Here is a 71,755-nt window from a genome sequence, read left to right as displayed (position 1 = left end):
AATACTGCCAAAACTTAGGGACTTTGGACACGCAGCCAACGCCAGCTGCACATAAACTTTCTAGACTTGTTAGTGTTTTTTCAAGCCATGAAGGCCTTCCTGCCTATGCTATGAGGCCGAGTAGTTCAGTTGCAATTGGACAACACCACTGCTATCGCTTACCTGAACACACAGGGAGGCACTGTCTCCAGGTCGCTCTGTGCACTGAGTGTTCAGATCTGGCATTGGTGCATCAAGCACAGTATAACACCAGTAGCAATGCACATCAAGGGGTCAATGTCCTAGCGGACGGTCTCAGCCACTTGTTCTCAATGGACCGACATGAGTGGGAACTAAACGATCGTTACCTCCAGAGAATCTTCAACCTCTGGGGACATACTCAGATAGAATTGTTCGCTACAGCACAGAATGCGAAGTGCAGACTGTTCTGCTCCAAGTGGGGCATGATCCACGTTAGCTGAGGGATGCGTTCCAACTGGACTGGTCACTCCTTCACACATACATGTTCCTCCCCATGCCACTTGTGAGCAGAGTAATAGCTTGTCTCTTTAATGCTCCCGCAAACTGCATCTTGATCACGCCATGGTGGCCGCGCCAAGCATGGTTTCCGTATTTACTTAAACTGACTTCCCACACTTACCAGAGACTTCTGAACTGCCCAGACTTGCTAATTCAAAAAGGTGGGAGAGTGTTACATCCCAAAGTTCTCACACTGCAAGTGACAGCGTAGCAGATTGCCTGCTAAAAAAGATCCTTCTGAACTAACGTAAACTATCTATGAGGCGAAACTATGCCAACAAGTGGAAGAGGTTTGCAGTTTATGCAAAGACTCATGGCTTCTGTCTCAAACATGCCACTGTTCAAGAGGTCTTGCTTTACATGACAAGCCTGAAGACATCACATTTGTTTAATGTATCCATACAGGTGCACCTAGTGGACCTCTCTTCTCAACATCCTGGCTGGGATAGTAAGACGCTATTCTCCCATCCCCCCTGTAAAAGTTTCTTGAAAGGACTTACGAATCTCTACCCTCCTGTACGCAAACCTGTGGAACCTTGGAGCATCTCTCTGGTACTCTCAGCTCTAACAGAGCCACCGTTCGAACCAATGAGTTCGGCTTCAATTAGACATGTCTCCTTGAAAGCTGCCTTCTTAGTGGCTACCACCACTGCTCGCAGGGTGAGTGAACTGACGGCCCTCCGTATGGACGTGCCATATGCTCGGTTCTACCCGGACAAAGTTCTTCTGCGTCCGGATATCACCTTTGTACCTAAGGTAGTTTCAGATTTCCATGTCAACCAGGATATAGTTCTACCTACCTTCTTCAAAGCTCCCTCCACGCCTTTGGAGAAGGCTCTCCATTCGCTGGATGTCCGCAGAGCGCTACTGTATTATCTCTCCAGGACCAAAGCATTCTGAAAGACGAAAAAGCTCCTGGTGTCGTATAAGGGCTCTGCTTTGGGACAGGTACTATCCAGACAATGTCTGTTTCATTGGCTGGTAGAAACCATTCACCTGGCCTACTCAGTCAGTCAGTCAGTCATGTTTATTTACGGTCATAGACCAAAATTTACATACATAATAATACACGTAATAAAGTAATAATATATACATAATATAATCAGGAACATCACCTGGCCTACTCAATACAGAAAGTACCAGCCCCGAAATCTATCAAGGCTCACTCCACAAGGGCGTTTGGTGCTTCCGCAGCTTTCCTATTGGGGGTTTCCTTCTCTGATATTTGTAAGGCTGCTACCTGGTCCTCGGAAGAACCGTTTGTGAAGCACTACGCTATTGACCTGTGCTCTGCAGCGGAGGCGAGCTTTGGGAGAGGAGTCCTCAAAAGGGTATTACAATGATCCACTGCTCCCTCCTGTCAGTATCTGGCCACCTGGCAGGGAAGTTCATGGTCTCCAATGGAGTTGCAGAAACAAGATACAGCTCGGACACAGTTCTTCCCTATCGGGCTTGGCTGCAAGCTGTCGACACAGAAGTTGACAAACGTTGCTTTCCAGCAGTGAATAGAAAGCTGGTGACGCAGTTTATAGCACAAGCTGAGAGCTCCCAGCTGGCAGGAATTCAAGGCTTATCAGCCCTCTGCAAGAGGTGTTTACTCCTCCTAATAGTCTCTAGCTGTGTTCTTCATCTTGTAATTCTCTTCTGTTGTGGAGTCAGTGGAGGTTGCTTGCATAGCTCCTCTTCTGATTGGTCCATCATGGTTTCTGCTGTCTCAGGTTGTTGTGCCTGCTCTAAATCATCTGCCTCAGCCGTTTCTTGGAAACTGACAGCTGGGCTCTGCCCCTCAGACACCCCGGCATCGGCTGGAATGTTGACAGCTTCCCCTTCCTCCTCGCTGTCTGAGATCGAGGGCGTGACACCTCCTCCTTTTGGAGCTAACTAAACACCCATTCTAATGGATTCAATGGATCCCGTACCAGATAAACAGGTTGTTCACCTGTAACTGATGATCTGGTAGAGATCCATTGATATCCATTAGACCCTCCCTAACCTCCCCTCTGCAGTGGACCGTGGGTCTCTCCAGTAGAACTTACTATTTATTCAACTGCTTTGGCGGTCTCCAAGGAACTGAGCTGCCTGCACTTCTTCTCGCCTTAAATAGCCACGTGGTCACGTAGGGTGGGGCGCAGGCACCGAAAAGGAGCTAAGAAACTCGATGTGGAGAGACTTCTGCGCAGGCGCAGAACATATTCTAATGGATATCAACGGATCTCTACCAGATCATCAGTTACAGGTGAGGACCTGTTTTTCTTTAATAAATGCCATATATATTGATTTGAAACTAAGAACTGGCTCCAAGTTACTTTACTCTCAGCATACACGCATGCCTAACTAAATCTGCTGTGTTGTGCCTCTGTGCACTCTGCTATAATGAAAAAGGGTTTCTCTACCAGAGAGAATTCCCAAAAACAGGTCCAATAAACTTTCTATGGCTGCTATATTCAGGGCCAATTACAGGTTTTGGAGCATCCTTGGCAATCCCTCCCCCCATGGGCATCCTCCTACCTGGGACTTTTACACACAGCAGACTTTACAGCAAGTTTACTGGGAGGCTTTACTGTGAACTCAAAGTTGTCCTAAAAAACTGATACTAATAGTGGATTTCTTTTACCCTGGATTTTGTTTACCCCATTCCGGAGGAGATGAGAGTTAAATGGCTTTAAAAGCCCCATGTGAAAATCCTCCCTGATGGACTCCAAGAAAGTTGCCCTGTCGTCATTACATAAAGGCTATAGGCACAGGAGTCATCTTAGGGACCTCCTGCAGCTTCATTTTGAACTTTCTTCAATGTTACTGGGGCTGGGGAAGAGAAGGAGTGCATTCACTAGAGGGATGCCATTTTTGGTGGCATCTTTGTGGCAGGTATAACATCTGTTCCCTGCCTTTTACTAGATTAGGGATGTGCAAAATGTTTCAACCTTGAAATATTTCTATTCGAAATGGGCCGTTTGAAGTGTTTAAAGATCAAAACAAATCACCCTTTAAATAAAGGGCCTGTTTAAAACTAGGAACAAAACAACCGCATTTCGATCAAAAGGTTTCAACCTTTTGAGCGCCATTTTGGAGACCTCTTCCCCCTTTGCTGATTGGTTTTTTCGCACTGGCTTCCAATTGGTTTGTAATCTCTTTGCTTTTTGGTTGGCTTGTTATACAAATCAAATGTTTTATCATATAAATCAAGTGTTGTTATTATACAAATCAAGACTAACTTGTGCTTGACTCATTGCTCTGGTTTGTTCTGCAATCTACATTGCAAGGTTTACTCAGTCAAACTGTGGCTGAAGTTGCTCTAGTTGAGCTGATGGCTATGCTTCCTGCTGAGTAAGGGTGCTGCTGTGGCTGCTGTTTCAATGCTAGGAAGTAAGGAGTCATAACTGTGTGAAAGAGAGCAACTTGTGCCAATGATGCTACGGCAGCGCAGACACTGTGGCTGGCAGTGGATTCTGGGTCACTGATCCTTTTTTTGGACATTTTTGGACTGTGTTTCAAATGTGTGTTGTGTGTTGGGAGGGACAGATTACCTTATACTTGTGCTTATGCAGTGTTTTTCAAGGCAGGGCTGCAAAATGCATTGTAAATTGCAATGCAAAACCTGTGTTTGTGCACTCTGTAAGATCAGCTTGATAAGCAATCATAATTTGTTTCAGGAATGCTCAACTAGGGGTGTGCACAAAACCAGTTTGCCCATTTTGGTTTGAGTCCAAACCAGATTCGAACCAGACTGGGCATGTTCAGTTTTGTGCGCGCACATACACACACACACAGAGCAAAAAAAACAACAACCTGATTCAGCTCAAGTTTGAGCTGGCTTGGGGGTTATGTGTTAATTATTTTTTTAATGAGCCCACTGCCTCCGGGGGCACTGCTGCAGCTGTGGAGAGATCTCAGGAGGACCCCGCTGGATGGCCTCCCCTGGTCATGTAAAGGCCCGATTTGGGCAGTTTTCGGCCTATTTCGGGCCTCTGTGTAGTTGCAGTGGCTATTTTGGAGGCGCCGCGCATGCCGCAGGTGTCCATTGTGCATGCATGGCATGGAACCTCCAGAGAGCCCCTTCACAGCCACGGCAACGCCCCTGGAGGTGGTGAGTTTATTTTACAAGATTTTTAACAGGCAGAACCCCCGAACTGGCCAGGGCTGGCTCAGTTCGAGTCTGGCTTGATGATGAGCCCTCAAACCAGGCCTGCTTGATGTTGAGCCAGTTCAAATTTGAACTGGTTCACACATCCCTATGCAGTACTTACTGGATTCTCAACAACTATCAAGCTGAGTGAAAATTCCTGTGGTCACAGGACCTGCATAGAAATAATATTCCAATTGGCAGCATTTTCAATAGTAATTACTCCAGATATATATTTGAAATCATTTCCCAGTTTGTATTTCCTGTATACTGACTGAATTACTTATCAAAACCACTCAAAATGCATTACACTGACGTGTGCTTTACATATTTTTCATCCAGCAGACTGTCTGCTTCTTTCTGAATAACAATATCAAAGAACTTATGTATCTGTTGGGTCAGATCACTTGTCAATCTACATCATGATTGTCAGTTCAGTTCAGTTTTATTACAGTCATTGACCAGAAAACAGAACATAAAGAATACAAATAGCAATAGCAATATAACAAATATAAATAAAATAAAGGAATAAGCTTATAATTAACAATGGTAAAATATCCAGCTAAGGAGTATTCATAACCTCCAAACGTATCCTACCCACAATGTAACAAAATTTGGCAACCTTCCACAATCTGGCTTTGTTCTGTTCAGCTAAAAGATGAGATAAACCTAAATTATCATCCAAATCTGGGTATAAGGCAAGTTCAGGGCAAATAAGCTCAAATCTAGCATCATTATAAAACTGGCAGAGTAAAATAACATGGGCCATACTTTCCACCTCTCCCGAACCACATGGGCACACCCGGTCTTCCTGGGGGATACCATGAAACCTCCCTTCTAGCACTGCTGTGTGCAAAGTGTTACAGCGGGCTAAAGTCAGGGCCCGACGAAATTTAGAGATAGATAAGTGAAAAAGGTATGCTGCGGGTGAATAATTCAAAATCTGGCTACCCAGAAATACATTTGCCGGAATGGATCCTTGATCAATCTGGCGTTCCATGTGAAAAATTCTCTTTTGCAGCCTGGTCCTTGCAGTATCATACTTTAGGGATAGTATAGCAGCCAGAAAGAAACCATGCTAATCTATCCTCCACATTCTTAATCCAACCAGAATGGTATGTGTCTTTAAGTACTAAAGATACTAGACCCTAGGAGCAAAATATACGTTTTAACCAGTAGTCAAAGATAGCATCCCAAGCCCGGGCCTCCAATTTCACTAGCCCAGCTTCAAGTCACAAAATCGCTCTAGGCACACAGCCAGGAACTTGGAATATATATTTCAAAAAATTTGATTGTACAGCTTCCAATTTATTAAAGCAAGGATAAATGCCCAGTTGTATACCGTATAGAAGCTGTGGACGTACTTTAGCTTCAAACAGTTTGATTGCTGCCGGGATGAATTGGGCACCTCTTGATCGATAATAAGATTGAATAAAAAAAGTGGTCTTTTTGGCAGTCTGTATAGTATAGTCTCTATGGGCTGTAAGGGTGCCTGAAGCCTGGAAGACAAATCCAAGATCCTTAAAGTGCTTAACCTGCTCTAGCCTGCAACCGTTTAATGACCACAAACAAATTTTGGGGCACTTTGCAAATACCATGATTTTGGTCTTGTCACAATTGATTTCAAGAGAGTTTGATTTACAGAAATCATCTAACGAGCATAGCGCTCGTCTTAGGCCAACCTGAGTTTATGAGATAATCACTACATCGTCTGCGTGCATAAGAGCTGTAAGGTGTTTATCTGGTAGATGATGTTCCATTTAGATAAATGAGGAACAAGGGGATTGATAAATATGTTAAATAACGATTGTCTATGCTGCTTGACAGAAGTTCTCTAGGGTTTCAGAGAGCGGATTTTCGGAGATGCTAGGCTGAACTTAGGACTTTCTGAATATCAAGCATGTGCTCTACCACTGAGCTATGGACCTTTCCCTATCCGATCATGAAGCCAATTTTGTACAGTTGTTAGGTGTTCCCTCTTGATACACAATAAGGTCATTCAGACTACCAGCTGGGAAGGCAGGATCGTCCCTACCTTCCTCCACACAACCGCCAGTTTCTCTGAAGATGCATGACTCTGAAGATGTGGCCATAAGATCCATGCTGCAGCGAGGCCAACTGGAGGCTGGAGGGATGAAGCCTGGCCTCCAGATATCCCACAATGCACTACATGAACAGTGCGGTACATTATGGAACATCCCTGAGGTCAAGATGCTCCTTCCCCAAGTCTCTATGGTGTTAATGACTGCTAGCAGCCCCAAAGGAGCTGCTGATAGTCAGTGCACTCACACGACCAGGCAGTGAGGTTGGAGAGCGCCTTCCTACTTTCACTTTTAGCCTGGTTAAAAAACCTGGGCTATGTGCTAGAGGAGTGCTAGAATTGGTCCCGATCCCAGCGGTTCTCACTACCAGGTCTACCCGGGTAGGGCTGTATAGCCTGAGTAAGCCTGGTCATGAGAACTACCTTAATGTTTCAAATATACTGTACATTTGCTTTGAGCTAGGAGTGAATGACTGATTTCCTTGAGATAATTTATCATTAATGGGTGAAATGCATTTCCTCTCTGCTGTCAATTCACATAGTTTCACTCTTACTTGCAAAACCTGGAGTTACTCTCTTGGTTTATTAATGTCTCACAAAGTAATTAATTAAGTGTGCAGGTTTTATTTATTCAGGAACAGTCCTGTTGTGTATACATATAATGAAAATTCACTGTCAGGATGCTTAGATGAAGTTTTGAAACACTATGGTGAGAGGAAGCTCCTTCTTGAACTTGTCTGCCCTCTTTCCCATTGTTGTGCAGTTGCACAATGACAAGCCCACAGAGTTGGAGTCAATCTTGGTCACTTTAGCCTAGTTCTCACTGAAGCAATAAACCCGAGATCAAGCTGTACCATTTCAGACTGTAAATAGGGCTGAGGTTGACACATGATTGAATAATCTTCAATACAAAAAATTGCGTCCATATAGAAAACTATTTGTTTGGGACAAGGTTTATAGTTGTTAAGGTCCTAGCCCAGCTTCTCCCTGACATGCAAAGTTTTCTGAGTAGAAACCTTTTTGATGGTGGAGCTTTCCATCACGTGAACCCATCTCACCTGCAGTCAGAAGTGGTACAGTCCATCACAGTAAGGATTTGGACTTTCAGAAAGGGCTATGAGATGTTGAGCCATCCACCCTCAAAGTCATCTGCTCACAAATCTGATTATAGCTGCTGCTCTCCTGATGCCCCTTTTGAAATGGGAGGCCAGACAGCTAGCCCTTTCTCATGATCATGGGAAAGGGCTTGAAGGGGGGGGGGGAAGAAGCCTTTAAAAGCTTACCTCTGACACAGATGATCCGTTCCTCTTTTTTAAAAAATAACTTTTTATTCAATTTTTCACAACATAAGATACACACACACGAACACACAAAAAGGAAAAAGGGGGGAAAGAAAGAAAAAAAAAACCACAAAAAAGACAAGAGGACTTCCATCTCATCATTAGAACAAGTATCAGTTACAATACTCAAGTCTTGCCTGTAATTTAATCGCCCCCCCCCCCCGATAAATCGTACGAAAGTCAGCTCTAGGGCATTTTAAAAACATTTTTGTTACCATTCAAAAGCCTGATAGAAATCCATTTTATAATCTGTTTTTAGGTAAATAAGAAGAGGGTTCCACTCCATTTTAAATGCTTCAAATTTATTTCTTAATAATGCTGTTAGCTTTGCCATTTCTGCCAACTCTAACACTTTAAGTATCCAATCCTCTTTACTTGGGCAATGGATGTCTTTCCATTTGTATGCAAATGTCAATCTTGCTGCTGCTGTCAGATACATAAAGAGAATCCAGTATTTCCTAGGCAATGAGCTATTATCAATGCCTAATAGTATTGTTTCTGGGCTCTTAGGGAAAGTCATTTTAAACACTTTCTTAAGCTCATTGTATATTAAATCCCAATAGCCTTTAGACTTATTACAAGTCCACCATAAATGTATATAGGAACTCTCCTCTTTTTTACACTTCCAACATTTGTTTGACATGTTCTTGTACATTGCAGCCAACTTCTTAGGAGTTAGATGCCATCTGTACATCATCTTAAGATTATTTTCCTTTAAATAAGAACAGGCAGTGTATTTCATATCTACTATACATAGTTTTCCCCATTTCTCCAAGTCTATATTGTAACCAAAATCCTGAGCCCATTTAATCATTGAAGTTTTCACTACTTCCGTTCTTGTATCTTCCAATAATAACAGATCATACATCCTAGAAACTAGTTTGTCTTCCTTATCACACAACTGTTGTTCAAATTCTGACTTTGATTGATTAAGACTCTTTTTACAATCTTGCTTGAATAAGGCGCTAATCTGGTGATACCAAGAAATAGTCCAATCCTGCATAAGATCTAGTTTTTTAAGTTTCTATTTTGCACCTTGGGGAATAAGCAGTTGTTAATACGTAGGCCATGTCTGTTGCATATTTTTCTGTTTTCTAGATATAATTTCCAGTGGAGATACCCAAAGTGGAATTTTTGGTTCTAACACAAGTTTGTTTTTCATCCCTATCATATATAAGCTTTTTCTAACATAGTGATTTAAGAAGTCTTTATTTACTTTTACCTTATCATAAAATAGATATGCATGCCAACCATATCTTATATCAAATCCTTCCAAATCTAACAGTCTTGGATTTGTTAATGTAATCCATTCTTTCATCCAGTTTAGGCATATTGCTTCAAAATATAACTTAAAATTTGGTAACACAAACCCTCCTCTCTTCAGGCGCGTAACAATGATCGGGCAAGGGGAGACAGTTGTCTGGGGGCCCCACAGCTTAGGGGGCACCCGAGAGACATGTCACGTGCCTCCCCCACCCAGCGCTGGCCCCAGCTTCCTTGATTAAGTGTATTTTTTAAAAAAAATGTAAAAAAAAATAAAATTCCGCCTTTGTTCCAGCTCCGGAGAGCGCCGTATTTCCTGCCTGCTGCTGTCTCCGCCCATCCTCCACCCTTTTGCCTAGTTGTGTGGCCGATGGGGCTCCTCCTCCTCCTTCCCCACCCATTGGCTGCTGGTGGTGCAGAAACGCGCATGATCAGCTCAGCTGCTGCTGCTGCCTAGCGCGTGCTGCCGAGCAAGGAGGAAGAGGTTGCTGCCGCCGCCATTATTCCTAGTGCCCGCCAATCAATCTAGCAGTAGCAAGCAAGCAAGCTAGCAGACTCACTCACCCGTACCATTACTTAAAACAAAATGGAGCGGCAAGAGGCTCAGGAACCCTCAGGTAAGGTTAGTTAGCTGACGTGACGCCCCCCCCCCCCATTTCTCCCCCCACCCCCCCAAAAAACTCCTCCGTTTGCACACAAAAACCTCCTCCGTTTGCACAAAAAACCTTCTCTGTTGCAGAAAAAGGCATGTTCCCCGATGTTGGTGGCGGTGGCAGCGGTTGCTCCCCTGCACGCACCTTCCAAGGCAGAAAGGGAGCACCGCTTATTCTCTCTGCTTCCTGAACCAGCAGTTTTCCCCAAAAACCCTCCTCCGTTTGCACAAAAAACCTTCTCCGTTGCAGAAAAAGGCATGTTCCCCGATGTTCCTTTCCCTTCCCTTTTGAAACCTGGGAATGAGACCATGTGGTTTTTCCGCACACTGAAATGTTTGAATGACCAGTCTGAGCATATTCTCCAGAGAAGTGGGGTGGGGGATTTGACTTCTATATTGTGCTACTAATTCACATATTTAATACTGTAAGATATTTAATACTACCCTTTAGCAACATTTCTATAGGATATGGCTTGCTTTCCCTTTCTTTACCAGAGATACTCTCCCATTCTTTCCCCTCAGAGAGAATAACTAATTGGAATGTGGTTTATTTTCTTTATATTAACTATACAGAACAGGATCTAATAATTAAAGTCAATAACTATACAAGTAAAGTGAGTTTAAAGAGATACTTAACAGCTTTCTTTGGATGTTTAAAATAGAGCCTGCTACTATGGTATCACTCCACCACACACATGTTCACTGAACATGCAAACAAGGTCTCAGACATGTGAGGACGATTATCTTCTCCCAAACTAGTTTTTCCAGCAGATTGCAAACCCTCAATGCATGAACAAACACAAAAGGATTCTTTTATCTCAGGATTAAATATTAGTATATTCACTTAGGATTCTTTTGTGTTTGCTCATATTACCAATGAATCCTACATTTTGATGATGTTCAATGCATGTACAGTAGTACAACTCCTGTACCCTACATTTGAGGGACCTCTACCCAGATTCACATTTAAAGTCAATACTTGTACAGCCATTCAGAAAAATACATATAGCATAATGTCTGAATAGAGATCATGTATGATTGCATGTATAACTCCCAGCACAGTACCTCCAGTGACTGTTGTTGGTGTTTATCTTATGTTTCCCTCCCCGCCCCTCCCTTATGTTTCCCTACCCGCCCCTCCAAAAGTCAGTAAAAATAGAAATAATAAAGCTTTATATTAAGCTGGGAGAGAATAACTGGCCCTATCCATTCCCAGTACAGCATTGTGGCTGTTTCTGGTGTTTATCTTATGTGTGGGCTCATTTATTTCTGTATTACATTGATCTCTACACTATCATGCTGTATATTTGTTTCATTGACATCATTTCCAATTGGTCTTGTCTTAGATTGTATATATTTTCAATTATATAACTACTTGATTAAGTTGTCGATTACTTCTTATCATGTGGTTGTGCATTGCTTGATTCTTGTTTGAACCAACAAGAAAGTATTATTTCTTGTTGGTTTGATCTCTCAGATCCCAGTATGCTTTACTTTGCTATGCAAAGTTTAGGACATCAGTTGAATCTATATTCATCAGATACATGCTGGAATTTAATCCAAGGGCACATGACTAATGTAACCTCCAGGCTTGACTACTGTAATGCGCTCTACGTTGGACTGCCTTTGTACATAGTTTGGAAACTTCAGTTAGTTCAAAATGAGGCAGCAAGGCTGGTCTCCGGGGCAACCTGGAGAGACCATATCATGCCTGTTTTGAAACAGCTGCACTGGCCGCCGATATGTTTCTGAGCAAAATACAAAGTGCTGGTTATTACCTTTAAAGCCCTGAACGGCTTAGGTCCAGGTTACCTTAGAGAGCACCTTCTTTGATCCCCACTGCACACTAAGATCATCTGAGGAGGTCCGGCTCCAGTTGCCACCAGCTCGTCTGGTGGCGATCCAGAGGCGGGCTTTCTCTGTAGCCGCTCCTGGACTGTGGAATGTGCTCCCTGCAGACATCCGTATTTTGAATTCTTTATTGGAATTTAGGAGAGCCCTAAAGACCTACCTGTTCGGCCTGGCATTCCAGTACTCTTAAATTGTTTTAAAGGGTCTTTGATGTTTGTGAACCGCCCTGAGCTATTTTGTAAGGGTGGTCTATAAATCAAACAAGCAAACAAGCAAACAAGCAAATAAGCAAGCAAGCAAACAAACAAGCAAACAAACAAACAAGCAAACAAATATATAATTGATCCATCCATTCCAATTTCTTGTTTGTATGACAGATGGTACACTTCTTTGGGATAAACCATCTATTACCAGAACTTTTGATTCTTCCTATAACTGCTACATAGGCCCAAATTGGGATTGGAATTACATCATACCAAAGAGTGGATTGCTTTGGAGGAGTTTCATTAAAAATGACAATATGATCATCTTTACAAATTTTGAAGGTAGAAAATATGGTGCCAAGAATGTCTAGGAAGACTTCAGGGCATCCAAATTGGTTTGAAAATTCAGTAGAGCAGGATCAGCATTACCACTGATTCTTTCCCCTGTGTTTTAAACAAACTTGTGTTGAGGCATGTTAAGAAATGATGGGCATCTTTTCTCAGAAAATCAGATTCCATTAAAGTGTCTTAAGACTAGTGCTCAGAAACCAAAATATCCCAAAACAACGGATTCACTTTGAAAATCTTGGTCCAGTTATGAAAGATGGCTCAGGCAATAATAAATACCAAGTGATGTGTAGTTTTGTGTGTGGTTTTGTTTTATTGTATTGAGAAGCTGTTGGCTGTAATAAAGTACTACTACTAATAATAATAAATACCAAATATGTAAGGTAATTATGTAATGTGTGTGTTGATGAGAATAGATAGGCTTTTAAATTCAGAGGGCTGCTCTTCAGACAGAAGGGGAAGGGCTGGAACATATCTACACAAAAGCTATGTTAATCACCAGCCTGGCTACTAGAGGCTAAATAATGTGGAATTTGCAGCCTTCTTGCCATCCTTGGAATGTTCAGTATTTTCTATCCTTCACTCCTCTGGACAGTTTTAAAAATGTTCTGGCTTCAATCCTAAACATTTTCCTTAAGAGTGCCAGGAGTAGCTCTTTCCAGGATATTGTATGGAAATGTTCAACTCTTCCACTCATTTTAGTAGAAGAGTTCTTTCACCCATCTTCTGATGCTGAAGAAGAGAACACACAGTCCGTTTCAGAGCTGCTAATTGTGGCACCCAAGTAAGAGCGAGACTGCAGCCAACACACCATAGTTTTCTTGAGAATTGTTACCAAATCATTTCCCAGCTTTCCTCCAGGATGTAACAGAGCACCTGTGTCAAAATCCCCAAAGGTGATCTTAACTTACTGTTTCCCAATTTTCCACAGAGCTGTGCTGCATTTTTCAATGTTTCACTTCTAAACTTTTTAGATTTTGTTCATTCTCCAGTGCCACTCCCAATGGTTTGTTTCTAAAAAGTGAGGTATTTGGCCCCAAATGTCCTTAAACTTTACTTCATTTTGCTGTGATATTCTGCTTACTAATCTCATGTGGGTAAATCAGTGGGTAAATTAATAATGGCTAACTTGTGAAATAAATAAAGTCCATCAAAACAACTCTTATATGCATCACCCACGGTTTAGTTTAATTTTGTTATTGTGCTGCATATCAACCAAATTCTTGTTTTAAATCTTTGGTGGCTCCTTCATGCTTACTGTAGTGAACAGGTATATGGGAACCAGTGTTTAGAATTAACTTTTGGGATTTGGGCACACATGTTTTATCAAATACAATGAAGAAGAAGACACATTGTCCAAGAGAAAATCTGGGAAATATTTTGGCATAATCAGTTCCAGACAAAAGTATGGTGTGTCGATGGTGACCACAATCCCGCTCTACCTGGGTACAACAGCTAATGGCTTTAGAAAGGAATGTGCATTCCCTTGTGCACGAAAAGATACATTTTGCCAGTTCAGTGTAGCCTGGATGAAGCTGATGATGCAATTGTGAATGCACATCCATATGCACATCCGCAGCACACATGGAAGTCTGCTTCCACCTGTGAGCCCCTTCTCCTGGACTGGGGTGAAGATCTCCCAATGAGTCACAAAGCTGATTCTAAGTTTTAGTTCTCCAAGCATGATGATGAATGTATCATGTTCATGTGACGTGTGAAGACAAGTATGGTGACTTATTACTTTTCCTTTCCTTTTTCTTGTATCTGCAGTCATTGGAGAACCAGATAGTGTGTTGTGAGCTATCCAATGTACATGAATGCATCCGTGGAATTCTTTACAAGCAAGTTTGCATCTCTGTGGCTCTTTCCAGTGTTAAGAACAATTTTCTGACTAATTCTTTTGTGGATTCAAGTTTTACTGGCCATCTACATGGAATCGTTTCCTTATGAGATGAAAAAGAAATCAGTATACTAGAGCCAGGTCTCACATTTCTGAGTTTTGAGGATGCATTTCAACCCACGCACAGCCACACCTTGAAGCTCGGACTGTTGGTAGCCAGCACCACAAAATTCAAACTTTGTTAACAAGATAACACATTGCACCCAGTGCGATGAAGACATGAGGCATATTTGGAAGTAAAGGACCACAATTTCATGAATTCAACAAGACAGTGAACAGCAACAAGCAATTGGCGCCATACCCACTACCATGTGGGAACTAGAGACTCACAACTCATGTTGCAGCTTACCTAAAATGCATTGAGTGATGCACCTTGACTCTGATCAGCACTGTTGCCCTAAAGCAGGGCTCTTCAACTTTGGCCTCCAGCCCTCCAGCTGTTTTTGGACTATAGCTCCCATAATCTCCAGCCACAGTGGCCAGTAGTGAGGGATGATGGCTATAAGCCCTGCAGCATTGGGAGAGACCACCTGCTTCCCTGAAAACCTCTCCAGGGTGAGAGACTGGTGTGGGCTGTCTGTTGCTGCTGCACTGAACATCTGCCTGCAGGAGAGGGAGAGGGAGAGGGAGAAGGCGAAGGCAAGTCCTCTTGCTGGTCCCTTGCCTGACCTGTAGAACTGTGGCCTTTGGCAGTGGCTGCTTCTCAGGATCGGGGCCAGGAGTGAGTCAGCAGTTCCTGCATGTCAGCTGACCAGAGGGGCTATCTCTGGCCCTATATAGGAGCCCCTCTTGGCCCAGGTATCTGTAAGTGGGGGCATTTAATAATGGGGCTACTGTTTTAATTAGTCCTGGGTGAGGATCATTTAGAATGTGTCTGGGCTTACCTGGAGATGGGGAGACAGAAAGCGTGTCCACTGACAGTAGGGAGGCAATTCCGGTGGTGGTGGGATTATATATGTATCTAATTGGCTAGTTTGGAAATCCCTTCCTTAAACGATTGCTTTTTGGAAATGTAGGATTATGCTTCAATGTTGAAAGTCTCAGCTTATGTACATGGTATGTCTACTGAATCATTCATGTCCGTTTGGGAACCCTTTATAAATTATAATATCCGTTATGGTCAAACTTTGTTCCTATTTTATGGATTTGACTTATAGTGTTTTTGATATGTAACTTACAAGAAGCTGATCAGATCAGATTTTACAATTTTAAGAGTATGAATTTCATTTGCTTTATCTTGTTCTAGATATTTTTTCTTTACTGATGTAATTAATTAGAAAAATGAGGTTTTTCACTATGAAAATTGATTTGCTTTATATTGTTTTTATGATGATTTGTCTTTGTCTTCTTTGGTCTATTTCTTAATCAAAATTCTTATTAAAAATGCTCTTTGACCTTGGAGAGCAGTTCCGGCCACCCTTGGAACCTCACCTTGCTCCTCTGTAATGCCAGGTCAGTCCAGAACAAATCAGAAACCATCCATGATTTGATTCAGGATGAAGGTGCCGACCTGGTATGTATTACAAAGACCTGGTTGGGGGAGGCTGGGGGCCCAGTGTGGTTCCAGATTCTCCCTCCAGGGTACTCTGTTGAGGAGTAGGTGAAGGACTGGGGGTGGGGAGGTGGAGTGGCTGTGGTCTATAAGAATATCTCCCTTACCAGGATCTCCCTTACCAGGTTAGACTGTCAGACCATATCGAATGTGTGTACTTAAGTTTGGATAAGATAAGCCCCAGGGATAGACTTAAGTTTGGATAAGATAAGCCTCAGGGATAGACTGGGGCTTCTGTTGGTGTACTGATCACCCTGCTGCTCAACAGAGTCCCTAACTGAGCTGGCGGGTTTGGTCTCGGGTTTGGTGTTGGGGTCCCCCAGGCTTGTGGTGCTGGGGGACTTCAGTGTTCATTTCGGGACCAATTTGTCTGGGGCAGCTCAGGCGTTCATAACGGCCATGACAACTATGGGCCTATCTCGGGACCGACGCACATTGCAGGTCACACGCTTGATTTGGTCTTTCACTGATCAGGGTGGTGTTCTGTGGGTGGGGACTCCTGTGATTTCCCCATTGTCATGGATGGACCACCATCTGGTTAAGGTTGGACTCACAGTCACACCCCACCTTCTCAGGGGCAAGGGATCTATTAGGTCCACCTGAGAAGGTTATTGGATCCCATAAGATTTCAAGAAGCCTTGGAGGGATTTAGTGTTGGCTCTGCCAGTGATCCTGTTGATGCCCTGGTGGAGAACTGGAACAGCAAACTCACCGGGGCAGTAAACATGATAACTCTTATGGATCCTCTCCGACCCGCTTCAAAACTGGCCCCTTGGTATACAGAAGAACTACGGGGACTGAAGCGGCGAGGTAGATGACTAGAACGCAGGTGGAGAAAGACTCAGCTTGAATCCGACAAATTGCAACATAGAGTTCATTTGAAGAAATATGCACACCCCTAAGTCTGGCTTTCTCTTCATCCACTTCCTTAAGCACTGAGAAATCAAGGAGCAGCATTACAGGGGTTTGTTTCCTTTGGATGAGAGAGCACAGGTGACTTATGCTGTCTTTGTGGTATTTGTTTTGTTTGCAAATAAACAAGTGGAGCATAGGCAAATGAGCACTCCTGCGGAAGGCTGCAAATCCAGTAATCCTGCAACAGATTCCAAGAGAGACACTCTGTATTCCAAGGCAGTTCATGTTCAGCTACCTCACAGCTCTTCTCTCTCTCCCTGTCTCTTTTACCCCACTTCAAAACTGCCCAACAGGCTCCAGATGGTTTCAATGTCCCTCCCACTAGTTGAAGCGTATCAGCTTCCAAACTCTCATGGGTTTGGGGTGGCTGGAAAGAGATTCCTAACTATCAAAGAGCAATAACAATCCATCATTAACACTGGCCATTTGTTCACAATTATCAAGAGATCTGGAGGATGAGAATGATCTGCCACAGAGCAAAAATATAAAATGTTCCTTGGTGGACTAAAAATCAAATGGTGCCCTTCATAGTTGTAGTTAAACATCCAGAAGACTAGGAATTTCAGGCAATGGAAAAATGTGTCCACCTCATTAAACATTTTGTCACTTTGAAATACATCATACTTGTGTAAATAACTTAACATTGCAGCTCTAGCGTATCTGCTGATGTCTTTGCTATACCCAGATCTTTCATAGCTTTATACATTAAAAGACTAGTACAAAATCATATAGCTCTTCAAACTGCTGTACCATGTCTAAATCAGTGCTCCAAACACAGTTCTTGCTCATAAGCTAAGCAAAGCATACAGAATTAGTGCATCGCTTGGTTCATTCCTCAAGGTTACAATGGCATATCTTCACAGCTTTCAGTGGAGCTACTCTAAATTTATCCTAGTGAAAGAAGACAGAGCTTGCATCTGAACAAAGCTTCCAGTGGATTTCAGTGTATAGCATTTATGGCAATCCTTTAACAATATCGCCCCTTGCACTTAGCAAAATACAAAAGCTTGTGCAACTCATTTTTTAATTTTGTGTTGCCCCAAACTGATATGAAAGAATCCACCGAAGGACACCAGTGTGTAAAAGAGACAGCAACAAAGGTAGCAAAGCTATTTCTATCAAAATTGCTTGAAAATATCATCAGCATAGCTAGGAAGGCAGCAACATGGTTGATGAGGAGGAATAGTATAATTTTCACTGCCTGGACGTGGGCAGCAGCGCTAGGGCTCCTGGAGCTGATTGATGCAGTTCGCATTTTCTGACTGTGCCTCCAGAGAGAAAAGATTAACAGAAAGGCAGAAGTAATGCATAAACTGAAAGCTGCAGAAGATCCAAGGCCCACCAAAATAAGCACGTGTAATTGAATCTTTGACTGATAAATAGAATTCTCGGTTTTATTTTTGAAGAAATTGGAGATCTCCCCGTTATCCACCGTTTCCATGTTTACACATATATAAGGCAGGGTATTTGCCAAAGACAAAATCACAGAACCTAGGAGCCACGTAGGTACCAGTCCTGAAATCCTTAGTTTGAAATAGATGAAGAAGGGGTTACTGAAGTCTGTGATCTTCAAACAATAGTAGCTGCACAAGCAAGCTGTGAGCCAGAGGTTCCAAAACAGAAAGAACCAAAAGACAGACATAGATGCTTTGAAGATATGCAGGTTTTGAGAAATCTGAGGATCAAATTTTGCCAGTAGATACCAGAATGTCTCAGAACACGCCAAACATATCCTGCTTATACTTTGTAAGGTCAAGATCCTATCAACGGGGCTCAGACGTTTCTTTTGGATCCAGTCCCTGCAATTGACAACCAGTATGAACGTATCTGTCCATAGTCTTCCCAAACTTGCAGTGATTACAACCAGCATGGAAGCTGTATCCCATACAGAAGAGCTGACCATTGTTGAATTATGCCCAGTGCTCCATCCCATGCCTCAGGTTGTTTAGAAGAGCGTTGTTTAGAAGAGGTTGTTTAGAAGGTTGTTTTGTCTCCTTCAGGACAAAATATGCTAAGGGGAATGCATCTTTCCCTTCCTAACAGGATACCAGTTCATGACAACTACATCAGAGGAGGAGGGAACTGGGCTTCAGGCATATTCTGTTTTATTGCAGTGTGGTGCATATGGAAAACACTGCTTTGTATATTTTCCAAAAAAGCCGAACCTGTTTTGTTACCAGTTATTTTGCTGTATTGTTTATGCAAATGCATTCTATATTTGGTTACGGAATACTGAAGTCATTTTCTGAACCTCCCGGCAAACAATGCTCCAATCTTTTTGAAAGAATCTGGAATTTCTTGCCATTATTACCTGACTGATGTGATATTTTTAGTAGGAAGATCTAAGTTATCTGAACAGGTACAATAAACGTTCCATGGCCACTATATTGAGGGCCGATCACAGGTTTTAGAGCACCCATGGCAATTTCCCCCACATGGGCATCCTTCTACCTGGGACTTTTACACACAGCAGACTTTACTGCAGGTTTACTGGGAGGCTTTACTGTGAACTCAAAGCTGTCCCAAAAAACTGACACAAATATTGGATTTTTAAAATATAAAATTGGATTTAAAATGGGCTATACTCTAACGCGCTGTGAGAAACTCGAATTGTGTGTGAACTGTTCCCCAATAACTCTAAGGGACTTTGGGGTAAATCTGGCCCATATGTGAACGCACCCCCTCCATTCCATAGGAGATGTGAGTTAAAGGGCTTTAAAAGCCCCATGTGAAAAACCTCCCTGGTGGGCTCCAAGAAAGTTGCCCTTTCGTCATTGCATAAAGGCTATATTCACAGGAGTCACCTTAGGGACCTTCTGCAGCTTCATTTTGAATTTTATATGTCTATGAGTGCGCGCGCGCACACACACACACACACACACAGAGTGCCAAACCTGTCCCAGGCCTTGAGAGCTTAGAGGCCCGAAGGTGCTGCTTGATTCCTGGACACTCTGGGCTAAACCTCCATTTGAGAACCTGAAGGCTCAGAAACTTAAAACGTATAACTGCACAAATAAATCTTGGAAGGGGGGAAATCTTGGATATCATGTGTTTCTTTGTGGAAAGTGGGACAATGAATGTACTGTGAGGGGTTCCTTTTAGTGGTGATAACTAAAAATGATTCTATAAAAGAATATACAAAATGTTAATCTACATTCTCTGTTAACAGTCCTGTAAGGCTGGTCAGTAATTATCCTGATACTGGATGTATGGGGAAGCAATGAGCCTGAAAGATGGTGACTGGCCTATCTCTCAGGTGAGGTGATCAGAGACATCCTGGTTCACCTTTCACCATTATGCTATGCAAGCTCCTGTGCTAGCATAGATGATATTGAGATGAGTTTAATATCCTAAAAAATGACAAAGCCGCACAAAACTAATACATTTTCCTGGCTCTGGTGCCTACATGAGTGTAGTCAATTAGGGGAGAAGGGGATGGCTTAAACATTAGCTTATAGCTGCATAGTTCTTAATTAGCAGTTGATATTGTTGCAAAGTCCACGGCTTGATATAAGCCCTTTGAGCAGTGACAGCCCTCAGTGTGCCACAGATAGTCTTTAGAATGGTTCCTTTGAGGATTCTGTGTCTGGCAGCAACAGTTACTCTTTCTTCTTCCTTTACGGTATGCTAATCTTTTGGTGCTTTCCCCCCCTTTCTGACGATGATTGGACTCTGCTTGTTTGGATTTCTAAAAGTGTCCTATTGCTATTACAGATCAGGAGGACTGAGAACAACGAAGGTATGCCCGTTAAAAAGCTATGAATCTGAATCTAAGAGAAAACTGGGTATCAATTTCTGCGGTGGGAAATGCATGGGTGAAATAATTATCTGGGTGGAAATACAACTGTCTTGATCTCAACATGCCTGTTTATTTATTTAGCAGTGTACTCCTTAGATGAAGCGAAACCTAGGCCTAGTATCCCAGAAATCAATGCAGGTAAGCAAAGTTATTACATTTTTCATTAAATAATGTGTTTAATTAATGTTGTATAGCCCAACATCCTTACAACTCAAGGCAGGTAATAACACTTGCTTATTGTAGGCTCCCTTGGACGATGAATGGGTCATGTTTCAGACAGCAGTCAGAATCACTGTAACCTGGACTGAACAGGGATTTGAATAGAGGTCTTCTGTGTCTGTAGTGCTAGGCACACTTGCTTGGGAGTAGAAGTCTTTTGTGTAGATGTAGTAATATGAAGGATGCTATATTCACAAGTCTCATTCTAGCATTGCACGGTAGAGTCAACTAGATGCTTTACTGCTTTGCTGTGCATAAGGACAGAAGTATATTAAACCTTTATAGATTAGAACGTTTGGATTCCTCCATTCATGATGAGTTGATTTGGGGCCACTGTTCAGATGAAGATTAAATTACTGATGTTCTTGCTGCCAGTGTGAGCTCCCCTGTCTCCTCCTGGGGCAAATGGCAAATGGCAGCTCCTGGGAGTGTGCATGTGTCTGGATGCTGTCAAGAATGTTGTAGTAGAGTAGAGGGCTGGACAAAGAGATCTCCGGGGTCCCTTCCAACCCTTAACAATTCTATGATTCTGACAGAGATCCCTTGATGGGTTCCCAACCTATGGCAGGGGTTCCCAACCTATGGCACTCCAAATGTTGCCAAAGTAAATTGTATGAATTGAATAAATGGTAGCTGGGGATGATGGGAGTTGTACTTCAGCGACATCTGGAGTACCACAGGCTGGGAACCCCTGATAGAATGCATTGCTTCATAAGCACTTACACTCATTATTCTTTTTAGCGGCTGGAAGGAAATTCTTTGAAGGTGACATTCTCTTGCCGGTATGTTTGGTCAATCTAATTATTTAAAAATATGTTAGAGAATGATGAACTTTTAAAAGCCCAGATATTCTTAATTTTCTTGACAGCTAGAGAAAAATGCACTGAGGAACAACTCTTACAGATGGAAACTACCAATTCCTTACATAATGGGTGACAGCTTGGGTAAAAAGATCTTTTTTATTCCTTTATAACTCTACTAACTATTAATACTAACTGAAGTATTATTACCTTGTACAGTTTTTATATGTAGTCTGGGTTACTGTGTGATAATACCTGTGTGATAATAACTAACTACTGACGCCATTTCTCTCCTCTTCTCCCACACTAAATCATCACACTTAATCATAACCTGATCCCTTAACATAGACCAACTCCAGCAACACAATTCATGATTTCTTTCTTTCTTTATAAAAATAAATCTATCCATCTAAAAATATTGCTTGGTTTTATAGCGCTGGTTAAAAAAGATGTCCAAAGTCTGACAGTTATTCAGTTATCAGGCATAGTAAATGACTGGCATTATCTCCTCTGAACAGCTTTCATAACATAATAGAGATTAGCTGTGCTGGCAAAGTTTATCGCATAGCGCAAAACTTGTGCAATAACAGCCCAAAGCCATCAAATTGCCTTACAAGATAGTTAATGTCAGTGCTCTCTCACTCATAGTGTCCTCCTATGTTACATTATCTCATGCTTCAATTAATACTTTAAGTACATCTACTCAGAGAGTTACAAACCGTATGTGTCTATAGATATATAGGAGGAGGAGGAAGAAAGGGCGAATGGCATGTATGGCATCCTGCTATTCAATAAAGCAGGACTGGACTGTAGATTGGAAAAAGTTGCAGACCAGAAGAAGATCCTCAGCAGCCAAGGATAGGACAGGGATCATAGGAGTTGTGGTGCCCAAGCATGTCCCAGCCAAAAGAGGAGGCATGGAAAGGGGATAGAGATCTCTATCCCATTATTTATAGATTCCATCTGAATCCCACTTTTCCTCCAAAGAGCTCAGATTAGCATATAGACAGGATAATCTGATTTTGCCCTCTCTACAACCCTGTGATATAGATTAGGCTGAGCGAGGGAGATAGAACTAAGGTCATCTTGTGAGTTTCATGGGTGAACCAAGATTTAAACCCAAGTGTCCCTGATCCAAATCGAAAGAATGCCACCCAAACAAGGCATTTCCATGAAGAGATGTCATCTCCTCCTAGTGTTTAGAAATGCACATCATGTGAAGTGGCAGCATCACGTTGTATCTTGCTGCATGCCAGTGACTCCATGCCATTAGCTAATCCTGGTAGGGTGGGGAGAGGCAGAATATATTGCCACTACTACATATAATGAACATTCTTCATTGTTACTGGGGGTGAGGAAGAGAAGGAGAGTATTTACTAGAGGGATGCCAATTTTGGTGGCATCTTTGTTGCAGCTATAACATCTGTTCCCTGCCATCTACTAGATTAGGGATGTGCAAAATGTTTCAACCTTGAAATGTTTCGATTTGAAACGGGTCGTTTTGAGTGTTTAAAGCTCAAAACAAAACACCCTTTAAATAAAGGCCCTGTTTCAAGCTAGGAACAAAACAACCGCATTTCTATCTAAAGGTTTCAACCTTTCGAGCGCCATTTTGGAGTCCTGTTCCCCTTTGCTGATTGGTTTTCTCGCACTGGCTTCCAGTTGGTTTGTAATCTCCTTGCTTCTTGGTTGGCTTCTTAGCATACAGATCAAGAGTTGTTATACAAATCAAGACTAACTTGTGCTTGACTCATTGCTCTGCCTTGTTCTGCAATCTACATTGCATGGTGTACTCAATCAAACTGTGGCTGAAGTTGCTCTAGTTGAGCTGATGGCTATGCTTGCTGCTGAGTAAGGGTGCTGCTGTGGCTGCTGGGAAGTAAGGAGTCATAGTTGTGTGAAAGAGAGCAACCTGTGCCAATGAGGCTACTGCAGCACAAACACTGTGGCTGGCAGTGGATTCTGGATCACTGATCCTTTTTTTGGACATTTTTGGACTGTTTCAAATGTGTGTTGTGTTGGGGGGGACAGATTACCTTTTGCTTGTTCTTATGCACTGTTTTTCAAGGCAGGACTGCAAAATGCATTGTAAATTGTGAAACTTGTCTGTGTGCACTCTGTAAGCTCAGCTTGTTCCGGCCATAGGGAACAATGGGGAAACTAAAAAACCCCTATGGTTCCCCATGGGTAGCACCTGGGGACACCACAGTGGGTTGTCTGATAGGACATGATGGGTGCTACCTTCCACCCAGTCCACAAACAAAATCGGCAAGGGGGCGATTTTTAACACATTTAAACCCTTTCTCCAAAATGGGTTTTTTTCAATTTTCCGCATTATTCTCTATGACTGAAACACTCAAAATGTTTTGCATTTTGTTTCATCAAAACAACCAGTAAGACCACTGTTTTGACAAAATATTCTAGCCACCTGCATTTTGTTTTGAGCTAGAAACAAAATGCAAAATCCCTTTCATGCACATCCCTATGCTGGAAGGCACAGCCACAATAGAAGTAGACCTGCTATTTCTTCACTTTATGTGGCAATCATAATTTGCTTCAGGAATGCTGGACAAGGGCTGTGCCATCCAGTATAGACTCGAACCAGACTGGGCATGTTCAGTTTTGTGCAGCCCCCGCAAACCCCCGATTCAGCTCAAGTTTGAGCCGGCTTGGGGTTCTGTGCTAATTTTTTAAAATGAACCCACTGCTTCCGGGGACACTGTTGCAGCCGCGGGGAGATCTTGGGACGTCCCCCCTCCCTCCGGATGGCCTCCCCTGATCACGTAAAGGCCCGATTTTGGCGGTTTTCGGCCCTATCCACCCCCAGCACAGTACATCCAGTGACTCTTGCTGGTGTCTATCTTACATTTCTTTTAGATTGTGAGCCCTTTGGGGACAGGGATCCATCTTATTCATTATTTCTCTGTGTAAACCACCCTGAGCCATTTTTGGAAGGGCGCTATAGAAATCAATCAAACAAACAAACAAATAATATTTAGGGCCTCTGTGAAGTTGTGGTGACCATTTTGGAGGCACTGTGCATGCCGCAAGTGTCCATTGTGCATGCATGGCATGGAACCTCCAGAGAGCCCCTTCGCAGCCACAGCAATGCCCCTGGAGGTGGTGAGTTCATTTTAAAAGATTTTTAACAGGCAGAACCCCCGAACTGTCCAGGGCTGGCTCAGTTCGAGTCTGGCTTGATGATGAGCCCTCAAACCGGGCCTGCTTGATGTTGAGCCAGTTCAAATTTGAACTGGTTCACACATCCCTATGCAGTACCTACTGGATTCTCAACAACTATCAAGCTGAGTGAAAATTCCTGTGGTCACAGGACCTGCATAGAAATAATATTCCAATTGGCAGCATTTTCAATAGTAATTACTCCAGATATATATTTGAAATCATTTCCCAGTATGTATTTCCTGTATACTGGCTGAATTACTTATCAAAACCACTCAAAATGCATTACACTGAAGTATGCTTTACATATTTATCATCCAGCACTGCAGACACTTGTCTGCTTCTTTCTGAATAACAATATCAAAGAACTTATGTATCTGTTGGGTGGATGAAAGAATAACATAAAATTATTTCTTTGTGTCCTCTCTTTCTCTTTTAAATATTTCCTCTCTCTTTCAGACCTGAATACTAAGGGTGTTATCCTGCAGGCATTTGAGATGTTTCGACTGAAATCTTGTGTTGACTTCAAACCCTATGAAGGGGAAAAGTCCTATCTCCAATTTGAAAAACTGGATGGGTAAATTGACCTTATGAGCCAATGCCAAGATATATGACATGACCAAGTGATCTTATTTGATATGTAAATGTTAATGTACACATGTACAGATTGTATGCGCATGAGCATGTATTAAATTTCCTTCCTAATCATTTATTGAATCCATAGTGACATCGGAAGCTGCTGTATACAGGGTCAGACCACTGGTCAATCTACATCATGATTGTCTATGCTGCTTGACAGAGGTTCTCTAGGGTTTCAGAGAGGGGACTTTTGGAGATGCTAGACTGAACTTGGGACTTAATGAATATCAAGCATGTGCTCTACCACTGAGCTATGGACCCTTCCCTATCCGATCATGAAGCCAATTTTGTACAGTTGTTAGGTGCTGACGTGATACACAATAAAGTCATCCAGACTAGCATTATACCCAGGGAAGGAAGGGCTGGTGGTGCTGGGAAGGCAGGATCATTCCTACCTTCCTCCACACAACCGCCAGTTCCTCTGAAGATGAGTGACTCTGAAGACGCGGCCATAAGATCCATGCTGCAGCGAGGCCAACTGGAGGCTGGGGGAATGAAGCCTGGCCCCCCAGATATCCCACAATGCTCCGCATGAGCAGCGTGGTACATTATGGAAATCCTTGAGGTCAGGATGCTCCTTCCCCCAGACACTATGGTATTATTATCTCTTGTTTACACAGTCAGACAGGTGTTATTGACTGGTTTGTTTTATCCAGACATCGAGTCCTTCCCAAGGACCTAGGATGGCTGGATTTTATTGTCAATGTTGTTGCTCTTGTTATAGATATCGTCGCAGAATATAGGCTGTTCCCAGTAAAGCTGCTTTTTGTAATTGGCTGATGGTGATTTCTGTGGCCCCTATGGTGTTGAGGTGCTCTTCAAGGTCTTTTGGAACTGCACCCAGGGCGCCAATTACCAATGGGATTATTTTGGTCTTTTTCTGCCACAGCCTTTCAATTTCAATTTGTAGATTTTTGTATTTGGTGATTTTTTCTATTTCTTTTTCTTCTATTCTGCTATCCCCTGGTATTGCTATGTCGATTATTTTCACTTGTTTTTCTTTCTTCTTGACTACAGTTATATCTGGTGTATTGTGTGGCAGATGTTTTTATTATTATTTCTTGTTTACACAGTCAGACAGGTGTTATTGACTGGTTTGTTTTATCCAGACATTGATTCCCTCCCAAGGACCTGGGATGGCTGAAATTTATTGTCAGTTGTTATAGATATCGTCGCAGAATATAGGCTGTTGCCATTAAAGATGCTTTTTGTAATTGGCTGATGGTGATTTCTGTGGCCCCTATGGTGTTGAGGTGCTCTTCAAGGTCTTTATTATTATTATTATTATTATTATTATTATTATTATTATTAATAATTCGATTTCTATATTGCCCTTCCAAAAATGGCTCAGGGCAGTTTACACAGAGAAATAATAAATAAATAAGACGGATCCCTGTCCCCAAAGGGCTCACAATCTAAAAAGAAACATAAGATAGACACCAGCAACAGTCACTGGAAGTATTGTGCTGGGGGTGGAGAGGGCCAGTTAATCTCCCCCTGCTAAATAAAAGAGAATCACCATGTTAAAGGAGCCACTTTGCCAAGTTTTAATGATTGCTGGCAGCCCAAAAGGAGCCGCTGATAGTCGGTGCACTCACATGACCAGGCAGTGAGGTCGGAGGGCATACACACGCCTTCCTACCTCACTTTTAACCCAGGTAAAAAACCTGGGCTATGTGCTAGAGGAGTGCTAGAATTGGTCCCGATCCCAGTGGTTCTCACTACCAGGTCTACCCAGGTTGGGCTGTATAGCCTGAGTAGACCTGGTCATGAGAGCTAGGAGTGATTGACTGATTTCCTTGAGATAATTTATCATTAACGGGTGAAATGCATTTCCTCTCTGCTGTCAATTCACACAGTTTCACTATTACTTGCAAAACCTGGAGTTACTCTCTTGGTTTATTAATATCTCACAAAGTAATTAATTAAGTGTGCAGGTTTTATTTATCCAGGAACAGTCCTGTTGTGTATACAGTATATGATGCTTCCTCCCATTCCATACTGATGCAAGGGGTGTGCTTGGCTCCATGTTAAATAAGCAGTACTGTTATCAGGTTTCATTGTCCAACAGATGCTGGTCATACGTGGGTGATTTTCAGACTGGCCAATTTCTTTCCATTGGATTCGGTTGTGAATATAAAGATACTGTGGAGCATGAAATTCTGCATGCACTGGGGTTTTATCATGAACAATCACGGAGTGACCGAGACGATTATGTTAAGATTTGGTGGAATGAAATTACTGAAGGTAATGGTGAGAAGATGGGGAAGTCTTTGGGAGACTCCAGGTCCACATTCTTTTGGACCCATTGTGGAAATCTGTCCATTTCACCGGAATGCTCAAATGGGATCGGAAAGTATTCACCATCTGGCTTCCTTCATAGTTTCTCTCCAAGGGCTCCGCTTTTGCCTGGCACAGCCTGAACACAGCACAGCAGCACCAGGACAGGAGAGAGAATGGCGGTGGCATACATAGGACAGCTCCATGTGCCTTTGTGCTCAAATTCTGCAAGGGCCCACCGAGGATGAGCAGATGTGCATGCACACAAATAGATCCAAAGCACCTGGTCCTGCTGCCGCCAACTTTTCCCCTGCCTGAGCGAGAGAAGCCAATTCATCTGTGAAGGAAAGGAGGGGTGGGCTTCTATAGGAGATAGCAGAAATAGCCTTGAGGGATTTTTGTTGCAGATGTGTGAGAGACAGGCAGGCAGGGACACTTCCTATAGAGGGGAGGGACTAGCCTGACAGGCGAGGAGGTGAAGCAGGTTGACTGAAGCTTTCTCCCACCAGAATGCAGCAGTGCCATGCAACTGGTGCAGCTCTGGCCACTGGCCAGAACAAAGAGAAATCTGTCTGGCAGCTGCATTCAGTGGCTTCTGGGGGTATGGAGCAACTCTGTGTCAGCCGTGCCTAAAAGTACTTTCCAAGGCCAACAAGTAAGCTCACAAATCTCTGGATTCTACCAAGAAAACCACATGGCTCTGCAGTCACCAGGAGTCAACACACTGACTCGATGGCACAACCTTTCCTTTCCTTTTGGTGCCTGGAGCTGTGGTCTCAAGATAACAAGATTTCATTGGGACAGGATAATCCGTATATGGTTGCCTACAATGGGATCTATAATAATTTGATTTCCTATGATTTTTAGGTCAGGAGTATAACTTCAACAAATATGATGATAGCTTCACTTCTGACCTAAACACCCCTTATGATTATGAATCCATCATGCATTATAGACCTTATTCATTCAACAAGAACAGTAGCATTCCGACAATTACAACTAAAATTCCAGAATTCAATGATGTAATTGGGGGAAGCCAGGATTTGAGCAGGATAGACCTACAAAGACTGAATCGAATGTACAACTGTGGTAAGTTGGATTTTCCTTTGGTCATTGAAATCCTGATATGTTTTTTGTAACATTTATGAAATCGTCAAGAAATCGTCAAGTCAGATTGAAATGTATCTAGCTAATCAGCATCATACAAGAGGGTCTGGAGCTGAACTGTCACTCCGAACACTTTTCCAAAATGAAGGGATTAGTGACAGGCAATATTAGGACAAATAATTGGGGTCCAAGGAAGGTTTCTCAAGGAATGGTTACACAAATGGATCCTACATGGTGGTTGGGATCAGCCTCTTTAAAAAAATAATATTTAGAGCATTGGCTATCTCCTAGACCAATCCACCAGTCAGCCTTGAGAGCATGACTTGTAAGCTTGCTGATAATATTTTGGGTCGGCTCCATGGTTGTCATGGTGGCTGTAAAGTCCAGAACTGCCTCCCAAAGGTAACCTCAACATGGATCCTAGGATCACCCAAAATAAACCTAGGAGTCCTAAATCCTGAATCCAGGACTACCTCCTCTGTCACTTCAGGCAGGGAAACGGTCAGGCAGCAGGATGCTTTGTATGGTTGGTTGGCAGATAAAATGTCTATTTTTCATATGGAATACGTCTGCATATCCTACAGCTTCTAGCCTTACCCTCCTTGACCAGTGCTCCTTTGAGTCCATTAATATCTGTGGCATGGTGCAGAATAGAAATGATGATGCTGACTGGGAGCATACGTTGACTACGCCGGTTGATAAGGACCACACCTTGTTGGGCCGCTGTGCAGGTAGATTTAAAATAGTAACTGATAAGGAAAATACAAGCAGAAATAAAGGGCACAGTCCAAGCAAATGTAAGCACCTCTCAGTCCCACTGATTTCAATGGGAGGGATCAAAGCATATGCTTAAACCTCTTTCCCACTGGGGAAAAAAAGGGTTTCAAAATTCTGGATTGTACTCAAAACTGCTCAAAATGTCTCAGCGTGTAACTATTATTAAACACCTTGGCTGAACTTGAGCCATCAGTCAGGACTGTGTAAGTGAAAAGAATCAGAAGTTGCTTCCCGTTATTTTTCTGTAACCACACAATCTGATGTAGAATCATTTGGCATAGCTGTCGACATGAAAGTGTTGGTTTCATTACATTGGTTCATTACTTACCTGTAATATTGTAGTTCCAGGGTCAGCAACTAGTGTCCTCTCAGGTCAAATCTGCCTAAAGATGATTCCTATCTTCCCTACTGACAATGGACGTTGATGGCCTCTCTTATGCTGATCTGCCTCATAGCTTAGTGATAACTGCTACAAGTGTGGAGGAATGAACTTGAGAATTCACGTGACCACTAAGAATTCACCTAGTCACTTGCTTCTCTACAGATCTCTGTAAATTATATAAGCTTATCTGCATAGTTGCTGAGGTACCATATATTCTCATTGCAGTTTATGGCTTATAGTCCCATCTGACTATGAGGCAACAGTAATGAAATAAAGGCCGACAGAGAGAATGAGGGAAGAGCAGTTCCACACCCCTCCCCCATTTTAGTGGTGCTTGTGTGGCACCATAGACTCCTATATGATAGTTGAAAATTAGCAAGAGTCTTCTGATGTTAAGCAACCTCCTTCCTGTATCTGCTTTGTAGAGAGGGGATATTATATGCACCTGGATACCACAGTAGGGCATTCGGGTGAATCAGCCGTTTTGGAGTCCCGCATCTTCTACCCAAAGAGGAAAGAAAAGTGTCTACAGTTTTTTTACAAATTCGATGGCAGTCTACAAGATGCGCTCATCATCTGGATTAAAAGCGATGATGGAACTGGAAATGTTAGGAAGACACTGAAACTGCAGACGATCTATGGTGAGCCTTAAAGTAATCTGTAAATGACATTTATGTAGGAGACAAATAGCATCTATAATCATTAAGGATGTGCATGAATTGATCAAGGTCGAATCGGGGGTGATTCAATTATTCTACCCCATAATGAATCACCCTGAAAAAAAGGGGTCAGATTCAGGGTAGAATAAAATCACTCCTGATGCAACCCGAATTGATTCAGGCACCGTTTCCAGGCCTGTTTTGCTTGAATACAATGCAGTATCTTCACAAGTCACCTGCTATACCATTTGTCTTAAAAACAAGCTAAAAGGAAGAAACAATAGGGTGTCTAAAATTGTATTTTATTAGTATTTTGTATTCCCCCCATTTTTTGTCTGTTATGATTTAATGTGTGTTTTTATCTCTTGTTTAAATGTTGTGTGGTAAGCCACCCAGAGTGTTTTCTCCTCCTCCTCCTCTCCTCCTCCTCCTCATCATCATCTTTATTTTGAGGCTGTTTGGAGTATCGAATACTAATGGTTATGGACTATCACATACTAGTAAAGGAATTAATGTTTTTGCCTATGTGAAGGTATACATAAGGCCTGCTCAACTTCGGCCCCCCAGCTGTTTTTGGACTACAACTCCCATAATCCCCAGCCACAGTAGCCAATAGCCAGGGATTATGGAAGTTGTAGGCCAACATCTGCAGGAGGGCCGAAGTTGAGCAGGCCTGGTAAATGCTATTGGTATAAATGAAGTTTTCTGTCTCCTTTTACAGCGGATGGAGAACGACACTGGACATTAGCATCCATTTCCTTTAACAGCCAGTCCAAATTCCGCTACGTTTTTCATGGCATCCGAGGAGACCCAACCAACTCTACTGGTGGAATTGACATTGACGATATCAGTCTGACTGAGACACAGTGCCCCACTAGTGTCTGGCAAATAAGGAACTTCACTTCGCTTTTAAATACGACCTCCAAAGGAGACTATATTTCAAGCCCCTTATTCTATAACTCAGAGGGCTATTGCTTTGTGGTCAGGCTCTATCCCCATGGCTCACCCAGCTCAGTTAGCGGCTACTTCAGAATTGGGTTTTCTCTTTGTAGCAGCGAGAATGATGGAATTCTAGAGTGGCCAGCTGGGAATAGGCAAGTGACATTCACCATAGTGGATCAAGATCCTGACATCACTCAAAGGATGTCATCCAGCCGAGGTTTTACCACAGACCCTAATCAAATGCATAGTAAGTTTAAGAGCCATGTCATAGTTCACTTTTTGTTCTGTTTTTCAGGGGGCAGGGTTACAGAATGTGGGATCTAAACGAGGAGATGCTGTGGAATTCTGGAGTCCAGGGCTAGATTTGCAGCACTGCTTGTTTCAGAACTGCACTGGACTAAGATGTCGTTGTTGATGAAAGTATCTGAGAATCAGAAGTTGACCTCCCTCCACTTCCATTCTAGTGTAGATAATCCATAAGGGCAACCAAGGCAGTTTAGACCCCCAAGCCAAGTGAGAGAGCAGGGATCTCACCCAGGTCTAGATTCAAGCCTTAAGTGTGGAGGAGCACCTGATGAGTATTAGCTCTGGTATAGGGAGCACAATAAGTATCCCCTTCTGCCACAAGGCTATCCCTCATTTTAGGGGTAGATAATTACATGTGGGCTGGATATTGGGCTATGCAAAGTCTAGGACATTAGTTGAATCTACATTCCTCAGATATATGCTGGAATTTAATCCAAAGGCACATGACTAATGGATCCATCGATTCTAATTTCTTGTTTGTATGACAGATGGTACACTTCTTTGGGATAAACCATCTATTACCGGAACTTTTGATTCTTCCTATAACCGCTACATAGGCCCCAATTGGGGCTGGAATTACATCATACCAAAGAGTGGATTGCTTCGGAGGAGTTTCATTAAAAATGACAATATGATCATCTTTACAAATTTTGAAGGTAAGTAGTCATGCTCTTTCTAGAATTTTCTAGAAGTTTCTTAGTTCATCCAAATTGGTTTGAGAATTCAGTAGAGCAGGGTCAGCATTACCACTGATTCTTTTCCCTGTGTTTTAAACCAACTCGTGCTGAGGCATGCATTCCCTAGTGCACGAAAAGAAACATTTTGCCAGTTCAGTGTAGCCTGGATGAACCTGATGATGCAATTGTGAATGCACATCCATATGCACATCTGCTGGCTGCTGCACACATGGAAGGCTGCTTCCACCTGTGAGCCCCTCCTCCTGGACTGGGGTGAAGATCTCGCGATGAGTCACAAAGCTGATTCTAAGTTTTAGTTCTCCAAGCATGATGATGAATGTATCATGTTCATGTGACGTGTGAAGACAAGTATGGTGACTTATTACTTTTCCTTTCCTTTTCCTTGTATCTGCAGTCATTGGAGAACCAGATAGTGTGTTATGAGCTATCCGATGTACATTAATGCATCTGTGGAATTCTTTACAAGCAAGTTTGCATCTCTGTGGCTCTTTCCAGTGTTAAGAACAATTTTCTGACTAATTCTTTGGTGGATTCAAGTTTTACTGGCCATCTTCATTGAATTGTTTCCTCATGAGATAAAAAAGAAATCAGGATACTAGATCTAGGTCTCACGTTTCTGAGTTTTAAGGATGCATTTCAAGCCACGCTAAGCCACACCTTGTAGCTCGGACTGTTGGTAGCTGGCACCACAAAATTCAAACTTTGTAAACAAGATAACACATTACACCCAGTGCAATGAAGACATGAGGCATATTTGGAAGTAAAGGACCACAATTTCATGAATTCAACAAGACAGTGAACAGCAACAAGCAATTGGCGCCATACCCCCTACCATGTGGGAACTAGAGACTCACAACTCATGTTGCAGCTTACCTAAAATGCATTGAGTGACACACCTTGACTCTGATCAGCACTGTTGCCCTAAAGCAGGGCTGCTCAACTTTGGCCCTCCAGCTGTTTTTGGACTACAGCTCCCATCATCTCCAGCCACAGTGGCCAGTAGTGAGGGATGATGGGAGTTGTAGGCCAACATCTGCAGGAGGGCCAAAGTTGAGCAGCCCTGCCCTAAAGGCTGATTGCAACCTGTCTTAGACAACCTACGTTTAAGGCTTCTGTAGAAGGCATCATTCTGCACTCCAAGTCGTCAAGAATTTAAAGTTGGTGATGTCCCAGCAGACTAGAGAAACTTCAGCCACTTCCCCTGAGTCATGAAGCATCTAGGGACTGACGCAAGACTCCTCATCACACCAAATGCATGTTTTAAAGTGCTCATCAAACTCTATACTAATATTTCTCCTTCCACACTATACCTGTTGTGTCCTGGATAACCTTGCCTAATTGAGCAATATAATATGAGATAGGCAAAAACCCCTCCACCAAGAGCCAATCAGATGAATTTTTCTCCTATTTATTCATCTGATTAGATGAATCTAATTCATCTAAAAAAAATTAGATGAAATTTTTCATCTTTCTAAAAAATTCCTATCTATCCCACAAAAGGATGGCCGGCTGGAACTCATGTTATATGCAAGGGTGCTTTTGAGACTATGCTGACTGCTGGACCAGGTGAGCAGGGGCTGCAAGGGCTCCCTCTAGCTCCACTCTCCCTGGCCTGACAGCCAATGCTATGCACAATTTAAAGAGAGGTAGGAGCAAGGAAGCCAGGACCTTGACAAGATGGGGCAAAAGGCAATATTCTGTGCTGAGGAAACCTCCATTATGTAAGCAGAATAAATTATGAAATGTAATCAATTTGCTTTGTGTATATCTGGTTATTTTTGCATAGCTTATCCTGCCATGAAGATATTACAACAAATTTGAACTTTTGAAGGAGGAGGAGGAATTGAGTTTTGGGTGGGAAGTTGGTAGAAGAGGGGATGGGGGGAAGATAGATATAGAGCCAGTTCTCAAGACCATAGATTCCTGGGTAAGAGGCATTAACCCAGGAATCTCTGGTCATCTGGGGCACCAGAAGTCTTCCCGACCCAGCAGTTCTGAAGCTAGGTAGCCCAGATCCGCTACCCAGATTAAAACTGAGGTAGGATTGAAACTGAGCCGTCTTACCTTTTCTTTATATCATCATGCTGCTGCTGGGTTTTTAACTGTTCCTGGGAAACCAGCAGCCAGGGAAAGGAGAATTGTTGCTGTATTGAGGGCTGCCATTCTGCTGCTTGCACAATGCACTGTGGGACACTGGAGGAGCTAGCTCAGGTTTTCTTCTTTTCTGGAGTGTATGGCAACCTGATCGTCAGCCCAACAAGGTGTTTGAGTCATCTGGGAGGCATAGGGTATGAGCATGCCTCCCCTCCAGCCCACTCCCATATGGTCAAGTGAAAGAGCCATAGACAATCCTTTAGATTATAAACCTTCAGTTACTGCCTGTTTTATTTTAATTGGCAACCTTTGAAAGAAGACAAGTGACCTATTAGAGAACTGAAGCCACAAATCACATTTAAGCTCTGCTTCGCTTTTCTGAAACTTTACTGCCAATGTACTTCAGACTACTCTCCCCAGCCATAAGAACTAGAAACTTACCTTCCAAAAACTTTAGATGAGGTTCTCGAGATGCCAAATGCTGTAGATGATATCAGATTCCTCACTTATATTTTAATTCTGCAGACAATGGCCATCTTCATCTATAACGCCCAGGGCAGATTAAGGCATAGGCAAGATAAGCACTTGCCTACGGCGGCAAATATTGAGAGGCGGCAAATTTTGAGGGTGGGGTGCATGCACTGTCCAGCTGTCTTCCCTGCCCAGGCTGACCACTGTCCTCTCACCTTTCATGCTGGGCTCACAGACCTACAGCACAGGCCTGCCTTCTACATGCCGCACTACTGAGAGACAAGGGAGGAGCGGACTGCAGTGGCCCAGTAGAAGGGCAGCTCCCCAACAGCTTGGTGTGTGACCATGTGCCCTGCCTCGCCGACGCAGTCAACGAAGAGGAGCTGGGGGAGAGGGAGCGGGAGTGGAGGAGGGGAGCAATTTGTGGCCACTGGGCAGAAGCGGTTGTGGTGCAGAGCCAGGTCTGGAAGGGGCGGGATGTGGCAGGGACTAGGCAACCAGGATGAGGAAAGGGGGTCTGTTTGTAATGAGCTAACAGGCCACGTCCACAGGCGGGGGGGGGGGGGGCAGTCAATGGTAAGAGATGGGAGAGGAGAGCTCAGCAATGTGGGGTGCAGGGGTATGTGGATGGCAGCCTGAACTTGTGGAAGAGCTGTGCATCCTGCAATTGATGACAGATTGCGGGGGCTGTGTGTACAGGCATGCATGCATGTGGGGGGAGGGAGCTGAGCAAACAACAATGGTAGGAGGGCCTGGTGGGCGGCTGTGCATGGAGGCAGTTGCTGGCTGCTCCTTGCTCCCACATCCAGTATGGAAGGAAGTTGCGAGGAGTTTCTTTGTGGGAAGAGCCAGGGCTCCATGTGTCTCATGTGGGTTTCTTTAATTGTTGGTGAGTTGCACTATGGCATTTATATGAGTGGGGGGGGGGGCAACAGCCATGGTGCAACAGCCCCCTGGCAGCCCTCCCCCCTCCTGCAGCAGCTCCTTCCTGTGCCTCCCTTTCCTGCCGACAATTTTTACACACGCGTGTGTGTGTGTGTTTTAAAGATGAGTCACTGGGTGGGGGGATGTTTAAAATAAACTAAGCCTAAATGAGGGGTATGTGTGTGTGTGATATATACTGCTGAGAATAATTTGCCTCTGTTGGGAGAGCGGCAGCAAATCTTTGGTTGCCTACAAGTGGCAAAAAGCTTAATCCACCCCTAATAGCGCCAAACCACGGGCTGATAAACCTGAGGTAAACTGAAAACCAGCTAAAGAACTAAGGGAGGCCAGTGGGGGAGGGGGAACCTCCACAACACCCCCCCCCCCACTGCTTCGGACAACTCCCCCGGAGGGGGTAAGTTGTTGTTGTTTTTAAAAAAAACCTTTTGGGGAAAAACCACCTTGAGAACCCCCCCCCGGGGGGGGGTTCGGTCTGGGGTCAAACTGAACCACCCCCTGCTTGGTCTGACCCCAGACCGAAACCTCTCTGGGGGTTTTTGAGGTTGTTGGAATTTTTAGTTTTTAAAAAATGTACCCCTACCAGGGGCGTTGTGTCGGTTGAGGTTCCCCCTCTCCCCGCTGGCCTCCCTTAGTTCTTCAGCTGGTTTTCAACCTTTCCCCCCAGTGCAGCAGTCATTTTGGAGGCTGCCGCACCTGCACAATAGGTTTCTGCATGGCCTGGGTCCTCCCAGGCCACGCAGAGTGTGGTGGCCTCCAAAATGGCCACCATGCTTTACGGGGGGTAAGGGCAAAAAATGGTTGAACTAAGGGAGGCTGGCGGGGTGAGGTTGAAACTCCGCAGATGCCCCCCCGCCGCCGCTGCCTCAGAGGGGATAAGTTTTTTTTAAAAAATAAAATTTAAAAAAAAAATCTTGTGAACACCCAGAGGGGTTTGGTCCAGGGTTGGACCCAACAGGGGATGGTTTGATTTGACCCCAAACAGTCTAACCGAATCGGTGCGACTTCTAGCACGTTCGACATAGAACCTGTTTGTACATCCCCTACCTCAGACCTGTGTAACCCATATTCTTGGTTGGTTAAATGAAACTAATTGCCAAAGGCACACAGTTAACTTTAGAAACCAGTACAGTCATTTACTGACTCTTTGGATTCTGAAGATCCCCCACACTCCAGATTTGCAGGCACATACTTTACAGCAAGGTTGAGCAGATGTAAGGCTTCCAGAGTTCTGGGAACCTCCGCAGATCCCCCCACTGCCTTGGACAACTCCCCTGGAGGGGGTAGTTTTAATAATAATTAAGCTCATGAACCCCCCGCCCCCGACTGAACCAAACCCAGGAGAGGGGGCGCTTCAAGTGGGCCTGGTATGGTATGGTTCAGGACCACTTCGGACTCGAACTGAACCAGAGCAGACGGTTCCATGCGCACTCCTAGTCTGAGGGGAGTTTGGTGGACATACCCAGCTTATTTTGAGACACTACACATGAGATTTTGGGCTTCTGCTGCCAAACTGCTTCACATAGGTCACATTCTAAATAGAACTGCTCAGTCACAGATCTACACTCCCATACAAACATTGCACATAACTGGGCATCCATCTATACAACCTACATTTTCTATATGCCATTATCAGTGTGTGAACTGGCCCTCTGTTGGCTCCATGTTAGAATCACATGAACCAAAGGCAGACTGTTTTTAAAACAACAACATGCATGTTCACGTCCATGCATATATATCGGTTCACTTGTCAATAAAATGAATTTTTAATATGCAATACTGCTCCAGAGATTGCAAGAGAGGTTTCTTGGTGAGACTGCAGGAGGCCAGCCAATTAGTGCCACACACATTTATGCTCTGTGTTGGACTTGAAGAAAATGAGAGTTATGTTTGGATTGCACATGATAAGGGCACTTCCAGAGCAGCCATACTGTTTTAAACATGTATGATTTCATCATTGCCCACAACTCACTTTCCCTTGTTTGTGTCTTTGGTGTCCAAACAAAAAGGAAGAGAAGGTGAGAGGTACAGTCTATACCAGGGTTCTTCATTGTGTGGCTCACGGACCAATAGGAGCCCACACAGATCTCAGTAGTAGCCTCTGGTTGCCACTTGCCCTCTCCCTCCTCCTGCTGCCACTAGCCCCCTGGCTCTGTATCTGCCTCCCATGCTGCAGCAGTAAGGGGGTTGATGTGCCTAGCTCCTCCTCACCTTCTTCCTGCCTCTGCTCCACTTCGCACTGGTTTGCGCAGCACTACAGTTAAAGGAGTCCTTACTGCTTGGGGTGTCGAGAACACCAGGATTTTCACCAGGCAGTCAATGCACCCCTTCCCATGCCACCCCAAGCGGTAAGGGCTCCTTCAACCATAGTGATAGATACATATATCAGGTGGTATACAGATTGGTCTCTGGTGCAACCCGGAGAGACCATATTATGCCTGTCTTGAAACAGTTACATGGGCTCCCGATTCTTTTTCGGGCAAAATACAAAGTGCTGGTCATTAGCTTTAAAGCCCTGAATGGCTTAGGTCCAAGTTATCTCAGAGAGTGCCTTCTTCTGCACGATCCCCACCGCACGTTAAGGTCATCTGAGGAGGTCCGTCTTCAGTTACCACTAGCACATCTGGTGGCGACTCAGAGGCGGGCCTTCTCTGTAGCCACTCCTGGGCTGTGGAATGCACTCCCTGCAGAAATACTGTAATCTGGTTTTCCAGGGTTTTAAAAAAAACATTGTTCTACATTGTTAATAGTTCTTATTACATTCTAAACATTCTAAATTGTTAATAGTTTTATGTTGTTTTTATAGTTTCTGATTTTAACTGTTCATTGATTTTAGTTGTTTTTATTTTAATGTAAACCACCCTGAGCCACTTTTGGAAGGGCAGTATAGAAATCAAATAGATAGGTAGATAGATAGATAGATAGATAGATAGATAGATAGATAGATAGAATGTCTACTGTACTTTAAAGCCATGTCAACACTGATGCTGCATATTCTGAAGAACGATTGTGTTCTATTTATATGCAGTGTATTTCTAGAGATACATATATCAGGTGGTAGATAAATATGATAAATAAATAAATAGTGCCGTACAAACCAGTGGGAAGGTGGTGCGGAAGCAGGAAGAAGGTGAGGGAGAACAAGAGAGGGACAGCAGCAAACCAGGGGCTAGGGCCAGGCCAGATTACACAGCACCGGGAGGGGGTGAGTGGAGCTTTGGCAGGCTGAGGGGCTAAGCAAAGCAGTGGTAGGACAGGGTGGGGGTACCCTAAAAATTGGCAGTGTCACCTTCCAAAAGTGGGGGGAGGGCTGCCCCGGGAAACTTGGTGGTGGCAGCCCCCACTTCCAAAACAGTGAAGAGAACTGGTCTATGTTGTGTTTTTCCCTTTAGGCTTCTTTCCAAGGTATGCAGCAAATGTCAAAAATGTATCATGCACAGAGTGGAGTGGTGGTCTCAGTCTACCCAGGCCCAGTGCTGATAGATTTGGTTTACAATTTCTGGCAGATTGGAAAATTAATCAAACACCCTCGGCCCATTCTTCCCCGTGTAGAACTCCCCTTGGTTCAATAGTGGTTCAGGGAGTGTGTGGTGGAAGCCCTTTCTCGTTACCATCCACACAGGGGAGTTGGGGTACAAAGTGTCCATTTCTCTTGCGCGAGACAGGATTAGGGAACTGGTGAGGGGCAGGTCCGGAGGATGCTGTAGACATGGTGCTCTCGCTTTCAGGATAATGGAGGCTGACTCCCATCATGCATAGGGTTGGTTCACAGAGTGCATAGGCGATTCTTTCCCTTCATTTTCACCCCCATCTTTTCTGAGTTGGTGTTGCAGCCCTCTGGTTATCAGTCTTCATGGCTTATTGCTAACTGCAGTGGAATTTTTGTCATCTCTGTTTGATGCCATGCTGCTTAGTTGTTCCTCTAAATCAGGGTTTCTCAACGTGTGGGTCCCCAGATGTAATTGGACTTCAGCTCCCATAATTCCCAGCCAAAGGCCACTGGGGCGGGGGATTATGGGAGTTGAAGTCCAATAATATCTGGGGACCCACACGTTGAGAAACCCTGCTCTAAATGCTAAGATGATAATTCCGCTGACACTGACATGATATTACATTAGTTACTTTACAGCCAAGTCAACACGGAGGCTGCATATTCTGAAGAACGATTGTGTTATATCTGTACGCAGTGTATTTCTTCATAGAATTGGGTGTTAATTATCAACCTAATCTTCTGATCTGAAACAAGTCCCTTGCTTAACCCAAGGGAAAAAGCATTTCAAAGGTTTAATAGGAAGCTGAAGATCCATAGCAGTGAACCCAGCTAGACTTAAGTACTTAATGTAACACATTGGGTGCAGTAACATCATGTAGGAGGGGCGCTTTTAGGAATTTGAGGGCTTCAGGCAAGCATCCTTAGAATGCCCATATGATATTCAGAAGCACTGGTAGCACAACCTGTGGTGGACACTGACAAACATGATTGGATCATCAGAGTCATGTCCCCTCTCTTCTTAGTTTCTGTGAACTCACATAAATTATTAGCAAAGAGGAGGGCTAAGCTCGGAGACCATGATACCCTTATAAATATCCTCTTCTACAAAACTGATTTTCTTTTCATTTCAGTTAATTTTGTGAGAAGAGGTTGACAGACAGATAACAGCTGTGTGGATTCTGCAAGGTGAATTCAAACTGTGACACATGCCTGCTTCCAGCCACTGCTGGAGGTGGTCCTGCAGCACAAGATAAGGAAGTACAAACAGCTCTGGTTCCTCACGTAGATGTTTTGCAGGTGGACTTCAGCCAATGGTACTAAAATGCCATTGCGTGGCAAAGTACTGTTTGTAATTTTGGTAACACCCAAGGGTGGGGGGAGGCTCCAGCTGTCTCACTTGAGTGCCACTGCAAAAGTTCAACAAGCTGCTTTATATGCTGAGAATAAGAGATTAGCAGGTCGATTTCTCCCAGCCACTTCAGCCATGGTTTCCAGTACTGTCTCCCACTTCTTCAGCTTCATAATGCTTTTTGCACATTGCATCTCCTTTTCGGTAAGTCTCACACGAGTGTTGCTGCTTTATTGTGTCTTTCTGTAGCTGCCAAGCACAATGACCACATTATGTTTCTCTTCTTCTTTTAGGTCAGGCACTTCACACAGAAAGATGGTAAGCACTCACTAAAACTGTCCTGCCAAAACGTTATCATTTTGTGTTCGTGGGGACTTGAGAATGGAGAAGGCCTGAACCACTGGATCGGAAACTTAACGTTATTACTATTATGTTGCTTAGATGCTGATGCCGGTGAGCTGAGAAAGGATATCCCAGAAATAAATGCAGGCGAGTTGCCTTATTTTGTAGATGCCATGTTTTAAGAAAGTTAATCTTAACCCCCAACCCCCCCCCCCAATATTTTAAAATAGTCATAAAGAAAGATAAAAGCAAGCAAACAAGTGTGAGAATCCTGCTCTTTATGTCTCTGCCAGCATTCTGGCATTTTCCACAGTGGCTCTTTTTAAATATGCTGTCTGTGCTCTTGACATTGTCCATTTATGGTGGATCTGTATTGTGGATCTGTGATGTGGGTCAGTGACTGACATCCAGACTAAGTTGCTCAATAGTACTTCTCAAGAGTTCATAAAGGACTACTTAATTTCAATAGGACTACTCAAAGAGTAAATTAGTCTGGCTGGCTGTCAGTGTGTCCTGGAGACTGATGCTCCAGAGCCAAAACTAAATTGATATTTCCTTTACCCTCTAGGAATGGTTTTGAGAACTACTTTTGCATTGTTATAATCAATCCTGTTGCTGGACAAGAATATCATTTAAGAAGGTCTCAGTAAAACTTTTAAAAGTATATAACAGGAGCAATCTTCTCAACAGAATTCAACAAATTTACTGGATGGATATTTCTCTGTGACTACATTTTGCTCTATATACAACTAAGAGTGAGAGAGAAACTCCTTTCAGCTTACCTGAAGTTCATTTTTTCTCTCCAATATTCCCAAGAGGTTCAAAAAACCTACAGACTTTCTGAGGATGTCTGTGAAAGCTCAGAAGAAGAAGAAAAAACAAATGAGAGAAGCACATGCACCCTTCCCTTCCAAACTCCATGTCTCCTTCCCAAGTGAATTCTTCCGTCTTTAATAGGGATTGTTATTTACGGCCTTGCGTATTATAGTTTCTTTTTGCCATATTGCAATTTGCCATATTGACTGGAATTGATGAAGAAAATGGGCAACAGAAAATTCGGACAATCTGTTTTCCAGTTGCCAGTATTTGCAACAGTTTTGGGCTTATTTTAGCTTTATAGTCATCTAGTTGTGTGGAACTCATCATTGTGTATGCAGCCATTGCAATGGGAAGAACCATTATTTTTGGACTTTTACCATGATCTCTTCAGAGAGATATTTATGCACAACAATTGTTTATGATCTATCACTGTGAGTTGCATGATCATGATCATTTTGATGATGTGAATTTTCATAGCAGTATCGGGTTACTTCATTTTTGTACAGAAGTAGTGGAGTCATTTTGTTATAGCGTGTTTTTGTAAACATCTTCCAACAGTGAAAGTCTATTTTTAATTATGCAGGGAATCCTGTTTTGCATTTTGATTTAAATACCTCCCTAACTGCCTTCCTTTCAGCTGCTGGGCTGAGTCTCTTTCAGGGGGACATTTTACTGCCTGTGAGTCATTTGTAAACTTTCATACCTTTTATTCTTATTGAACCCAGACTGTTCTATTTGCCACAGGGTAAAATAATCTAAGCTTAATCTTTCCCTGTTTTCAACAGAGACAACGTAGTGCCCTGAGAGATGAGAAGTGCCGATGGAAGCTCCCCATTCCTTTCATTCTGTCTGACAGCCTGGGTAAAATAAACCTATCAGGACGCAATACTTTCCAGGTCAAAATCTGATCCCATTGTGGCTTCAGGATAACATTTTCATCTGTGGAGCAAATACATTGCATCAAATATCCACAATAACTGAGTTACCTAGGAACCCTCAGAAGTATACATATTCAAGTTGCTTAGGGCAATATCCACCAGAAAGGTCACCTGACAAACTCTGTTAAAGTGAATGGAAGGGAGTGAACATACCTCTCATTCTTTTTAGCAGGGGGGAGCATGGGTTTGACTTACCACCAAATTTCACCTAAAGCAAAACCATTTCAAGCAAATTGTGAAATTCCTGCTGAGACATAGCACCCAAAGGATTCCGAAAAGGCTTTGATAAGGCTGGCAAATTTTTTCAAGGGTGTTTGTTTGCAAATCCTAGGTTGTAGGGAAAAGAGAAAGGGAAAATTTGTAGGGAAAATTTGGTTGTAGGGAAAAGAGAAAGGATTGGCACAGGAGGGGGCAGATCACACCTTTTAGGGAACTATGGCTGTCATTTGCTGACACTTATTTTAACCACTGAAAGGACGGAGACAAAGGCTGCATCTTTAAGCACAGTTACTTTATTTGTTTGTTTGTTTATATCTATGTAAACCGCTTGGGGAACTTTTTGTTGAAAAGCAGTAGATAAATATCCACTGTCCCCATTCAGTTTATGGCTCATCAAGCTGAACATAGCCTGCCAGCTATGAATCATTATATGGCCCACAGGTGCTGGGCTACCACCCTCTTTGCTGACATTCCAGACAGGCAGCAAAAAGAGAAGTTTACTGAGCCCTGGTGCCTCACCACATGTGGCTGGTGGCCTGTGTTCAGCTTGGTGGGTCACAGATTGTGCAACACTGGTTTCAATCACCTACAATCCTGTTGCAGAATGCCATGCCCATAATTACCACAGCTTCACCTTGGAGAGTTTACAGACTGTTCTGCAAAGGGCATAGTTCATGTTCTGTTCCCTGCCCCTGATGATAAGGGCAGTTGTTATGTGTGACAAACATCTCTATGGGTGACAAACATCTCTATGCTGTGAAAAGCTTCACTGACTGATTTCTAGAGATCACCTTCCTGTCAAGGCTGTAGAATCACAGAGCTGGGTGGGTGGGTAGGCTTTTAGGCTATCTAGGCCAACCTCCTGCTCAGTGTAGGAACTCCAGAGCTAGAACATCCCCAACAGATGGCTTTCAGCCTCAGCCTGAAAACCTCCATTGAGAGAGAGAGAGAGAGAGAGAGAGAGAGAGAATCCACTTCTCCTTCAGGTAACTGGTTCCATTACCCAATTGCTCCTTCCATTGGGCCTTCACTTACTGGGTGGCTGTGGAGAGCAGAGCAATGGCAGGAGCAAACCTTTCTCATTCTCCCATCTGTGCTCTTTTACAGTTCCCAGATGGAACATAGGAAGTGGCCATATACCGAGTCAGGCCCTTGGTCCATTTAGCTCAGTATTGTCTACACAGACTGGCAGCAGCTTCTCTAAGGTTACAGACAGGAGTCTCAACCCTATCTTGGAGATGCTGCTAGGGAGGGAACTTGGGAACTTTTGCATGCAAGCATGCAGATGCTCTTCCCAGAGAGGCCTCATCCCCCCAGCTGTTTTTGGACTACAACTCCCATAATCCCCAGCCACAGTGGCCAATAGCCAATCTGCAGGTAGGCCGAAGTTGAGCAGCCCTGCCCTAAAGGGAATTTCTTACAGTGCTCACATGTAGTCTCCCATTCAAATACAAACTAGAGTGGACCTAGCTTAGCAAACAGGACAATTCATGCTTCCTACCACAAGACCAGTTCTCCTCCCTTGCGCCCACACCCTGGCATTGTCCTGGGAGGATGACATCTTGGATTTGTAGATGATAATGTTGGGAGGAGGCAGGTGGATTGCCTCTTCTTCTTACTATTCCCCTCATCCCCCATCTAAACTGCTTTGAGAAATTTTGTTGAAAAGCAGTAGAGAAGTGGTGACGACGATGACAACGATGACGACTGACATACCATGCAATGCTATGTGCATGTTTACTGCAACATGAGCACTGCTGCATCTTTCTAATGCAAGCTGTGCATGCTTGCAGAAATGCCAAAGCTGCACAAGGGCGGTCGCACGGCTATTTGTTTCCATTGGTCATGCTATTAGACAAGTCTCCGTGCTGACTTTCAGCATTTGCACAAATTGCGCTTTTGCAGTTTACATTAGGAAGACACCGCCTAGAGATTAACATATCAGACAGTATTAAAAAAATGATAAATAAATAAAGACACAGCAGCACCCGCATTGCATGGAGTGCCTCCAGAGCATTGTGCAGTATGTCATTTACCATTAATAATGGATTGCTGCTTCTCACCACTGGTAAGCCTCCCCACTGGGGCCTGGCTTCCTGGATTGCGGAGAGCAACGGCGGCAGCAGATGATCCTCCAGGGCTTCAGGGATTGGCCAGGCAGGTGTGGGCTTTTTCATAGGCATGGGACATTGGCTAGTGCCTGACTTGGTTGGACCCTAATGCTGCCCATGGCCTGTTCCTGTGTCCAATGAGGGCACAGGGACAGGCCATGTTACTTTTTCTGCTCAGTTAACAGCCCTTGCTACATGAAATCATTATAATAGCCATGAACATGATCCAGCACATCCCTTTTCTTGTGTACAGAATAGAGATGTGCCCAAACCCATACTCACAGGCCATGTGCATGCTGATGTTGTGTGCAGGCTGCTGGGAGCAGTGCCGCAGCTGCACCAGGCCTTTTGTGAAGTGAGCTCCTTGCCCAGAAAAGCAGTGGGGCAGTGGAGGAGCAAGGAAGGACCCACTTACCTGCTCTTTAAAGGAACCAATCCCCACTTCGCCCATGGCTGCCCGAGCCAGTTTGGGCACATCCCTAGTACAGAATAAAGCTTACTTCTATTCCCCATCCTCAAATTTTAGGGCCGAACTAGACATTATCATAATTATGCAGCTGCCAGCAAATGCAGCAAATGAACATCTTTTCCCCTTTTCTCCTTTCAAGACATCAGGTAGAACTTACTTGGTGGTGTTATGTTTTGATGTACATGTACCACATTTCCCTGCCACTGCGATCAGCAGCTAACGATGTGAAGTGATGGGCACTTATAAAATGCATCATATAAAGTTCTGTCTGATATCATCTCACACATGAACCCATAGATTCCAGTTGTGGTCCATAAGACAAGAATAGTCAGTAAATCATACCTATTGAGTATTTAAAATCTGAATAACCTAACAGGAATATAAAATACAACAGCTGCCCAGAGATTTAAGTTTGGGTGGGGTATACATTTGATAAATAAATACAATAAATAAATATTTTAAATTGAGTGGCTGCTCAGTGATGGAGCAGCAGTTTTATACAGCATCTATAAGGTTCCAAGTCCAGTTCCTGGTATCTCTGGCTAAAGGATCTCAGGGCCAAAGAGAAATTCAGCTGGAGAGTGACGGTACTTTCCTGTCAGATTAGGCAACCCTGGGCTAGAGTTGTACTGCATTCATGTAAGGAAGCGCTTTCTATCTTAACTGAATGAATACTGCACACTAACAAATAAAGCCACCTATTAAGTGCCCCCATACTGACATTCACCTAAGTGGAATAAAACATTCCCAGTCTTCAGAAACATAAACTTTATGGCAGGGCTACTCAGCTTTGGCCCTTCTGCAGATGTTGGCCTATAACTCCCATAATCCCTGGCTATTGGCCACTGTGACTGAGGATTAAAGGGAGTTGTAGTCCAAAAACGGCTACGGGGCCAGAGTTGAGCAGGCCTGCTTTATGGTAACAATAGTTTTATAAATTTTACTTTCTTTAGATCTAAATGCCAAAGGGGTGATTCTTAAAGCACTTGAAGGATTCCGCTTAAAATCGTGTGTCAATTTTAAAACATATGATGGCGAGAGATCATTTATAAAATTTGAGAAGCTTGCTGGGTAAGTCACAAGACCTTGGTGAGGTGGTCTTTAAGCCAGTTTTTCTTTCAGAGAAGTTTGGATGAGGCACAGTGTCATAAGTGCAGTTTCAGGTTCTTCTCGTGAAGGGATGTGGAGAAACTCCCTGTGAAAATTCTCTGCTGTTTCTCCTTGAGAGGAACAGAAGTGGCATTTTCAAGCACCAGGATGAATCTACAGGCACAGCAGTGGTCTCTGCAAAACTGTACACTTTTAGAAGCTCCTGAAATTATTTTCAAATTTTACCTTTGGAGAAATTTCAGTTCCAGTCCAGACCAGTGTTTACAAATGACTGTGACTTGGCCATGATCTGTTGCTTAGGTTCTCCCTCAGCTGCTTTTGAACTCACAGTTTGGTTCGTTGCTAACATTTTTCTGAAGTTACTTCGGGTCTCAGCAAGGGTCAGGCTCCAGACTGGTGGGTTATGGGACCCAGAAGTCGGCCTGGCTGTAAATTAGGATTGCTTTGGTCACCATTGCAGGGTGAGTGTATGTGGCTGGAGGGAGAAGAGCAGCACAGGAGAATCAAGGGCTTTCCAAACCAGCTAGCCCCTAAAACCTTAACTAGCAAGGTGAGCTCAGAGGCGAGTTCCTCTGATTTTACCCCTGGACTTTGGGGCCAAAGTCCAGGGCCTCCACACCCCCTGGGGGCCTGCAGATCTTTTTTAGTCTGTCCTGGGTGGTTTGGTCACATTAAAAATGTGTTAACAATACTGGGGGGGAGGGGGGCTCCAAAGGTGCACCTCTGGGTGAGCTACTCAGGGGCCTTGGTGGTCTCAGTAGTGCCAGTGCTGACCAGCTTGGGGCTGGTGAGACCTGAAGAACCTCATCAGCACACAGCCAAGGTTCATGGGCCACGAGGGACCAAGATCCGTTGTGCTACCAATCTGCTGCACACAGCCAGGGTTGTGTCACTTGGGTGGTATCCTCACTTTGGTAGCAGGGGGTGGTGTTATCTTTAGTCATGTTTCAAAATAAAAGTGTCAAGTTAATAACATTGTGGCCCAAAGTACTAACTGGCTGCTATGCCTGTGTCTTCATCCTGGGAATATAGGGGCAATCAAGCACCATTATTTCTGTTGATGTCTTTCAGGTGCTGGTCTATAGTTGGAGCTACAAATAAAGGCCAAAACCTTTCTGTTGGTGTTGGGTGTGACCACAAAGGCATTGTGTCACATGAAATCTTACATGCTCTGGGACTCTTCCATGAGCAAACAAGGACAGATCGAGATGATTATGTTAAAATCTGGTGGGACCACGTGGCTCCAGGTTGGTTTCTAATCTCACGGACAGATCTGGACTATAGAAACTGCAGCTGCCTTGTTTATCCTAAAAGAAAATTAGATGCTTGCACATCCAAGGTTGGCTTTGCAGATAACATTGTAAAACAGATACTTTGGAGAACACATTGGTGATTATCTTCTCTGCTGACATGTATGGTTTCCTTTTGCAATCCTCCAATGCACCTTTTTTCATTTTGGTGATTCCAAAATTGCTCTTTCAAGGTTGTGTGTGTGTGTGAACTCAGGAGATAGAACGTTCAAAATGGTCACCGACAGTGTTCCTCGTGAGAGGGAATCCTAGATGCTGTTGACTACAGCTCCCAGAATCCCTAGCTGCAGTGGGCTTTGTCTGAGGATGCTGGGAGTTGTAGTCAAGAACATCTGGGATTTTCTGTTAGAGGGGACACTGGTCACAGAGCCATGACACAAACAAGTATTCACACTTGCAGGTTGTAATGGATTTTGAAGTGATTGAAAGAGCTCTATCTACTGCAGGGAACTTAACAACAGGGGGAGGAAAATTTAAGGCTTGTAGAAGCAATTTTTTTTTTTTTTGCCAGAACCTTGGGAGCTGCCTCCACAAAACTGCAACTTGGAGGGGCAGAATTTAAGAAGTCATGAAAAGAGATGGAAAGTTAGGGCTGGCTGACAGGCAGGACTGTAAATACGGTGGTCCCTCAACTTACGAACTACTCGACATAAGTATTTTTCGAGTTACAAACGGCAGTTTTAGATCCGGTTTTAGATGCGGTTTTTTCGACTTACAAATTTTTAGATGGGGTTTCCTCGACTTACAAATTTTACATGCGGTTTCCTTGACTTGCCTGCCTGTTTACAGCCTGTTTATTCTTGAAAAGAAATGTTCCTGTGCAGTTTGCAAGCCTTACTGGGGGTCTGGGTCTTTTTTCTAGGCTCCGGAACGCATTAATCCGTTCCCAATGCATTCCTATGGGAAACCGCTTTTCGACTTACGAACTTTTCGACTTACAAATGTGCATTCGGAACGGATTAATTTCGTAAGTAGAGGGACCACTGTATAACACTGAGGTGAGTTTTGGCAGAGTCAAAACTCACAAGGAGAGAGAATGGGATTCTTCAGAGCCTGCCTGATAATCTGACAGGGGCTGTGGAGAAGCTGTGTGGGGTGGGGTGGGAGATACATGGTCATCTAGAAAAGCCCTCTGCTTTTCATACTAGGGAAGATAACTAGAACAGATTATAAATCTGTAAGCTTCCTGATAAAAATGCATAGAATCCATAGATGCCAAGATGGATCTGACAAGAATAAAACCTGCCTGACTAATCTTATCTCTTTTTTAAACAGTTTACTAATTTAGTGGATTGTGGGAATGCTGTGGGTGTGATTTATCTTGATTTCAGCAAATCATTGGACAAAGATCCCCATGACATCTTGGTTGACAAACTGGTAAAAAGGGGGATCTATGATGATACCATCACTTGGGTTCACAAACGGCTGGGAAATGATACCCATGTGCTCTTCAATGGCAGCTTGTTGAACCGGAGGGAGGTTTTGAGTGAGTTACTGCAGGGCTCTGTCCTCGACCTGATACTCTTCAACATTTTTATGAGAGACTTGGAAGAAAGGGTGGAGGGAATTCTTACAAATTTGCAAATGACGCAAAAATGGGAAGGATAGATAACAGCTCAAAAGACAGGACTAACACTAAAAATCAGTTTGATAGAATGTGAAACAAGGCTGGAACTAACACACCGAAATCAACAGAGAGGAATTCAAAGTTTTGCACTCAGACCAAAAAAAAAGTCAAATGTACAGGTAAGGAATGGTGAATGGCTTGCAAGTCGCACATGTGAAAAGGACCTTGAGATTGCAGTGGGTCTCACAAGCTGAACATGAGTGTGATGTGCTGTGATGTGTCTGCAAAAGAGGATAGTGTGGATGTATGCTGCATTAATAGAAATATTGTCCTATTAACCTGCCACATCCTGGGTCCATGCACCAGGGAGATAGCACAATTCATAAACTAATGGGCCCAAGATAGCACATGCCTTTCAGTAGGGGGTCACAGGTCACCAACCGCCACCGCCACCACCACCACCACCACCACCACCATTTTCTTCCTCTTCATGCAGGTGGTGCTGAAGTCATCGCTATCTTCTTGAAGGTCTTCCTTCCCACTTAGTATAGTCTGCTGCTATAGGCTTCTATTGGAATGATAAACGCTCTCTCTCTCTCTCTCTCTCTCTCTCTCTCACACACACACACACACACACACACACACACACACACACACACACACCCTAAAGTTCTCATATACCTTCTTGACCATCTCCTCCTACTGTTGTCCTTGCTGCCTGTGGTTGACATTCCACACTACAGAACTTCGGTTTAGGGATTCACTGGGGCTGCTGAGCAGCATGAAAGGCGGACCCAGAGGTACTGCAGAGGCAAGAGGTCTCAGAGGCAAGATTTGAAACCGTGTATGGGTACTTGTGTTGTGCTACTTGCATTGTTTCCAAGTGTACATGGAATATATGAGTATATACATATGAGTATATACATATGTATGTGTGTGTTTTTGTGCATATATATATTGCAGAGGAGATTCAGGTGCCACTCCTGCCCTTTCACACTGTCCATTAAATCATCCCTACCTACCTGCACTTTAGAGAGAATTGGCAGGACCTGGGACAAGTGCTGGAACATTTTGTTGAGCCAACTGCTGTGTAGAAACATTGCTTGTGTGCTTAAGATCAAGCTGCCATTACCAGTGTGGAGAAAACCAGGGCCCTTTTTCTGGTTTTGTGATATGTGGTGAGATTGGCGCCATTCATTTTGGAAAACCTCAGCAGGCCTACAACAAACAAGTGGGATAAAGACTGATAGGATATGTATTGAGTTCCTTGGGTAACTTTTTCACAAGTATATGTTCAAAGCAGAGGGCAACTTCCAAAATAATCCTAGAACTACAGTGTTTGAATCAGAATTGGCCACCATCATAATTGTTGGTTCATTTTACAGGTCAAGAGTACAACTTCAAGAAATATGGCACTGACCTTCTTACTGACTTGAATACTCCCTATGATTATGAGTCCATCCTGCACTATGGTCCATTTTCTTTTTCTAAAAATGAGAGTTTACCAACAATGACTACCAGCATACCAGAATACAATTCCATTATTGGCCAGCGAAACGATTTTAGCTCTATTGATCTCGAACGACTCAATCGCATGTACAACTGCAGTAAGTCCTTACTGAGACAGTGAATTTCCAGACTAACTAGTAACATATCACCTTTTGAACATAATTCAATATTGGGTACCCAGTAAAATTGGGTTTGGGGGTTTTTATTTTAAAAGGGGTGGCTGGGTGGGTCAGTGGGAAGATATTTACATTTGGTCTCTTCATATACAATATATATATAAAAATTCTTCTTCAGCAACTTCTCTCACCCTTTTGGACCAATGTGATTTTGAGCCAGCTGATGCATGTGGCATGGTTCAGGGAACAGAAGATGATACTGACTGGATTCATAAGAAGAGCAGCCCTGGGAAACAGGACCACACATTCAGTGGACAGTGCGAAGGTAAAGCCAAGCAAAGTATAAAGGAAAGATCTTGCTGTTGAATTGGTGTCGACTCCTGGCGACCACACAGCCATGTGGTTTTCTTGGTATAATACACGAGTGGTTTACCATTGCCTTTCTCCCACACAGTATGAGATGATGCCTTTTGCTGTTGTCACTGAAGTGAGCACCTGCCTCCAGCACCTTCCTATATCACTGCTGCCCGGTATAGGTGACTACAATATGTATTTACTAGGCGTGTTCTGGGAAGTACACCAGCGGGGATTCGAACTAACAGCCTCTTGCTTCCTAGGCAAGCTGCTTCCCCACTGCACAACAGTCCACATTCTTGTGTGATCAAGAAACACAGACCAGCCTGGGGCTGTAAAAGTTGGTCCAGGTTTGATCCTAAGGCTAGCGAGTACGGGGAAGAGGTTTAACTCTCAGCTCCATGGGGTCCTCTTTTGAGTGAATGTAGGATAAAACAATGGTTTTACACTTGGGAGATACTTGCAGTGAAAGCAAAGCCTATTTCTCCTCCCTGACTCTGGGTGGCATGGGACACACTAGCAGGAAATCTGTAGGGGCTGATATGGGAGCAAATCCAAGGCTCATTTCCTCCTGCTATGTTGTTGTTCCTTGTGGCTTTCCAGTCAATCTCTCCCTCCCTCTACACACACATTGTGAATGTTGTGAGGAATCTAGATGTCTTTCCTCAAGAAAGCTCCTGTTATAGGGGAGCTGCACCCACCTCTCGCCATGGTTCCAATCCAGACCGCTTCCTCCATGGCTGCTATTTGTCAAGGGGAAAAAGAAATAATTGGTACAGATGAGAACGTTTTACCCTTCAACAAATGGCAGCTGTGGGGGTGCTATCTGGATTGATACCATGGTGGCAGGAGGCAGGGTTAAAAACCCCTCCACCTGACCACTGTCCAGATCTGTGGGGACCTGATCTTGCTACTACTTGCTGTAAAAAACCCCACCAAGCACAGAAATGCTAAGCATGCACACACTTTTTTATAACATGTAATTTGACTTTATGTCTCCTAAGTTAGGAAAGGTGAGGGCTCTGTTCTGGCTTACCTGCAACTCTGGGTCAGCTGCTACTGAGATCCGGGGGCAGAAAGGATGGGAAGGCCTCCTTGCCCTTTCTGCTGCTCAGTCTTCCTTGTCCTGAAGAATTCATAGAATTCGGCTTTGTGGATTCAGCATCTCAATAGTATAGAATTTAGAACTTGCCACTATTCACTGCACATCATTTAGAAATCTTGGAAGTCAGCTAAGCAGTGGTAGTGTTTGCTCAAGAAAATTTAAACAAATTTAACTTTGAGGAAGCATTTGCAAAACTCTTGTTTTCTTGGCTTCCTACTGAATGACTAACAGCCTTTTTTTTTTTTTTTTTTTGGAAGCAGGATAAACGGCACAAAATGACTGAATGAATTCAAAGCTATTTGGGTGGCATATCTTCTGAAGAGAGAATCTGCATTTAAAAAAATATGCAATTAGCTGTTTATAATGTAAAATATACACAACCTTGTATATAAGATCAATAGATAGCCATCTTCCTGAATATGTTCCCCCTCCTCAGTCCTCCCACATATTATTTATTTACTTAGTGCATTTCTATACTGCCCCATATACCAATTGCTGAGCGGTTTACAATTTTAAAAGACAAAGAGCAATTAAAAACATTAAATCAATTAAAACAGTTTAGAACAAAAATAAAATTAACTTTAAAACTCATTAACTAAAAAGCCTGATTAAAAAAGGTATGTCTTCAGCTGTTTCTTAAAAACCAACAGAGACTGGGGGAATCTAATTTTGTTTGGGAGTGTGTCCCAAGTCCTGGGGTAATCCTAGAGAAGGCTCAGTTCGGGGTTGCCACCAAACAAGCCGGTGGCAACTGCAACTGAACCTCCCCTGATGATCTTAATAAGTGGTGGGGTTCATGAAGAAGAAGCCATCCTCTTAAATACCTTGGGCCCAAGCCATTCAAGGCTTTATAGGGGAAAATCAGCACTTTGTATTTTTCCCAGAAACATATTGGCAGCCTGTGTAGTCATTTTAGAATGGGAGTAATGTGGTGTCTTTGGGTACCCCTGGAGACCAACCTGGCTGCTACATTCTGTACCATTTGCAGTTTCCAGACTACATACAAAGGCAGCCCAATGTAGACTGCACTGCAGTAGTCACTGCAGTAGCCTGGTAGTTACCAGCATGTGCACCACTGTTTTAAGGTTGTTTATCTCCAGAAATGGAAGTAGCTGACATATGAGTCAAAGCTAATAAAAAGCACTCCTGACCACTGCCTCAACCTGAGATACCAGGAAGAGGTTTGGGGCCAGAAGTACTCCCAGACTACTCCCAGTACTCCCAGACTACATACCTGCTCTTTCAGGGGAAGTGCAACCCCATTCAGAATAGGCATATCTGAACCACTTCTTGAGTTCTGACCTCCTACAATGAGTACCACTGACTTGCTTGGAGTCATCTTCAGTTTGTTCTCCCTCATCCAGCTCATTACCAACTCCAGGCAGGCATGTAGGGAAGTTAGGCCTTTTCTTGATGAAGTTGACATGAAGAAATGGATCTGGGTGTCATCCATGTGTTGATAACACCCTGCACCAAATCTCCTGATGATCTCTCCCAGTGGTTTCATGTTCATGTTAAAAACCATTGGAAATGGTTTTCATGTACATATTAAAAAGCATTGGATATACAGTAGCTCTTGTTTTAAAGAGCAAAAATCTCCATGTGACACCATCTGGAATCTACCTGAGAGGTAGGAGTGGAACCACTACAAAGCAGTGCCTCCAATCCCAACCCCGCCCCCCAGGTGCTCCAGAAGGATATAAGGGCCAATGGTATTGAAAGCCGCTGAGAGATCCAAGAGGACCAAAAGTCACACTCTCCCTGTCGATTCCTAATTGGAGATCATCCATTAGGCCAATCTCTACCTCATATCCTGTCCGAAAGCCTGTGTGAAAAGGGGCCACTTTATATGCTTCATCCAAGACTGTCTGGAGTTGAGAAGCCACCACCCTCTCAATCACCTTGCCCAACTATGGGAGGTTGAAGATATAGTAGGCCTATAATTGCCTAACTCTGAGGGATCTAATGCAGGTATCCTGTCCGAAAGCCTGTGTGAAAAGGGGCCGCTTAATATGCTTCATCCAAGACTGTCTGGAGTTGAGAAGCCACCACCCTCTCAATCACCTTGCCCAACTATGGGAGGTTGTAGATACAGTAGGCCTATAATTGCCTAACTCTGAGGGATCTCATGCAGGTTTCTTCAAAAGTGGTCTAATAATTGCCTCATTCAGACAAGGAAGCATCCTGCCTTCCCTCAGAGAGGCATTAATGATACTAACAAGGCCATCTCCAATAATGTCCCTGCTAGATCATATAAGCCATGTCTGGCAAGGATCAAGACGACTGGTGGTAAAGCAAACTGTCTCAAGCAGCTTGTCCACATACATCCTCAGGAGTCACAAACTGAAACTGATCCAATTGACCCACACGGGGGAAGAAAAGAATCACTCTTTGCTGCCTATATTGCCAGAGCATAGGTCTTCAAATGTGCTCTGTGCTGCAATCTGTTGGATTCAAGATATTAGGAAATAATAAATGGTGAATATGGTTTGAGTGAATAATTTCAAAAAAAGGATTCACTAAATAATCAAGACCAGAGGGGACATCTGTTGATTTCTGATTATTTTTATCACTGTGTGTTCTTAGATATACTGAAAGAAGATATTAAACTTGCCAAATTAGCAACCTCAAAAAAGCTGATACTGATGATAGAGGCGTCAGGTTTTGGCCAACCTCTAAGGCAGGCTGCAGCTGATGGGATCCTTTTCTGGAGCAGGCAGATGACAGTCAAGGTGGCCAGAAGCCCCAGAGGTGGTCCAGATAAGCTGAGGTCAGGCACTGGATCAGGTAGACAAGGATCACAGGGGTCAAGAGGTGGCAGACATGGATGAGGGTGGGCTGGTGGTTGGGTACCAGATCAGGGTAAATGAGGATCAAATGGCCAGAGGTAGAAGATGCAGATGAGCATGAGTTGGTGGTCAGACTACAGGTCCAGTGAGTCAAGGCAAAAGACCATGGCAACTGGTGTGAGACCCCCAGTACCTTATGGTACGAGGGGGTTCAGTAAGAAGATATTCTCTTGACAAATAATGCTGCAACATAAATCACAGTTCATAACAGCAAATAATATTTTAAAAAGGACTATGAATCCTAAAAACCTATATACATTCTATACCAGTTCAACGACCACAGTTTTCTATAAAAGAATCCAGAGTTGTAGGATGGTGTGATCTTTAGACCCATCCCCTCACAGAACCATAATTCCCAAGGTTCCCTTGAGAGGGGATAATTGTTAAACCCATAAGTGTGGAGTAGATATGCCCTTAAACACTCAGTCTGTCACAATTTGGGAGCCCGGTTGCATAAATGTTCACAGCATTATTAAGGGGCAAATATTACAGGCAGTGAGAACCAAGAGACACCATATGATTATGCATAATGTTACTTCCCTAGCACAACTTAGGTTTCAGATCAAGAAGCAATATCTTTTCCACAGATACTGGCCACTTCATGTACTTTGACAGCAGTTCCGGAAATAGAGGTGAAGCAGCTGTCTTAGAATCCCGTATTCTTTGGCCAAGGAGAACGCATCAGTGTCTCCAGTTCTTCTTTAAAATGACAGGAAGCCCTTTGGACAAGCTTATCATCTGGATCAAGAAAGACGATGGCACGGGAAATGTCCGCAGGCTGGGTAAACTGAAAACATTTAAAGGTAATTAACTGAACATGCATGGCAGTCATTAAAAAGCGATTGGAGGGTCTTGGTCCAGCCATCACACACACTGGTGTGAAGCACGGCTGGAGGGATGATACTAGCCTGAGATGGAAATGTATGGACAGCCCCTTCCATCATAGGTAATTGCAAGGTTCTTGTATTACTGGGGAATGCTATGTTACAGATTCTGTTGTACTTCCAAGGGAATGTGACAAGGGAGGTGACGAGGAGCTGCAAGGCCCTTCCATCTGCCTGCAAGGACTTACCAACTGGTCCCTTTGCCTCCTGTGGAGCTTCCAGCCCAGACAGGGAGCAGCCTGCTAGTCTGCTGCCAAGTACTAGCTGGCTGGTTGTCAGCCCCCAGACTGCTGAGGAGAACCATCTGCTGCTTGTTCTGGGAGCTACGCGCGAGAGGTGTGGCTTTCAGGGCTTGTGGGCTCAAAAGCAGGGAGGCTCACCAAAGGCGTAGCCATCCAGCCGGCAAGGGGGGCTGGCCTTTGGGGCTGGGCCTTCGAGGGTGGGACTGAGGGCTAGGGGGTTGGGTTGTGCCAGGCCTTTATCAAAGATGTGTTGGGGCTCTCTTGAGGGGGATGGTGCTGGGAGTGCGCCCAGCATTTCTGGGGCAGCTATTATTACTGTTGTGGTGGGGAATAGAAGAATTTCCTTTCTTTTCTTTTCTTTTTTTAACATTTTTATATATAGAAGAATTGGCGCAGGCAGAGCAGCTGGCCGTTACAGGGGAAGGGAAATTAGTAACTTAGTTACTGTTTCCGCTTCCAACTGCGCTGTCAACTCTCAGGCCTCGGGGAGCAGCCCCAATGACCCACAGAGTCTGGCCTTGCTCCTCTGTAATGCCAGGTCAGTTCAGAATAAGACCAAAATTGTCCACGATTTGATCGTGGATGAGGGAGCTGACCTGGCATGTATAACTGAGACTTGGTTGGGGGAGGCGAGTAGTCCTGTGTGGGCTCAGCTTCTCCCACCAGGTTATTCTGTTGTGGAGCAGGCCAGGGGATGTGGGGTGGGGGGTGGGTGGAGTGGCTGTGGACCATGAGAATACCATTTCCCTTACCAGGGCCCCTGTGAGACAGCTGACCTATATTGAGTGCATATTTTTGAGGCTGGGAGCTAGGGGTAGATTGGGGATTCTGTTGGTGTACCGTCCACCCTGCTGCCCAACTGACTCCCTAACTGAGCTGACGGAGCTGGTCGCGGAGTTGGTGTTGGAGTCTCCTAGACTTTTGGTGCTGGGGGACTTCAATATCCACTTTGGGACTGGCTTGTCTGGTGCGGCTCAGGAGTTCATCCTCGGCCATGACAACTATGGGCCTATCCCAATTGGTTTCTCAACCAACTCACGTTGCTGGCCACACACTTGATTTGGTCTTTTGTTCGGATCAGGGGGGTGTTCTGTGGGTGGGGAATCCAGTGGTTTCCTCATTGTCATGGACGGACCACTACCTGGTTAAGGTTGGTCTCACAGCCACAATCCACCCCTGCAGGGGTGGTGGACCTATTAGGATGGTCCGTCCGAAAAGGCTGCTGGACCCAGTGCGATTTCAAAAGGCCTTGGAGGTGCTGTTGGTGATTCTGTCGATGCCCTGGTGGGTACCTGAAACAGGGAACTCATCAGGGCAGTAGACATGATTGCTCCTAAGTGTCCCTTCTGACCTGCTGCAAAAATAGCCCTTGGTATACTGAGGAGTTGCGGGGGCTGAAGCGGTTGGGTAGGCAACTAGAGCGCAAGTGGAGGAGAACTCATTGGGTTGGGTAGGTGACTAGAGCGCAAGTGGAGGAGAACTCGGTTCGAATCTGACAGCATACAGCATGTGACCCATTTGAAGAGTTATGCGGTCGCAGTGCATGCGGCAAAAAAGAGCTTTTGGTCTGCACGCATTGCGGCTGCAGGTTTGCGCTCAGTGGAGCTATCCCGGGTTGTGAGGAGTTTGATTTCTGCTCCTTCTACTTCATGTCAGTCCCTGGTGTTGTTCTGCTGTGATGTCTTTAATGGGTTTTTTGCATACAAGATCTCCAGTATTTGGGCCGACTTGGACTCCACTGTTTTTGCAGAGTCTATGGAGGAGGTGTCCAGCAATCCCACTTGCAGTATTAGATTGGATCAGTGACTCCTGAGGATGTGGACAAGTTGCTTGGGGCGGTGAGGCCTACCACCTGTTTTCTGGATCCTTGCCTGACTTGGCTGCTTCTATCTAGTAGGGAGATTGTTGGAGATGGCCTAGTTAATATCATAAACGCATCACTGAGGGAGGGTAGGGTGCCCCCTTGTTTGAAGGAGGGATTGATTAGACCACTCCTAAAGAAGCCTTCTCTGGATCCCTTACTGATGGACAGTTACAGGCCAATCTCCAATCTCCCTTGGTTGGGCAAAGTGATTGAGAGGGTGGTGGCCGACCAGCTCCAGGCAGTCTTGGAGGAAACAGATTATCTTGACCAATTTCAAACTGGCTTTTGAACTGGCTATGGGGTTGAGACAGCCTTGGTTGGCCTGATGGATGACCTTTACCGGGGAATTGACAGAGGGAGTGTGACTCTGCTGGTTCTTCTGGATCTCTTGGCGGCGTTTGATCCATCGTCCATGGTATCCTTCTGGATTGCCTGGGGGAGTTGGGGATAGGGGGCACTGCTTTGCAGTGATTCCGCTCCTATCTCTCGGGTAGATTCCAGATGGTGGAGCTTGGTGACAGTTGCTCCTCAAAACGGGAACTGTTATATGGAATCCCTCAGGGTTCCATTCTGTCACCAATGCTTTTTAATATCTACATGAAACCGCTGGGTGAGGTCATCAGGAGATTTGGTGCTGGGTGTTATCAGTATGCTGATGACACCCAAATCTACTTCTCCTTTTCATCTTCAGGAAATGGCACTCATTCTCTAAATGCCTGCCTACAGGCAGTAATGGGCTGGACGAGGGAGAACAAATTGAAGCTGAATCCAAGCAAGACGGAGGTGCTCTTTGTGGGGGCTCAGAATCTGAGGAGTGAGTTAGATCTCCCTGTGCTGGATGGGGTTACACTCCCCCGGAAGGAGCAGGTGTGCAGCTTGGGAGTACTCCTGGACCCAGGCCTCACCCTGGTATCTCAGGTGGAGGCCATGGCCAGGAGTGCTTTCTATCAGCTTTGGCTGATTCGACTGCTGCGTCCATTCCTCAGAGAGGATGACCTCAAAACAGTGGTGCATCAGCTGGTAACCTCCCGGCTTTACTACTGCAATGCGCTCCACGTGGGGCTGCCTTTGTACGTAGTCTGGAAACTTCAATTAGTTCAGAATGCAGCAGCCAGATTGCTCTCTGGGGAAACCCAGAGAGACCATATTATGTCTGTTCTGAAACAGCTACACTGGCTGCCGATATGTTTCCAGGCAAAATACAAAGTGCTGGTTATTACCTTTAAAGCCCCAAATGGCTTAGGTCCGAGTTATCTAAGAGAGCGCCTTCTTCTACATGATCCCCACCGCACGTTAAGGTCATCTGAGGAGGTCCGTCTCCAGTTGCCACTGGTTCGTCTGGTGGCGACGCAGAGGCAGGCCTTCTCTGTAGCTGCTCCTGGGCTCTGGAATGCACTCCCGGCAGAAATTCGTAATTTGAGATCATTGCTGTCCTTCAAGAGAGCCCTTAAAACCTATCTGTTTGGCCTGGCCTTCCAGGGTTTTAAATGATAAACTGTTTTAAACTGTTGCCCTTATTTTCAGAGCTTTTAGCTGTTTTATTGGTTTTATTGTGTTTTAATAGTTTGATTTTAATTGTTAATTTGTTTTAATTGTTTTTATCATGTTGTGAACCGCCCTGAGCCATTTTGGAAGGGTGGTATATAAATTTAATAAAAATGAATGAATGAATGAATGAATGAATGAATGTATGAATGGACACTTGGATGACCTTGCAAGCTGATCAGTAATACAGAGCAACTGAGATGAGACATCTGAAAAGCAACGGGCTGACACCCTGCCTAGATTTACTGAAGGCACTCCTATTGAAACTAAAAGAACATGTTCGGAATGCCTAACTTATCCTTTTAATTTCAATGAGAGTTCCTTAAATAAATTTAGACAGGATGTCAGCCACTGATTTTATTTCTCCTTTGCTGAGAAGAGATGAATAGAAAGAGATGTCAGAAGGAGGAGTGGACTTGTTCTCTGTTGCTCCTGAGGGCAGGTGTGGAAACAGGTTGAAATTACAAAAGCCAAACCATGCTAGTCAGTAGGAGAGATTTCCTAAATATAAGAGCTATTTGATGGTGGAGGAGTCTGCCTTGTACAGTGATGAGCACTCCTCTAGAGCAGGCTTCCCCAACCTGCAGCCCTCCAGATGTTGCTGAACTACAACTCCCAGCATCCCTAGCCACAATTTATTATGGCTGGATATGCTGGGAGTTGTAGGTCAATAACATCTGGAGGACCATAGGTTGGGGAAGCCTGCTCTAGAGGCTTTCAAACAGAGGCTGTATGGCTATTTATGTCAGGGATCCTGTAGCCGTTTCCCTGCCTTGAGCAGGGGGCTGAAGATCCCCAAAGAACCAGTGTTCCCTCTAATAGGGATTCCCAGATGTTGTTGACTACAACTTCCAGAATCCCCAAGCAAAAGTCATTGGGGGGTTCTGGGGATTCTGGGAGTTGTAGTCAACAACATCTGGGAACCCTTATTAGAGGAAACACTGCTTCCAACTCTTAAAATTCTGTGATTCTATTACTTGGGGTCTCTGGCCTCAATCCAGTGTTTGCCCACTAAGACAATCAAGGGAGGCCTTGAAGCAAGCCAATGTTCACTAATCAGGGAGCGTTCTTATTGAGGATGAGTGATGTCATTACTCTGAAATTCCCACCCCATCAGATAATGTTCCTACCAGTGTTCCCTCTAACAGGGATTCTCAGATGTTGTTGACTACAACTCCCATAATCCCCAAGCAAAAGTCATTGCAGCTGGGGATTCTGGGAGTTGTAGTCAACAACATCTGGGAGTCCCTGTTAGAAGGAACACTGGTTCCTACTTGTTTTAAGAGAGCTGCTTTGGGAATTTTGAGCTCTCCATAGTTTTCAACTGACTCCTCTGTTTTACTGACAGTGATAGTTTTATTGATATAATTTGCTGTTTTAATATAATATTGTTTAAAATGTAATGATATAATATAATATAATATAATATAATATAATATAATATAATATAATATAATATAATATAATATAATATAATATAATATAGTCAGCTTCAACTCACTAAACATTAAGTTCAAAATGTTGAAGACTGCCCTGATTTTGCAAAGGGTGGTGGATTAATATTTTTAACCCAGTAGATAGCAGCATCAAAACCCTGTTCAGTAGCTTATACAAAGGGAAACATTCTCAGCACACAGTATAAAAGCCAGTGCTCACTGATTTAAAACCTGCAAACAGCTGAATACTTTGAAAAGGGAAATTTCCCACATAACTTGGGGTGCACACTTGCAAAAACAGCAGTAGGACTAGTTCCTTCTTCTGGTTGATTGGGGGCGGGGGGAATAGTTCCTCCTTCAGTTCCTTCTTCTGGTTATTGGGGAACATAGCCAGAGCAAAGAAGGATCAGTTCCTTCTTCTGGGTTATTGGAGAGAAATCCCAAGTCCTAATGAGCACTGTAAAAATGGTAGTAATTATCATACGTAATGGTAGAAATCATATGACTTTTCTTCCATAGGAGACAGTGACCCTAACTGGAAACTTGCCCATGTGACTCTCAAAGGCAGTGAAAAGTTCAGGTATCTCTTCCAAGGGCTGAAAGGCGATCCAGACACCTCATATGGAGGGATTTTCATCGATGATCTGACCCTGAGTGAAACCCAGTGCCCCAGTGGTGTCTGGCTCATTCGTAACTTTTCTCATCTCATCAAGACTGCCCCTCAGAACTATTCCCTGAGAAGTCCCCTGTTTTTTAACCCTGAAGGTTACGGTTTTGGTGTCTCCCTCTATCCCAGGGGCCTGAGTGGTTCATCCTCTGAAAACTACACCCGCATTTTTTTCCACTTGGCCAGCGGAGAGAATGATGGTGTTCTTGAGTGGCCAGCTCTACACAGGCAGGCAACCATTACTGTGCTAGACCAACATCCTGATGTCAGGAAAAGGATGTCCTCTGAAAGGAGCTTCACAACGGATTTGACACAGATTGTTCCAGGTATGTAGCCCCTTGAGTACCCTAAGTGCCAGAGAAAGCAAACGTCAAAATGAGGAGAGAGAGAGGAGAGCTGGTCTTGTGGTAGCAAGCATGACTTGTCCCCTTAGCTAAGCAGGGTCCATCCTGGTTGCATCTGAATGGGAGACTTGATGTGTGAGCACTGCAAGATATTCCCCTTAGGGGATGGAGCCGCTCTGGGAAGAGCAGAAGGTTTCAAGTTCCCTCCCTGGCCTCTCCAAGATAGGGCTGAGAGGGAATCCTGCCTGCAACCTTGGAGAAGCCGCTTCCAGTCTGTGTAGACAATACTGAGCTAGATGGACCAGTGGTCTGACTCCGTATATGGCAGTTTCCTATGTTCCTATGAGGCCTGGAGTCTGGGGACAGGGATGGCTAATGACTGTTTTGCCTCCCTCAGCAGCTGAAGTGTACAAGTGTGCAAGAGTCTCCCTCAGGGTCACCTGTCACATAACAAGAGGATGCTGGGAGCAAATGCTTGATTTGTAAATGTGTTGTTGTCAGCTAAGAGACTGGTATCCAAACATCCTCTGCGATAGATCATTCATTAATTTATTCCATGTATACCCCGCCTTCCAGCCAAATTCATTTCCAAGGCACCTTACACGAGTGAGCCATACTCTCAAACATTTTACAGATGATGGTCACAGGGACACTCCTGTGTGTGCATGAATGGGGCTAGAGGTGGAGCCTAGCAGTCTAGCACAGCACAGCCTGCTGGACAATGGTGGGACGTCACAACAATCCAGACTCAAATGTACCACAAGTAAAAAGCAAGAACCAACAGAGCTTGCAAGCGGCTCACTCCAGCAAACAACAGCAGTGAGACATAGGACATACTACCCACAACAGGACAAATACATATAATACGCATATATATGCACTGACACCATTTAGGGGACATTGGTCCCATTTTACAGTAGAGGCACAATGAAACACAGTAATAAGTGATTGCTACTACTACGAAGACTATCTATATATACCACTCTTCAACCAAAGTTCTCAAAGCAGTTTACATAGAAAGATACATAAATAATCCATATATAAGATGGCTCCCTGTCCCCAAAGGGCTCACAGTCCAAAAAAGAAACATAAGGCAGATACCAGCAACAGCCACTGGAGGGATGCTGTGCTGGGGTTGGATAGGGCCAGTAGCTCGCCGCCTCCTAAATATAAGAGAACCACCATTTTAAAAGGTGTCTCTTTGCTCAGTTAGCAGGGACTAGCCAATACCTATAACTGAATTCATGGTGCAGTGTTCTTAAGCAGAAATAACAGTCAAGTAACAATAAAGAGTGCCTTTGAGCATATGCAAAGTAATTTCCCCTTGCTCCCTGAGAAATTATGGCATTTCCCCTTTTCACACACGTAGAATAGGATGGTTTTCAGGGCAATGGTATATTTTTTACACGGACCACAGCCCCAGCATTTCTCTCTCTTCTGGCAATGGAGGCAGAGTCAGTGCTCAACTACCAAACGACAGCCAAAGAAAGAACATCAAATTCTGCTCCCCTCCACACCATGCTCCACACTTTGTTACCCCCCTATCCAGCAACACTTTACAAAAACAGAATCTTTTCCTCCACAGCAGCCTCAGTTGCTTCCATATTACAGGCTAGCCTATCCTGCCCCCACAAAACTGGATTTTTGCCAAGATATACAAGCAGAGTCATTCAGGGATCTGTTTTTAGTATCAAGGATGAGTTCTGGGAGAAGGGAAACATTACTTTTGGGGCCTGTGCAAAGTGGCTTTCCTTCACCCTTGAAGAACCACAGCCTTCTACTTCCCCACACACTTAGCATTCTAGAGTAGTAGCAGAGATGTTCAATATAAGAACTGAACCCACAATCATAGGAACATAGGAAACTGCCATATACTGAGTCAGACCACTGGTCTATCTAGCTCAGTATTGTCTACATACACTGGCAGTGGCTTCTCCAAGGTTGTAGGCAGGAATCTCTCTCAGCCCTATCTTGGAGATGCTGCCAGGGAGGGAACTTGGAACCTTCTGCTCTTCCCAGAGCGGCTTCATCCCCTGAGGGGAATATCCAGAGGCGTATCTAGGGAAAATAGCGCCTAGGGCAAACACTGAAATTGCGCCTTCTGTCCAAACATCTGACACCCATCTTTGAGATAACTTTACCATAATATCAACTGAAAAATACAAGTCAGGCTCGTTAATCTTTTAATATTTCAAAAACTATTTTAGCAGTGGACTTAGCCAGACCAAAAAATGCTGGAAAACTGCACATTTCAGTAAGCTGGGGCTCATGAAATACCCAAATACTATGTAGAGGTGTACTTGGAAAACTAAACAGAAGCGCCTGTCTAATTCTCTACTATGTATTGTAGCATCACCATTACATAAGTTTTAAAAATCAATGGAGAATTTGACTTTTCCCAGATACTCTGTAAATAATTAAAGGATATGCAGAGTAAACTGTGTCACTGCTTGGAATATATTCTAGTCTTTCAGAAAGACAGTTAAAATGAGAGAAAGAGAGCAAGAAACTCCCAGTGGGCCTTAATATTAAGGATTTCACACTGATTCAAAGACAAATTCACCATTAATAGCCATATTATTAAGACATCACATTTAACTCACTTATCACAAGAAGCAAATTAAGAGCAAATGAATACAATCCTAGCTCATAAGCATCAGCTCAGTATTCACAAGCCCTGATTCTCTGTACATAGTGCCAATCTGAATATGTGTACAGTGACTTATATTATATATTATTATTATTTTACCTGTAGCCCCTTCGGGGGGCTTCCTAAAGGCTGGGGGGTTTGCAAAGGTTCCTCCTCCCCCCACTGGCCTCTAGGGCCTTGCAGGGACCATTTGAGCATGCACAGTGGCCATTTTGTTTTTGGCAGCCATTAAAAAAATTTTTTTTAACAAAATGGCGCCCCCTTCAAGTGGCGCCCAGGGCACGTGCCCTGCCTGCCCTACCCCTAGATACGCCCCTGGGAATATCTTACAGTGCTCACACTTCTAGTCTCCCATTCAAATGCAACCAGGGCAGACCCTGCTTAGCTAAAGGGACAAGTCATGCTTGCTACCACAAGACCAGCTCTCCTCTCCAATAGACCAGCTCTCCTCTCCAATCCTTTCCCTACACGTGCGCACACACACACAATCCACTCCTAGTTTCCTATTCCACTGCTTCCCTGATGCCAGCCAGTTCTCAAATCTTTTCCTCTCTTCCCACGCTTACAGTCTGCCACTGCAGCAGCAGCGGCAGTATTTCAGATCGCTACCTTTCCCTCCACTGTCCTGCCCCAGAATGCCCCAGGGCAGGAAACAACATTAGGATGTTGTATCCTTTTCCCGGTGCATTACTGGGGGTGGGGGTAGTCCTACCCTCTACCTATAGGGTGTAGCCATTTCCACCCAATAATGCACCAGAAAAAGGATAGAACATCATAATGTTTCCTGCCCTGGGGCATTCTGGGGCAGGACAGTGGAGGGAAAGGTGTCGATCTGAAATACCGCTGCTGCCGCTGCTGCTGCAGTGGCAGACTGTAAGGGTGGCACAGTTGCCCATGACAACCTTGATTTTAGTGACACCAAGTCAACCAAGAAGCAAGGCGATCTCAAGCCCATTGGAAGTCAGTGCCAGAAAATCAATCAGCAAGGGGGGAAAGCCTGCCAAAAGGGCTGCTTGAAGGACACAAATCTAGTTGCATCAAAATATAGGCTAATTTGATGCTAATGTGAATCAGTCCCCTCACTTAGAGGTCAATTAAATTTGTGTTAGAATCACACGAATTGCTCCGATTCAGTGCAAATCAATTTGTGCACAGTCCCTCCAGTGACAGTTGCTGGTGTCTATCTTGTGTTTCTTTTTAGATTGTGAGCCCTTTGGGGACAGGGAGCCATCTTATCTTATTTATTTGTTATTTCTCTTTGTAAACTGCCCTGAGCCATTTTTGGAGGGGAGGTATAGAAATCGAATGAATGAATGAATGAATGAATGAATGAATGAAATCTAATTGCAGATCCCTAGTGGTTATGCCTCAGGATGAGCGTGTGTGTGTGTGTGTGTGTGTGTGTGTGTGTGAACATCTAGAGCTCCCTACAGCAATGGGAAATGTCCCTTGTATCTGTAGGCACAGTCATGAACATGCAAAGTACTTAGTCTGGGAATTACTGACTTAATCCAACCTCCGTGTTCCAAGATTTATTCTTAGGTGCAGGTGGGCACATTTTATGCAGTGGAAATTAAGTTTTTATGCGGTTGAGTCTATGGAGCTTCATAAGGAAGTAGATTGTTTCTTTAAAAGAAATAGAAGGGGGGAAAGGAGAGAAAGAGAAAAGAAACAGAATAAAGATTAATACTTTTTCTTTTAATCTTCATAACCTTATACAAAATATAATATAAATATATTATATTATAATAGAACTTTGCCATTCTTTGCAAGGAACCATTTTTCTTGCTTCCTCTCTGTCTCTCTCATTTTCCTTTCCTTCCTTACTTATGTACTATATTAATGCATTTGTAAAGCCTAACCCACATTATCATATTATCTGTATTGTTTTGCAGAAAAGAATTCAATTTCCAGATGGGGGAAGCCCTCTCTTCATGGGACATTTGATCCTTCATGTAATTGCAGCATAATTGGACGCTGGGGGTGGAATGAATTCATCTCACATGCGCAGCTACGACGAAAGAATTATCTGAAAAATGATGACCTATTTATCTTTGCAGAGTTTGAAGGTATGGACATGCCAGCACATTATAGAATGAGAGACGCACAGTCTTTCCTGCCCTGCCCTGTTCTGCATCAGCTATGTTTTGTTTATTAAAGAGAAATAAAAATGGGGTACTACTAGGGTTCATTGTGAGCAAATAGCCAGCAGGGCTCTATTCCAGAGCCTGTTTTCAGTTCTTGGGAACAGTGGAACATTGGAAACAATAATTAAAAGACTGCTTCTGAGTATGTACGGAATGCTGTTTTCTAGGGATGTGCGAAACGTTTCGGATACAAAACGTTTTGTACCCAAAACAGCCCATTTTGGGTGTTTTGTAGACAAAACAAAACACCCATTTTCCAAATTCAAAAGTTTTGTAGACAAGACAAAACATCCCTGTTACGGCTACAAAACGTTTTGTTGTTTCGGACCTCCATTTTGTGGTGATCTCTGAGTGAGTCTCCATTTTGTGTTTGACATCTCTTTGAATTTCCTGCCCTTCCAGCCTTCCGATCTGTGACCTAAAGCATGGGCTGACCTGCTAACAATTCTCTCCTTGTTCCCCATTACTCTTTTGCTTCTTCCCACTCTTTACTGACCCCACATTGGCCAGGGGAAGGGTTGCTAACCCATGGGGTGCTGGGTTCTGTTGTTTCTGTGGTGTTCTGAGTGTAGATCTCTGGTAGCATATGAGAGTGGATTCTTGTTTTTCACTGAAAATCCCATATGCTACCAGAGAATCTACACTGAACACCTCTGAAACAACAAAACCCAATACCCCATGGGCTTGTGGGTATGAGCGTGGTTGGTACCCTTTGTGCACTACACAACCCCTCGGGCAACCCCAGTACCCCCCCAAGTGGAATTATGGGGCTGCTGAAACCTCCATTATTCCCTATGGGAGAAATCGTAAAGACACATAAACTTCAACAAATCACAAAAAATCAGCCCTTTGCCCAATTCCTTTGAAATAATTCTAGTAGCTTCCTTGCCCCCATTGGGCACTACCACCCACCGCACGCTGCTCTGGGCCACCCCTTTCCCCTCAATGTGAAGCGATATATTTTCTGGAATCCCCATTATTCCCCATGGGAAAATTCTTAAAGATGCGTAATCTTAAAACATTCACAAAAAATCAGCCCTTTGCCCAATTCCTTTGAAATTTGGGTGGTAGCTTCAACCCATTGGACACCATGACCACCACCCACTCTTTTTGCCCTGGAACCCTTTTTAAAAATCCAAATCGATTCGGATTTGGATTCTGAAAATTCGGCTACAAAACAAAACAGGGGTGATTCAGATTGAGAAAAATTGGGTACAAAACAAAACGGGAGTGTTTCGATTCGGATACAAATCAAAACGAGAGAATTCCAAAATGCATACCCCTACTGTTTTCTCATTACTGAGCATTCACAAGCAAGCCCACACATCTGGGATGAGTAGGAAGGATTTCCAGGTAATTATGAATTCTACTTCATATCTCCATGTTTTTATATTGAGGAATATGGCTTCATCCAAAATCCAAAAACCCATGTTTTTTGTGGGAAAATTACAATTGTGTTTAAAAATAATGTGCTGCTTTTGCAGTGCAGCATTTCTACCTTTTAATTTCAGTCAGCATTATTCAGCACAATAGCTATTATGATTATGTCCTAACCAAATATGGTGACACACATACAGCGCAAGTCAATGCAGGCGGTTGGAGCACTGCCTGTGATGCTGCATCTGTATGACCACCGCTGGAGGTGTTGCACAACAGTATTCCTCCACTCTGGTTTAGGAACATAAGAAGCTGACATACACTGAGTCAGACCATTGGTCTATCTAGCTCAGTATTGCCTTCACAGACTGGCAGTTGCTTCTCCATGGTTGCAGGCAGGAATCTCTCTCAGCCCTATCTTGGAGAAGCCAGGGAGGGAACTTGGAGCCTTCTGCTCTTCCCAGAGTGGCTCCATCCCCTGAGGGGAATATCTTCCATTGCTCACACATCAAGTCTCCCATTCAAATGCAACCAGGGCAGATCCTGCTTAGCTCAGGGGACAAGTCATGCTTGCTACCACAAGACCAGCTCTCCTCTCCTTAAAGTTTAAAGTTTCACTAACACAGTTTCATAGAGCAACACACACATCATTTCCAATTAGCGTCATGTTTTGCAACTGTGTTTATGCAAAATTATGATGGAGTGAAACATTGCTGTTGTGCAATACCACAGTTGCTGTGCAGTCGCAGCAGCACGGGCAGTGCTCCAGCTGCTCTCGTTGACCTGCGCTGTATGTCAGCCAGTGTTTTTGTTTTGCTAGTGCTTTAAGGTACACTAAATAGATTGGTACTTGGACAATGTGGATGCAATTTGTTTCATTTTTGACTGAAAGGGTCTTCCCCATTTTTCTGGCTGGGTCCTCCCTTCTCTCTTTTGCATAAGACTTAACACATCTCCAGAACACTGAACACGTTTTTTATCACCCTCCGGGACGGAAGAAGAGATCAGTCTTTTTGGAAGAATGGCCATCCTCCTCGGGAGACCAATGTGATCCAAATCCCTGCCAAAATGGTGGCATCTGTGTAAATGACAAAGGGAAAGCACGCTGCAGGTATGCCAGGCCATTTTATCATGTCACCATTCTCATTTGTGTGTTGCTGTAGAAACAACTGTGATGTTTAGTAGGACTGAATTCTTCTCCGCAGACTCTTAGCCCTAGGTGTTGCACAACTGGAGCTAGACTCTGTCCATGAGAGCTGATCAGCATGTGAAGGTTAGGAGTGGGACCAGCAGGTATTTGCCCACTCCTTTGCTTCTCTCCATGTGCTATATGATATATACATGACATAATATCATGTACCCAGATATTAGTTGTCTGCACATGGCTTTGGGTGTTTCTGTTGCTTAGCCTACTTTGGTGCAGGCAGCAAGAGTTTGGAAACAGCAAGCCAGCAGGGGCGTCCAGGGGACAGGGTTTAAATCCCCTTTTACCAGACACACAACCACACTGCTAAGAGCCACATCTTTTTAGCCCTCGCATCTAAAGTATGGCCTCCCTGTTAGGAGTCTCTATACTGGGTTAGGCATGCTGTGACTGAGTCCAGGCTTAGTCTGAAATACTCCACTGGAAGTCGTGTAAGCAGGGTGGGTGATGCAGGAGGCAGTCGGGGCAGCCGTGGTTTTTGTTATGCTCTACTGAAGTCACTGTGTACTTTTTGACTTCTGGAGCTGGCATAACAACGCCATCATGGGTGGCATGTCCAGAGTATGGCAGAGGTATCGGATCTGGCGCAAGTCAGCCCTTTCCACTCTTTTATTTTATTTATTTATTATTTATTTATTTTTACATTTCTATACTGCCTTTCGTTAAAAGAAAACCCCAACTCTGCTTGTGATAGGCCCATATCTCTGCCCTGCTTTGGGACCTCAGTTAGCTGGCCATGCCCATACTCTAGCGCAGGGATTCTCAACTGGGTCCCCAGATGTTATTGGACTTCAATTCCCATAATCCCCAACCAAAGGCCACTGGGGTGGGGGATTATGGGAGTTGAAGTCCAATAGCAGATGGAGACCCAACGTTGAGAATCCCTGCTCGAGCGCCATGTTCTGCAGGCATACCAGTGCAATTTTGCTCGCACCGCAGTGATGGCAAGAGGCATATTTCAGTTTCTGCTTACACCAGATCCTGTACCACTCACACTCCAACTCCCTAAAGGATTGAACTGTAAGAAAGCAATCCTGTGCAAATTTACGAGTACGCTCCACAATACATGTACAATGTGCAAAAGCTAGCATGTATTTTTTTGAAGCTCCTGATTCCTTGAGGGGAAATTCTTTTTAATCTTAGCTGCATCAAGCTGGTGTTGCAGGGAAAAAGAAGCCTCACAACTTATTTTGTCCCCTTTATGTATGGCCTCAGGTGTGCTGCAAGCAAAATCTTCTTCTACACGGGTGTGAGATGCCAGGCAGTGTACGTCCATGGAAGCATCTTGGGCCTGCTAGCTGGTGGAGCTTCTGGAACTGTTGTCTTAGCCATAGTCATTGTGTACATGCTAGCGAAAGGATAAAGGCCTTGTTCAGAGTACTATCTTTGGAGGATTTCCTATATCATGTGAACCATGTTGCCAATTGCAATTAGTCCTTGCTTACCGAATGTTATACTGCTAGCATTACAGCCTCCCCAAATCTTGGGCAAATACTCCAGAATGGGAGCCAACCTTGGACGTGATAATTGGTTACCATGTAGTAATGGACCATGTAGTAATGGACCCTAGTTGTTTGAATGGGTGAACTTCCTCCTCTTTCTTCAGGTCGATCTACATTATATGTTAAATGCTTCTTCTTCTTCTTCTTCTTCTTCTTCTTCTTCTTCTTCTTCTTCTTCTTCTTCTTCTTCTTCTTCTTCTTCTTCTTCATAGCACCCATAGGGGAGGGGAATCAG

At 44.0% G+C, this 71,755-nt stretch overlaps 3 protein-coding genes across 3 annotated transcripts; 2 read left to right on the top strand and 1 right to left on the bottom strand.

The window, feature by feature from the left end:
* Positions 1 to 17,671: 17,671 nt before the first annotated feature.
* LOC128334167 (taste receptor type 2 member 9-like) lies at positions 17,672 to 18,607 on the bottom strand. Its single transcript, XM_053270547.1, has one exon. The coding sequence runs from the start codon at positions 18,605 to 18,607 to the stop codon at positions 17,672 to 17,674; it is 936 nt and encodes a 311-aa protein (XP_053126522.1).
* A 1,758-nt stretch (positions 18,608 to 20,365) lies between these two features.
* LOC128334108 (meprin A subunit alpha-like) lies at positions 20,366 to 32,915 on the top strand. Its single transcript, XM_053270424.1, has 12 exons — positions 20,366 to 20,489; positions 20,585 to 20,641; positions 21,464 to 21,504; positions 21,591 to 21,666; positions 25,162 to 25,279; positions 27,413 to 27,588; positions 28,489 to 28,710; positions 29,313 to 29,459; positions 30,313 to 30,528; positions 31,268 to 31,735; positions 32,283 to 32,450; positions 32,887 to 32,915. Exons 1-12 carry the CDS (start codon positions 20,366 to 20,368, stop codon positions 32,913 to 32,915), a joined length of 1,842 nt encoding a protein of 613 aa, XP_053126399.1.
* An 8,060-nt stretch (positions 32,916 to 40,975) lies between these two features.
* LOC128334038 (meprin A subunit alpha-like) lies at positions 40,976 to 71,381 on the top strand. Its single transcript, XM_053270311.1, has 13 exons — positions 40,976 to 41,044; positions 41,134 to 41,329; positions 42,639 to 42,679; positions 42,787 to 42,862; positions 46,692 to 46,809; positions 47,920 to 48,095; positions 51,111 to 51,332; positions 51,529 to 51,675; positions 56,246 to 56,461; positions 62,149 to 62,622; positions 67,186 to 67,359; positions 69,757 to 69,925; positions 71,234 to 71,381. The coding sequence occupies exons 1-13, from the start codon at positions 40,976 to 40,978 to the stop codon at positions 71,379 to 71,381; spliced, it is 2,226 nt and encodes a 741-aa protein (XP_053126286.1).
* The last annotated feature ends 374 nt before the right edge of the window (positions 71,382 to 71,755 follow it).

This window comes from Hemicordylus capensis, chromosome 1, assembly GCF_027244095.1.
Source record: "Hemicordylus capensis ecotype Gifberg chromosome 1, rHemCap1.1.pri, whole genome shotgun sequence".
Lineage (NCBI taxonomy): Eukaryota > Metazoa > Chordata > Lepidosauria > Squamata > Cordylidae > Hemicordylus > Hemicordylus capensis.
This window is presented reverse-complemented; position numbering and strand designations above follow the sequence as displayed.

What these genes read in the sequence shown, in the direction of transcription:
- LOC128334167 (XM_053270547.1), bottom strand. Translation starts at nt 18,607, where the DNA reads ATGGTCAGCTCTTCTGTATGGGATACAGCTTCCATGCTGGTTGTAATC.
- LOC128334108 (XM_053270424.1), top strand. Translation starts at nt 20,366, where the DNA reads ATGATTGGACTCTGCTTGTTTGGATTTCTAAAAGTGTCCTATTGCTAT. An exon ending in CATAATGGGTGACAGCTTGG is followed by an intron (nt 21,667 to 25,161) that starts GTAAAAAGATCT and finishes TCTCTCTTTCAG; the next exon opens with ACCTGAATACTAAGGGTGTT. An exon ending in GTGGAATGAAATTACTGAAG is followed by an intron (nt 27,589 to 28,488) that starts GTAATGGTGAGA and finishes TATGATTTTTAG; the next exon opens with GTCAGGAGTATAACTTCAAC.
- LOC128334038 (XM_053270311.1), top strand. Translation starts at nt 40,976, where the DNA reads ATGGTTTCCAGTACTGTCTCCCACTTCTTCAGCTTCATAATGCTTTTT. An exon ending in AGGGGGACATTTTACTGCCT is followed by an intron (nt 42,680 to 42,786) that starts GTGAGTCATTTG and finishes TGTTTTCAACAG; the next exon opens with AGACAACGTAGTGCCCTGAG. An exon ending in TATCTTTGCAGAGTTTGAAG is followed by an intron (nt 67,360 to 69,756) that starts GTATGGACATGC and finishes CTTTTGCATAAG; the next exon opens with ACTTAACACATCTCCAGAAC.